This window comes from Lolium rigidum, chromosome 5 (assembly GCF_022539505.1).
Source record: "Lolium rigidum isolate FL_2022 chromosome 5, APGP_CSIRO_Lrig_0.1, whole genome shotgun sequence".
Classification (NCBI taxonomy): domain Eukaryota; kingdom Viridiplantae; phylum Streptophyta; class Magnoliopsida; order Poales; family Poaceae; genus Lolium; species Lolium rigidum.
In genome coordinates, this window is record NC_061512.1 from 51,915,650 (window position 1) to 51,987,738 (window position 72,089).

At 44.5% G+C, this 72,089-nt stretch overlaps 3 protein-coding genes across 3 annotated transcripts; 1 reads left to right on the top strand and 2 right to left on the bottom strand.

Moving 5' to 3' along the window:
* Positions 1 to 14,244: 14,244 nt before the first annotated feature.
* Positions 14,245 to 22,283, top strand: LOC124651904 (nucleolin-like). Its single transcript, XM_047190920.1, has 11 exons — positions 14,245 to 14,930; positions 15,542 to 15,912; positions 16,012 to 16,101; positions 17,451 to 17,684; positions 18,869 to 19,075; positions 19,169 to 19,481; positions 19,552 to 19,727; positions 19,826 to 19,914; positions 20,007 to 20,056; positions 21,362 to 21,417; positions 22,014 to 22,283. The coding sequence occupies exons 1-11, from the start codon at positions 14,330 to 14,332 to the stop codon at positions 22,107 to 22,109; spliced, it is 2,283 nt and encodes a 760-aa protein (XP_047046876.1). The 5' UTR covers positions 14,245 to 14,329; the 3' UTR covers positions 22,110 to 22,283.
* A 264-nt stretch (positions 22,284 to 22,547) lies between these two features.
* LOC124653748 lies at positions 22,548 to 25,942 on the bottom strand. The gene is made up of 4 exons (XM_047192809.1): positions 25,815 to 25,942; positions 24,850 to 25,034; positions 24,434 to 24,654; positions 22,548 to 23,265 (listed from the first exon to the last, which is right to left on the bottom strand). The coding sequence occupies exons 1-4, from the start codon at positions 25,931 to 25,933 to the stop codon at positions 22,630 to 22,632; spliced, it is 1,161 nt and encodes a 386-aa protein (XP_047048765.1). The 5' UTR covers positions 25,934 to 25,942; the 3' UTR covers positions 22,548 to 22,629.
* A 40,670-nt stretch (positions 25,943 to 66,612) lies between these two features.
* Positions 66,613 to 69,972, bottom strand: LOC124654566. The gene is made up of 4 exons (XM_047193563.1): positions 69,669 to 69,972; positions 68,577 to 68,860; positions 68,129 to 68,352; positions 66,613 to 67,500 (listed from the first exon to the last, which is right to left on the bottom strand). The coding sequence occupies exons 1-4, from the start codon at positions 69,914 to 69,916 to the stop codon at positions 66,889 to 66,891; spliced, it is 1,368 nt and encodes a 455-aa protein (XP_047049519.1). The 5' UTR covers positions 69,917 to 69,972; the 3' UTR covers positions 66,613 to 66,888.
* Between the last annotated feature and the right edge of the window lie 2,117 nt (positions 69,973 to 72,089).

Here is a 72,089-nt window from a genome sequence, read left to right on the forward strand (position 1 = left end):
ACAAAGAAATTCATCCATCATAGCAAAAGAGGCAATGCAAAATAAAGGCGAGAATCTGTCAAAACAGAACGATCCGTAAAGACGGATTTTATTGAGGCACCAGACTTGCTCAAATGAAAATGCTCAAATTGAATGAAAGTTGCGTACATATCCGAGGATCACGCACGTAAATTGGCATATTTTTCCGAGCTACCTACAGAGAGGCAGGTCGAAATTCGTGACGACAAAAAAATCTGTTTCTGCGCAGTAATCCAAATCTAGTATGAACCTTACTATCAACGACTTTACTTGGCACAACAATGCACAAAACTAAGATAAGGAGAGGTTGCTACAGTAGTAAACAACTTCCATGACTCAAATATAAAATAAAAGTGCTGTAGTAAAAACATGGGTTGTCTCCCATAAGCGCTTTTCTTTAACGCCTTTCAGCTAGGCGCAGAAAGTGTATATCAAGTGTTATCAACAGATGCAGTATCAACATCATATGCTCCCCCATCTGTAGTGGTACTAAGGGCTTTGTCAATTTTAGGCCTATAATAATATTTTTTTGGTTTAGGCACTTTAGAGACATACATAAACTTTTGCTCCTTACCCACATAAGCTTTCTCCTTATACTGGCCCAATTCTTTTGGAGCTTTTGGATGGCTTAGAGGTAGAAATAAGCTAAAGCCTAAAAGAACTCGTTTTTAAGCCGTTTCTCTCGGCAGCTGGCTTATGCTATTCCTGTGTAGTGGGAGGAAGCCACACTACCCCAGCTTTCGGCAGCTTCCCGAGCTCCCCCGAAACGGTATATTACCATGCCCGTAGCTTTCGCGATATTTACATGGAAATGCCACCGCGCTGCGACCTGGACTTGCCGAAACGTTATCTGAAACTCATCTCAGAAAAAAAACTTTATCCGGAACCGACGGAGCGACTCCTCTATCCCCAAAGCATCCACGATATTTGGTTCCTGGGCCTCCGCCGCCGCCGCGACGCCCCCACCCCCAGCCGCCGGCCGCTAGTCCCCGCCACCCAGCGCCGCCGCGAATCCTCCTTGCGCCACCCTTGTTCCATTCCATGGCGCTAGGATAGCTCGTGGTCGCCCTTTCGTCGGCCCGGATCGAGATCGCGCTCGCCACTAGGACCCCATCCTCTGCTGCCTTGGACCGGCGCTGCACCTACTTCCCAACTACTGCACTCTCCGATGGCCTCCTCAAACCGGAGTCTCGCCTGCTCAAGTTCCGGCCGGTTGTCCTGCTGCCGCGCTAGACAGACGGGCAGAGCTGCAGAGGTACTGCTTCCTCGCCCGGTTCCACTCCGAGAAAAACTAGTTTATTCGCGTCTGCTAATCATGCGAAGATCAAATCAGGTGTCGATTAGAACTCCCTCACATGCAGCTCGAAGACCAAGTTCTGTTTACTAGTCGAGATGTGATATGATTTGCAGGATTCCGTTGATCTCAGATGTGAGCGTTCAGAATTGATACTTTTTAATTGAATATGTGCTCATATGTAATACAAAATCACATAATTAGAAAACAAAATCATCTTCAGGGCATTATGGACATTTTTCATACACCTAGGACAATAAGCTAGGACACAGAAAGCTGAAAAGGACTGGACCGCAGCTTCTTATGGGCTTAAATTCACGGCTGTTTCTATGGACAGCTCAAGCCGGAGCAGCTTATGCACAAGCCGTAGCCGAAAAGAACTGGGCCTTAAGAGAAGAAAAAGTTGAACCCAAGGTTCCCATAGCTTCTTCAAGTTCACTAATCCTATGGGTTTGATTATCATGAGTAGCACAAGTTTCTAAAGCAGCAATTCTCTCATTAATTCCACCTAGAGATTTATCAAGTTTATCAGTGCTATTAAGTAATGCTCCCAAAGTAGTATCAATTCTTGGAAGGTTTTGCTCTATGATTTCCAACTTTTTCATGACATCTTCAAGAGAGGTTTCAATTTTAACTTCATTAACAGGTGGTATTCCAAATAAACTCTCAATAATGCAACTAGCTTCTAAAGCAGGAGCGCCTAGGAAGTTACCTCCTGCGAGACAATCAAGAACATACCTATTCCAGCTAGAGATACCAACATAAAAATTCCCGAGTAGGATACTGGTGGAGTGTTTCTTAGTGCACCCATTATGGGCATCACTAATTCTATACCAAGCATCTTTTAAACATTCTCCCCTTGTTGCTTAAACGAACGAACTTCAACTTCAGGATTACTCATTTTAGCAGTAGTAAATAAAGCAAACTAGATAAAATAAATGCAAGTAACTAATTTTTTTGTGTTTTTGATATAGAGAGCAAGACAGTAAATAAAGTAAAGCTAGCAACTAATTTTTTTGTGTTTTGATATAATGCAGCAAACAAGAAAGTAAATAAAATAAAGCAAGACAAAAACAAAGTAAAGAGATTGGATTGTGGAGACTCCCCTTGCAGCGTGTCTTGATCTCCCCGGCAACGGCGCCAGAAAAAATGCTTGACGTGGGAGTTGAAATTTTTTGTGGTGTAACTTTTCTTCGTTCCCCGGCAACGGCGCCAGAAAAAATTGCTTGATACGCGTACAACACGCGTCCATTGGGAACCCCAAGAGGAAGGTGTGATGCGTACAACGGCAAGTTTTCCCTCAGAAAGAAACCAAGGTTTATCGAACCAGGAGGAGCCAAGAAGCACGTTGAAGGTTGATGGCAGCGGGATGTAGTGCGGCGCAACACCAGGGATTCCGGCGCCAACGTGGAACCTGCACAACACAACCAAAGTACTTTGCCCCAACGAAACAGATGAGGTTGTCAATCTCACCGGCTTGCTGTAACAAAGGATTAGATGTATAGTGTGGATGATGATTGTTTGCGGAAAACAAGTAGAACAGGTATTGCGATGAGATTGTATTCAATGTAAAAGAATGGACCGGGGTCCACAGTTCACTAGAGGTGTCTCTCCCATAAGATAAATAGCATGTTGGGTGAACAAATTACAGTCGGGCAATTGACAAATAGAGAGGACATGACCATGCACATACATGATATGATGAGTATTGTGAGATTTAATTGGGCATTACGACAAAGTACATAGACCGTTATCCAGCATGCATCTATGCCTAAAAAGTCCACCTTCAGGTTATCATCCGAACCCCTTCCAGTATTAAGTTGCAAACAACGGACAATTGCATTAAGTATGGTGCGTAATGTAATCAATAACTACATCCTCGGACATAGCATCAATGTTTTATCCCTAGTGGCAACAACACATCCACAACCTTAGAACTTTCCGTCACTCGTCCCAGCATTTAATGGAGGCATGAACCCACTATCGAGCATAAATACTCCCTCTTGGAGTTAAGAGTAAAAACTTGGCCAGAGCCTCTACTAATAACGGAGAGCATGCAAGATCATAAACAACACATAGGTAATAGATTGATAATCAACATAACATAGTATTCTCTATCCATCGGATCCCGACAAACACAACATATAGAATTACGGATAGATGATCTTGATCATGTTAGGCAGCTCACAAGATCCGACAATGAAGCACATGAGGAGAAGACGACCATCTAGCTACTGCTATGGACCCATAGTCCAGGGGTGAACTACTCACTCATCACTCCGGAGGCGACCATGGCGGTGAAGAGTCCTCCGGGAGATGATTCCCCTCTCCGACGAGGTGCCGGAGGCGATCTCCCGAATCCCCCGAGATGGGATTGGCGGCGGCGGCGTCTCTGGAAGGTTTTCCGTATCGTGGCTCTCGGTACTGGGGGTTTCGCGACGAAGACTATATGTAGGCGGAAGGGCAGGTCAGGGGGCCACACGAGGGCCCACACGCTAGGCCGGCGCGGCCAAGGGCTGGGCCGCGCCGCCCTAGTGTGTCGCCAGCTCGTGGCCCCACTTCGTATCATCTTCGGTCTTCTGGAAGCTTCGTGTGAAAGTAGGCCCCTGGGCGTTGATTTCGTCCAATTCCGAGAATATTTCCTTACTAGGATTTCTGAAACCAAAAACAGCAGAAAACGAAGAATCGGCTCTTCGGCATCTCGTTAATAGGTTAGTGCCGGAAAATGCATAAATATGACATAAAGTGTGCATAAAACATGTAGATAACATCAATAATGTGGCATGGAACACAAGAAATTATCGATACGTTGGAGACGTATCAAACCTGAAGGTGGACTTTTTAGGCATAGATGCATGCTGGATAGCGGTCTATGTACTTTGTCGTAATGCCCTGATTAAATCTCATAGTACTCATCATGATATATGTATGTGCATTGTTATGCCTTCTTTATTTGTCAATTGCCCAACTGTAATTTGTTCACCCAACATCTGTTTATCTTATGGGAGAGAGGAAATAGCACATAGCACCACATGTTGGTGACATTTTTGCACAGAACCACAATATGTGTTTGTTTTTGCAAGGAACACCACATTTTATTGTAATCACTTGCACAAAACACATAATCCATTATTAAAAGTTTAATTGGACAATTAATCCCACGGTATGATTGCTGCACCCCCATGGAGCTCTCACAGGCGTTTGGATTTTGGGCCGTCCGATCGAGCTGACGTGGCGCGATCTCCACGGTCGCTTTCGTCCAGGGCAGCGAGGCCCTCGCTCGGTTCCGCATTTTATCCATGGGTCGGTGACGAGCCCGCGAGGCCCGTTCCGTTTGCTCCACTCTCACCCGCCTCCCACGTCCTCCTCTCCCCTCGTGCCCTCCCATCGCCGCCGCCGTCGCCGCCAGCCCCCAATCCCGTCGCCCCCAATCTCGGGCAAGGGAGGCAGTGAAAACCTAGCCGCCGCTGCCCAGTCCGCCCGCACGCCTCCCGCCCCCAATCCCCATCTCCTCGTCGATCCGCTCCAGCCCGTGTCGCCGTCGGTGGGAGAGGAAACACCGGCGGCCGTTCGCACCACCACCTCCATCTCCCGCACGTTTTTTCAATCAAGGAAGTGGATGGAGGGTACGACGGGAGCGAGGCTGGGGAGGGTCCCCTCAACGTCGTCCCCCCTCTCGATCTCCTCCGTCCTGCCTGCTCCCTGGGTTGTGCCTGTCGTCCCCGCCGCCCTCGGCCCTCTTCCTCCACCTCTGGCCAGGAAGAAATAGCACGACGCTGTGCGCGCCGTCCCCGCCGTCCTCGGCAAAGGAGGCCACAGATTCGTGCTGCAGAAGATGTACAAGAGCTTCCGCACGTGGTGGTAGCTTGCCCGCCGCCGTATTCATGGAGCAGAGATGGTGGAAGTTGCTGGACTTTGAGTTCCTCAAGCGCAGCTCCATCTCCTTCTTTGACATCAACAAGCAGGAGACGGTAGTGTCCAAGTGGTCAAGGGCGAGAGCCCGTGCTGCCAAGGTAAAATAACAGACTTTGCATCTGAATTTGTTTTCCTCCCAAGAAAATCTGGTCGGCTTCCTGATATGAAATTGGCAAATTTGGGTGTGCTTTTCCTTCAGTTTAGAAAGGGACTGTCCAAGGATGACAAGCCACAGAAGCTCACATTGCAGCATTGGCTCGAACCGGTCAGTGTGGAAATAAGCTCCTGTGATAGTTCAACTTTTCACTGATGAAGTAATGATTTATCATCCAATGAGATGATGTCCGTATTGAAATCTTTGGTGCTGAACAGATTGACTCGCGGCACCGCTACAGCCACAACCTTCAGTACTGCTACGATTGCTGGCCACAGCGACAAAGAACTGCCTTTCTTCTACTGGTAAGTTTGTTTATTAGACAGCTTGCTTGATTTTTCAGCCAATGGATGAAGTGAAATGTGGTCAATGTAAGTTTGTTTGCTATGGGCACTTTGACAATAAATCTAGAGCCAATAGTTTCCCCCTGCTACTTCATTGATGTCTGAACCGAATAGCATTGTTGGTGTGCTGACTGCTTGTGTCGAATGCATAAGAGATTTTAATGTTGCTGAAAGAGTGCATAGTGAAATCATTGGCCTCAACACACGTCAGGCTTGCTGCCTTGTGTTGATCTCGTACATTACTGCTGCTGCTGTCAAATGGGGAGAGGCTTTAGAAGCTAGGCATGTTTTGCAGAAGTGCATCATGAAGAAATTGTCAGGATTACCTGTGATGCACCGGCGCACGGCTGGCTGCATAGAACCCCCACCGTGGTGCATGTTGATGTACGCCTGCACCTGCGACTGAATTCTGTAAGCATAATCGGAGTTACAAATGTCACATATCAGATTTTGTTAACCTGTGTGTAGAGCCGTGGACACTGTATTTTTTTTGGCCAAACTGAATACACCATGCAATGTGTCTTAGAGAGCCTGAATTCAGTTGTCCAGCTAGCTTGCATTTCAGTCATATATTGCATGATCTCACTTGAGGATTTGCTCTGTGTAGTGGCGTTGTATAGTTGCATGAATGTTTGTGGGTCTGCTATTTTTTGAATGGTACTAACCTCGTGGCCAATGCATACATGGACATGTAACGGAGACATAGAAGGGATGGATCTGGTTTTGTTTATGTTACCCAAGCATCTGCACTACGAGTTTGTTGTGGTCTCGATTGCTGCATTATGGCTAATCTTGGTTACCTGGATCAGTCCCGAAGGATTAACTTGATGCTTTTGTTTTTATCCATCCGTGCTTTGTTTCTTCCAAAGTAAATTAGTGGAGTATTTTTACATGCTAATAATACAATAGATGTATCTAAATACCGTGGATCGCATAATGTTTGGTCAAGACTTTCTTTGAATGTGAATATGTGCATTATGATTTTGGGGCCTAAATACATGAAGGGCTTGAACTGGGGATGATGCCTTTTTACCCGATGATTGTTGCTTCTTGGCACTACCACTATGCTTCTTCAAAATGCTCGATAGCCATGTAGTTCAACCGAAATCTTCGAGGGATAGGTTGACCCGGAGTAAATTGGTTAGCTTAGCTCTATCCGATGTTTTTTTTTTGGTTTAATGCATCGTTTTTCTTTGCAGTTCAAGTGATAATGTCTTTCTGCATGGTCCGATCACAACAACCGATTGTGAGTGGTTAATGTTACATTACGGTTCGATGAGCTGGCCAGGTCATGCCATTAGTTCGTCCCGGCATATCCGACAAAAAGCTTCCTTTTCAATCTAAAACTCGGTAATTATAAGTAACAGTTTACATCTATTGTTCTCTTTCGGCCACTCTTTTCAACTTGTGGTGATCTGATCATATATAGAGTATAGCTTGTGGTGATCTAAGACGCCGCTGATATTTACATGCATAGTACATCCAAGTCATACGTAATCAATAAGGTGTAAAACTCCTATTAGTTTGATCCTATTATCATGCATAGTACATCCAGTCATACAGAATCAATAAGGTGTAAAACTCCTATTAGTTTGATCCTATTATCTCTCCATTGGTTCATTTCACGTAAAGGGCTATTATCATACTTCTCATTTCATTGCCACTCTCTTCATTTGGGAGTTTTTTTTTATTTTGACCCTATGAATCACTCGATTGATTCTCTAAATGTACTTCATAAAATATTTAGCTACCACACTTTTAGATTGGTTGTCATTCAACCTCTGAACTGGAATTAATTAGCTTGTGCTTGTGGATTTACCAAGCCAATGTCTAAGTAATTAGTTTTACATAAGATTATCCATGCAAGTTCAAGGACTGTTTACCTTACCGGAGGACAATTTTATTTGTTAAAAGTGTAGATCTGATTTTGTTGTCAATTCTCTGTGATATATGGCAGGTATACATGCATGATCTGTTTAAATACCCGGTTATTTGGAATATTTGTGGCTTTGAAATCTTATAGAAAAATGGTGGTTGTTTTGCGCCTAATGCTCAATGGTGAATGCTCTATTCTAGCTTCAAAAACTGCATGCCTAGCTAATTCCGATGGGTCCTCTACAAACTATAGATAATGTTCATCTTTAACTTCATACATGGCCCGAGCTGATTCTTTCGTGCGCTCTCATTTCTGCAGGTTCGGTTCGGATAAGTTGATCTCAAACTTTATGGATGGTCTCTCCCTATATGATATGTTTATCCGGAAATATATATCTGTTGTGATACCCGTAGAGACAAAACCTCTGTAGGCCTGCACATCAGCATGGCGTTAGTGATAAAGATAGCAGTCGTGGCATACCCATCAACTTCTGCGAGCGCCGGTGGTCTCGGTGACTGAACCAATACTCCCACAGTGTGCCCTCGATTTACCTTATAACAACTTAAGATGCAAAGATTTCCAGGAGGCTTGCTAATTTTGTTGACAATGTGGTGGGTTCCTTCTCTTTTCTCTGGAAATTTATGTGATATATACCTTTGAAGGCTCATGTAGGTTGTTTATCTTCGAAACACAATGGCTTAGTTAGTTGAACGTGACTCTTATTTTCTGGTCTCGCTTTTTCTAATCAGTCGGTTAAAAAAATGATTCTGTGTGAAGTGAGGATAGAATTGAATTAAGCGGAACTTCAGGAATACAATAAATGTTTTTTTGGTTATAGGTTCATTACTTGAAAAGATGCTGTCTCCACATGTCTGCCTGTTTATATCTATTTTCCCTGAATAAAATTGTTCTGCTATTCATGATCTTTGTACCTTGCCTGCTCTTTCTTTTTTGATGAGTAAAACAATAATTCTATTTTCGTAGATATAACTAGAGTTATTTATAGGGTTTTTGAGATAGCGAGTTCCTTTGCAGCCAATGCTTTCGCTTAGAGAGCCATATTTAGAAGGGATCTCATTTTTGTTGTCCACACCACATATATGAATCACGACATCAATCACATGGGATTCATCAGAGGAGGTGGGCGACAAAGGAGCTTTTCCTTTTGTGCTCTTTTTCTCAAATTATAGAGAGGAAATGGGATATCGTTACCGAGTGAATAGCAAGTGCTAAAAAAAGTGTTGATTTTGTAATGTTGGTTCATGCTAAAACAAAGTTTCATCATCCAGCTATACCTTGCTTCTCAGTTTGGATTTTACTATGACTTTCACTCAAAAGAATGCCTATGATCTTACGGTTTATTATTTGACCAAAAAACTATATAAAGTTTCAATTCAATAAATTGTCTACTTTTTATTATTAACCGTTCCTCCTGGTGTATTAATTTTATGTTATCTGTGGTATTTTTCACTTTAGGTATTTTTATGTTACTTTTGACTTAGGTACAATGTTGTTGCCAGGAACAATGTCAATTGTCATGTTTATTTGTTCATCTTTAAACCTTTGTTGGCCATGGGATGTGTGCCAAGGCACCTAAATCTCCTATTAAATTTAAGTCTTGACGATATAACCATCCATTTGGTAAAACTAAAAAATATTGTCATTATTCGCTCACTTATAATCGCTAAATTGACTCAAAATCACCGGGATCGTGCGCCAAGGCGCACAATAAAATCTAGTTTCCATTGTCGTCTGAACTGGTATGTTCGGGCCGGTTCGTCTAGCTACGAAGCGAAGGCGACTACCCTTCACCAAGGTCCCCGGTGATCGGCAACATCATCACATGAGGTGTTGTGCTAGCAGTGGGGATGAGACCGACAACGGGACCGTGGGAATCCATGGTCGGCGTCCTGGTGCTCTACTGTCGTGCCACCGTTATGTGCAGCGGTTGCTTGTCCGTGGTGGTGGAGTAGATGCTCACCCCTCCCACAAACTCGACGAACGAGAGACCATGTCCGGTCAGGCGCCGATGTAGTGCGCCATACCATGTCGTGCTGTCAACGGGCTTCTTCCTATCTAGGTCATAGTAGGACTATGAAATGACGTCTCGAACAGTCGAAGCACGACATGTCCGCCTCACTGATCGATTGCAGTACCGCCGAGGCGGCAAGGCGCGGAGAGCTGCCTTGTCGTGCTTGTTTGCATCCTAACAATACAGAGCAGTAATGACCTCAGGATGGCGAGCTCTCTGATAGGGATGGGTGATTCTAGGACAACGCGGCACAACTGACACACCCCCGCGCGACACGGACGGAGCCGGTAGAGCATGACAAGCTTGCTCCCACCACGGGTGACGCACCTAAGGACCATGCCAATTCACCCTCTGCCTCCACGGGCCAACATGGAAGCGTTTGGGTCGACATGTGTGCGGGCAAGGCTCGCCTAAGGACAACGCGATAAGCGATCCGTAAGCTCTCTCTCGCCTGACCAATGTGCGAGCAAGGCCGACAGTCTTCGGGTCACCGTGAACTTGGTGAAGTTGGCTGCCTCCTCCTGGTATCGGGATGAGTTAATATGTACATACCAATTCGGTTGAATAAGGAGAGAAAATACCACATTACGTTTTGTGATAGCGGGCTAGACTGACTAATTGGCTATTAAAGCTTTTAATGATTGACTATGTGTTTTGTGCAAACGATCAAGCAAAATATGATGTTCTATGCAAAAACAAACGCATGTTGTGGTTCCTTGCAAAAAAGTCACCAACATGTGGTGTTAGATGCTATTTCCTCTATGGGAGAGACACCACTACTGATCTGTGGACCCCGGTCCTATTCTTTACATCTGAAATACAATCTACTGCAATTGTTCTTTACTGTTTTTCGCAAACAATCATCATCATCCACACTATACATCTAATCTTTTGTTTACATCAAGCCGATGAGATTGACAACCTCACTGTTACGTTGGGGCAAAGTATTTTGATTGTGTTGTGCAGGTTCCACGTTGGCGCCGGAATCCCTGGTGTTGCGCCGCACTACACTCCGCCGCCATCAACCTTCAACGTGCTTCTTGGCTCCTACTGGTTCGATAAACCTTGGTTTCTTACTGAGGGAAACTTGCTTCTATACGCATCATACCTTCCACTTGGGGTTCCCAACGGGCGTGTGCTTTACGCGTATCACAGGGAATGTACAAGGGTCACAAAAACGGCTGCACTGTGATACTTGAAGCTGTGGCTACCCATGATCTCTGGATTTGTCACTCTTTCTTTGGTATGCCTGGATCCAACAATGACATCAACGTCCTAAACTGCTCCCCGATCTTTTCCAAGCTTGTTGAGGGTCATGCTCCCCGGTGAACTATGTGATCAATGGTCGGCACTACAACAAAGGATACTACCTTGCGAGATGGTATCTATCCAAAGTGGGCAACATTTGTGAAGACTATCTCGAAACCTAGCACCCCCAAACTTTGTGAGTTTGTGAAGAAACAAGAAGCTTGCCGAAAAGACGTCGAGCGTGCATTTGGTGTCCTCCAGGCAGAGATTTGTCGTCGTCCGGTTCCCCGCTATGACTTGGTCCAAAGATCGGATGTGGGAGGTGATGAACTGCCGTGTGTGCCTACACAATATGATTATTGAAAATGAGCGAAAACATCCGGTTCCTTTGGCTGAGCAACAAGCACCATATGAGAGAGAGGGACCTCTTGCACAGCCTAATCACCAGGTGCCTCCATCATGGGCCGCCTTCATTGCTATGCGACAGGAGATCCGAAACTCTACAATGCATCAACAACTGCAAGATGATCTGGTGGAGCACGTATGGACGCTCCAAGGCAACGCCAACACTGACGCCAACTAGTGTGTCTTTATTTATTTGTTTCAAAACTTGTGAAATTGTGTGCTTCATTTGTTTCAGCACTTGTTAAACATTGTACTGATTTTCGTCCAATTTGTTTCAGCAATTTTCTGAATCAAGTTCGCCGAACTTGTTAAATTTTATGTCGAGTGTGGATTTTGTACACCCACGCATGGGTGTGGGTGTACTCTGTACCATTCGTTTTGAGCTCGAGATTCGTGCAAAGTGCAGCTGGGTTGAACATTTTCCATCCCATCAGCAATTTTCACGTCGCATCAAGAGCTCCTTTTCCTCTGGCTTTTCTCCGCTGGATCCGGTGCCTGGGCCTAGTCTCTGTTCATGTCGGGGGACATAGCCCTAGGTGGAGACGCTGCAGCTCACTCTATTCCAAAAAATCAGGGGTCCGGCCCTCCGTTCCCCATTTCTTTCCAGGATTCCTCGTGCTCTTGCCGCCGACCGAGATTCGCGATTCTCCCCTCGCCGGCCGTCTTCCCCGGGACTGGCGGCTGCTCCGTCGTGCAGCCTTCCGCAGTACCACCAGTCAGCTTCGTCGTGCTGCTCCCGCGCAGCTACAGTACGCCGTCGCGCGGAATCACAGTATGTCCTCTTCCCCCTTTCCTTGTGTTTGATTTTGTACTTACGGCGACTATGTCCTCTTCCCCCTTTTCCTTGTGCTTTGCTGCGTGCAGACAATGGCCGCCGGGAAAACTCCAGAGCAGACATTTTACCGGTGTGCCACGGTGCCACAGACGGCTCACGGGCAGACGCAGGAGCCAGACGCGGGCGGGAACCGTCACCGTGGACGAAACGGGCTCGTCCTCCAGTAGCACACCTCACGCCGCCGAGCGTGGCGTCCAGGAGGAGGGCGGCGGCGCCGCCTGCGACGACCGCGCATTGGCAGATGTCCGGCTCGACGATCTTGGCCTCGTTGTTGGGCGATAGCAGCTCGGCCTCGTCACGCTGCTGCTGGCGCGGGTGCTGCTCACGCACTCTGCCTCGGCCGCGGCCGGCAGCAAGGAGCAGGGCGTGAGAAAAAAATGTCGCCGCCCAAGGGGACAACGGCGAGGGTGCACGCGCTGCTTGCTTTGGCGGTGGACGCCGACGACGCGCTGCCGCTGCTTGACCTAAAGGATCTGGCGCTGGACCGCATGCTCGTTGCTCGAGGAGTTGAACCCAGTGTCGCTTGCCGCCATGGCGTGCGTCTGCGCGGGGCTCAGGGAGCGCTGCTCCATGGTCAGCCTCTGGGCGCGCCCCGTCCGGCGGAAATGGGGTCGCGTGCTCGGCGTCGCCGCGTGCAAGGAGTGGGAGGCGGAGCTGGGCGACAGAGACGCGGCCGCCGCCCACCCACGCCCGACCAGGCGAAGGAGCTGTGTAGACTCTCTGGCCTGCGCGTGGTCGTTCACCTGGATAAGGAGCCGTTGCATCAAGGAGGGCACGGCCGCCCTGCCACCCATACGACAGCTGCGCCGTTGGGCGACACGGTAGCCGCGTGGTACCGCGCGCTCTAGTGCGGCGAGTTCTGGTTCCCAGCCCAGGTTCTAGAACATCATGCTGCGACGGGTCCGTGCTCATCTTGTTTGATTCTGATTTGGTTGGACAGTCGGTCAACCCCTCTTATGTACTGTCTCTTGAGATGTTCTGTAAGATGTCTTGTGTCGATGTTTACTCACGCGTAAGCATTTCGTAATGGTAAATGAAAATGCCTTGCAAAGTTGCAAGTCTGGTCTTTGATAGAGCTTGGTTTCCTCCTTCGACCCAGCTGCAAACATACGTGCTCATCAAAGACCATGAGTCCTGCGTGCTGGTTCGTTTTGAATATTTGGAATCTCCTGTTGAATGCGCTGCGATTTTGCTTTTCTCACGGACGCGTGCATAACTCGGGGCATTTTTTGGCAAGTAATGTCTGTCTAGTTTCCTGGGCGCACGGAATGTTCTCTGGCAAAGGGGAATTCGACGGAGCAGCTCGCTCAGGTGCAGAGCAAGGACGCCGCGGGTGCCGCTGGGATAAACAGCTTGATCCTCCTCGCTGAGCCTGCAGCCATGACCTCCTCTCCAGGTGGCCAGATGAGCCGCTGCTGCGGATTGAGACATCAGTGGTGCAGCTGGGCGAGGAAGAGCAATGGAGGGGAGCGCGAAGAAGGAATGGAGGAGAGAGCGATGGAGAAGAAAGACTCGGAGGTGGGGGACGGTTTCGTGTCAGGAGAGAGAGAGAGAATGGTGGAGAAGAGCACGCTAGGCCTCCTGGATTCCTGCGTCCGTGTTGGGTGGCTTTAGCACTGTTTCATTGGGACCCACATTTTTTGCATAAATGGAGAAAATAGCTGAAACAGAGTTCTCTCATCTGTACTCTTCTCCGAATCTTAAAGTAATGGACGGCTATGACTACATCCACACCCATGCTTGGGTGTACAAATGTATTTCCTTTTTATGTCGAATTTGACTGAAATATGTCAAATGCCCCAAGTTGGGGTATCCTGCCGGGGGGACGGCTGAAACTTCGGCGCTTCCGAAACCTAATTTTTCTTCAATCCGGATGAAACTTTCGTCAGATTTGAGCGTGGAGAGCGCCAACGAGTGGAGATGCTCTAAGTTTGTATGCTGCGCCGGCATTGCTGATATGTGTAAGTGTGTGTGGTGTACTATGTGTGTTGTATAGTAGCCGGTTGAGGCTCTATTAATTTAAAGCCGAACTCATCTTAATCCTTCCATCTAAAAAAAAACTCCATATGAACTGAAACACGGGAAAAAAAAAGTTCCGAGCCCTGAAAGGATTGAGCCAATCGAACCAGACATCATCTTCCTCCTTCCTTCGGTCGTCTCATCTCGCCGTCGACATCAAAATCCTGCGCAACAAATCCTCGCACCCTCATGCCTCCAGCCAGGAGGCCCCGGCGGGCCGCGGTTGCCCCCGCCGCCTCAGAGAGCTCCCCGGCGGCCCCTCCGGCTGTGGGTGACACGGCGGAGGCTGGTGCTAGGGTTACGGAGGTTGGTGGCGGGGCGGTGGAGAGTCGCGGTGAGGAGGCCACCGGGGCGGAGTCCGTTGAGGAGCCGGAGGTGGAGGAGGAACCCGAGGAGGAAGCGGAGGAGGATCCCGAGGAAGAAGTGGAGGAGGATCCCGAGGAAGAATCGGAGGAGGATCCCGAGGAAGCGGAGGAGGATCCCGAGGACGAAGCCGATGGAGGCAAGGGCAACGAGGAGGAGACGGCGTTGGCGACGGGCCAGGGAGACGGCCCGGCTGCAGCGGCTGAGTCGGAGAGGACGGTGGCCATGGAGGGAGCCGACGAGGAGAAACCGATGGTGACGGCAGTGAAAGATGGCGGCGGTGACGATGCAGGGTTGGAGTCTGCGGTGGCAGAGGAGCCTGCCAAGGAGGATGAGGGACAAGAACATCCAGAGGAGGAGAATCTGAAGGATGATGCGATGGAAGAGGATGCCGCGGAGGTCTCGGGAGAAGGCGCCACGGTAGATGGTAAGTAAGAGGCTGAGCGTATTGCACATTGCACGTCTAGTACGCAGTTCAATGCTGCTAACTTCTTGATGGTGATAACCTTGTATTGGAGGCGTAAGGTCGAGGGCGGAGGAACTGAGATATTAGCTAGTGTTGCGTGGAAAACGGAGATTTGGTTTAGGCTTCGTCGTGAGATCTCGTACCCTCATTTGCTTATTGGTGACAACTTACGAGTCAAATGCAACGACGGCATGAAACTGGCAATCAACTGATTCATATAATATATATGCCCAATTTTGTCGGTCTCTTACATAGAGACTGAGTGCTACCTCAGTTAAACCATGTCCCTTCGTGGTTTGAGTGTTTAGTCTAGTTTATTTTGTCTACTAGCATCAAGTGTTTATATCTGTTCGTGAGGAAAAAACTGCAAGGGACCTTTATAAATATAAATATCAACCCTCGTGTAATTTTCGTTATATAACATGTTCTTATTCTGAGCACTATATGTGACTATATATCCTGTTGGATTAGAAGTATAGATTCCATGAAACAGTCATGTTTCTTTTGCCCTATATACTGTGTCCAACTAGCCAATGATCATAAAGCGGTTACTTTTTCCATATATACTCCAGACAAGAATGAACTGCCCGAAGAGCACGGAGAATCTGGAGATGAAGGTTCACATCGGGATACCGATAAGGATGTCGTTGCCGGCCAGTTCAGTGTCCAGTGTGGGGTCCAAAATGGTGAACTTGACCCCTCATTTGCTATGCTGGGTTCAGTTTCAGTGGGGAATGTTAAAGACCTTGAAATATTTGTTGGTAGATTGCCTAAGGGTTGTACCGAGGAAGACATTACAGTGGTCTTCTCCCAGTTCGGGGAGATCTTATCTACTAAAATTGTTCGTGCTGCTAAAAAAAAGAACAACCGCATTGCATTTGTTCGTTACATGAGCAATGAAGCTGCAAAGAAGGCTGTCACTGAATCTAAGGATGGAGTTGAGGTTTTGATGCAATAAACCCTTAGTCCTTCAAATAGTTTTTCTTTGAATATGTCTTAGTTTATTGAATAATGACCATAATTCTCGTTGTTTTTTTTTCAGGTGACAGGGGAAAAGGTCAAAGTATCAGCTTCTCGAGTTAAGAATACCCTTTACCTTAAAAACATTTGCAAGAGCTGGACAAAAGAGCAGGTGAGATATAGCAAGCTTTACCTTATCCTGATATTTAGAAAATTTGTTATGGCAACTATATATTTTTTACAACAGTTTCACCGTTTGATTATATTTATGTATGAGAACATTCTCATGTCAACAAGTACTTACTGAGGCTGCTCAGCTCTTCGGAAGATATCGAACTAAAAAAAAGTAATCTTTCTGTGTACAAAAGGCTCCTTTTCTTTGGCGCCATCATGCTACAACTGAAATGTTGCTGATCTTTCTAACAGACTAACATTCCAGATACAAAGATATGTTCATTCACTTAGTTCATGGGATATGAGATGAGGCACGCAGAATATATTTGGACAGTTGAATTAATATTTAGCTCAATAACCAAATAGCATTGATAATTGGTGTTGAGGAGTCATAAAGTACCATAGCCCACTAAAGGTTTTTCTGCTTTATGTCTTATTCAAACAAATAATATAGCAAGGGTCATGGACCTCATGGAAAGCAGACAGTGAAAACTGAGTTAATTATATATAGAGGAATGAAAGGGTGAAGTTCAAATAATTTCCTGTAGTAGAAGTTGCAAACACTTGAATGTGCTGCGGAAAAATCGCAATTCACCAATATAGCTGTAGTAGAGTTGGAAAAGTAATATTAGTCTGTGATATGTGACATTGCAAAACGGCATTAATTCATTTGTCGTATTTGAGGGCCGCTTTGGATCACATGATTGAGAAACACATGAATAGTAAAAGCACAGGAATCTGACAGGTTTGCCTGTGCAAAACAGAGGATTGTAAAACACAGTAAAACTGCTGGAATAGTCATTTGGATGGAACAGATGAAAAACACAGGAAAAGTTCCTCGATCCTACGTGATTGACTCTAAGAAAAGAGGTTGGAGTGGATGTTCAGTTTCGTATGGAATTGAGGCATAGGAATCGAATCCATAGGAATTTGTGTAGCACCATTCCCTTGATCCAAAGGCAATCCATAGGAACATATCCTAAGTATTGGAATCCTACAAAATCCTGTGAACCTACAACACTTGTGTGTTTGAATATTTGAATCCAGAAGTAGATCAAGATACTAAAAATAAGAGCTAGGTTGTCTAGCCTCATTTGTAAAAAATGTTTTTTATGCAAGGAATTGTATTTATGTAGAGTCATTTCTATGTGAATAATGTATTGACTTAATGAGAACTGAATGAATTAATCCTCTATCCAAACGGAATGACTGCATACATCACTATCCATTCTCTTATTTGTATCTGTATAATAGAGGAACACAATTCTACCAGCTTTCAAATGTCTCTGAAGATGCGACATGATCTACTTCATTTAGTTTACTTGTTTTCCCAACTATAATTTGCAGGTGCTACTCTCATTGAAAAGTATTGGAATCGAAGAATTTGAAATGACTTTACCTGATGACCCTGATACTGGAGGACGAAACAGAGGGATTAGTTTCCTCAAATTTGCTGCGCCTGACACTACCGAAAGTGCACTTCAGAAGTTACAGCAACCAGATGCACTTGTCGACATTGATAGAAGTGAGAAAGAATATGCTCGAACCCCAACAGAATCAAGTCAAGAGCTTGCTCTGAAGGTAAGCAGCTATTGCCTGTTTAATTCTAAGATATTAGGATGTCTTGGATAGTTCTTAGTTGACTTGTTGTTCTATGTCATCAATTTTGGCTGTTAAGAGTTATTCGAACCAGGTAATGAACCTACCTTCTGAATGGCGTCTTCAGTCAAAAATAACAGATCATAATATGCAGTATGTGTCCATGAGTCAGCTAGGTTTGTTTGGTCAAACTTTTGGAACGTGAACACATATTTTGGTTGCACATTTTTTTAAATGAGACCAACCAGGATACTCGCTGTCCTTGTCAGCAGAGCGACGCTCTGTTCTCTTGGTTGCACATTTTTGGAGACTGAACTATTTTACCATAGCAAATATCAATCATAACCAAATAGATCAGAAACTTTGGATGGTTAGTTGTCTATATCTATCTTTGTTGTTTCACTTATATTTGAACTTTGGGACTTCTGCTCCTTTCCATGGGCCTCAGTTGTTTTGGATCAAGTTGTCAGGATTGTGATTTATCTACACATCCAGGGCCCAGCCCGATTTGCTTATTCTCCTCTAATCAGACAATCCATCTTATTCCAATGACCTCCTTTCTCTTCCTTACATAAACACTGCAAGGTTTTGCCGCACATGGAAAACCTTGCATGAATGCCTCACTCAGATATTTAAGGGGTTCGATTATGCATATCCGGAGCTAGGGTTGCCAAATTGAGTTATTATGGTCTCTCTGGTTCCAGTTCTCAGATTCGTGGCGGTAGGGTGGTTTCTTGCACATGAAGAGTAAGGACACCAGTTTTAATGATCCAGGTCTGGTACCATTCAACATTCTGCGATGCTTTTGGTATCATGACCATGTGTGTAGCCCCTGTGTGCTCCAATCCCTCTTTCCTTTCGTTGAAACAGGGTTGTGTCAATCCTCATAACTGAGTGTTCGGCCAGTTACGGATATACAGAGTTGATTTATTTTTAGGTTTAGAACGCAAGTTTGTTACTAGGCTCCTTGCTAGCAAATGATTGTTGCTAAACAACCAGAAGTATCTTAAATCACCTAGCAGCTTCCATGTATCCCACATGAACGCAAATGTTTGTTACTAAGCCACATGTATATACCAATATTTTTGTACTTTGCCCATAAAGTTTATTTACTCATGTTGGAAATAGTATCATTGTTTTGTAATTTACTGTTACTTTGTCTGCAGGTTAAATCAGTATACCTTGAACATGTTCCTCTTTCTTGGAATGAGGGGAACATTGAAGAGTGTTGCAAATCATATGGGGAGATTCAGGAAGTTCGCCTTCTAAAGAAGTCAAAAAAGAAAATTGCTTTTGTTGAATTTTCATTCAGGAAGAGTGCATTAGCTTGTGTGGAAGGGATAAACAGTGCCAAGATTGGTGGTGAAGTTAAGGTATTCTAAATCCTAAATCCTGCTTGTGTTGATTCATCTAAGCTGCTATTGGTTGCTAACTTGCTTGCACTATTGTTCTCTTTCTTTACGTAGTTGGTTGCGAGTCTTGCTCGACCACGTCGGGAAATACATCTGAACAAGAAGGGTGCTAAAGGTGGGTTCAAGGTCAGTAGTGGTGCAACTTCTGAAGACGCTAACAATTCTATAAAGAAAAAGGATCACAAAAAAGAGGTCATGGTGAAGAAGAGTTCACATAAATTGCCAAAAGGTGACACGAGTAAGCTGACCTCACAAGTTGATGCGGAGGTACCACAAGCATCCAACCTGTACAAGGGCAAACGGAAAGCTGGGAAGACTGAAAATATCGCTGTAAATGAAAGACTACTGAAGAAAGCACGGAAGAATCGTATGTTCTCTGATAATTTTGTTTAACTTTGTTAATGGGTGCTGTTTCTTATACCTGTAATTTTGTGCAGGTGATGTCCTGACAAAACCTTCCAACAGAGCACGTCACGGTGGTTATGCTAGAGCTGCATATGCAGGAGAATCTTCTGGAAATATGAAACGTTCTTTGGGACCTCGATATGTGACTAACGATTCTCACCCCATTGCGGGTGCATCATCCAGATCTAAACCAAATTCTCGTGACCTGGTATACATCAAATTCTTCGTCTTTATACACGTATTCTCATTTTTTTTACGCCATCTATGTTTCATGTATACATCATATTAATGCATGCATGCCTTTAGGAACCTCATGCTGGATACATCCCTCCTGTAAATCGTGTTCGTGCACCCGCAGATCACGTTCAAGTCACCTATGTGTATGATCAGACGAGGTTTTGTTTCCATTTCGTCTTGCTGCTTATTTGGTACTGAGAAGATTCTCCGCCAAACATGTAACTTATTTGGTATTTCCATGGTTTTGCAGAGCTACACCGTCAAATTACCATCATATTGATGGTCTTCCTTACACTAGAGGTACAGTCTTTAATACTGTCTATTCCATGTAGATGTGCATCTTTTAATTCCTCTAATAACTGCACATAATAGACACTATGATTTAGTCGAGATATACATTTGAGTATATCTTAATATCTTATAGACTGGAAGTCATGTTCTTGGTTTCTCTTGGAATAAGTGCATACCCTGCTCAAGTATTGCACGAGTCCAGATATTTACCGCCCAGTTACAAAGGCACATTGCAATTCTTAACCACCTATACCGGATGAATTACACCCGTGGCTTTTCTCATAGGCGTGCTTTTATCTGTAAGCCGCCACATAACTGTTGTTTCCATGTTGTCGGACACGTCCTGAGTGACTCCTTATGATGACTTCTACCGCTTAGATTTACCCTGTATTTCTTAGGCACCAACAAGAATGTTGACTCTGCCTCCTGCTTTCGCGTCTATGATGCACCGATACTTTGTCAAGGTGGCGCACCTACATCAATATGTCTATCTGATGCCGATACACGTCCCGTAACTCTCAGATATGTAAATGGCAAGTAAATTTAAATACTGAAATTCCCAATATTGACTGGCCGATACAACCCACAGCCCATTAAAAATGTGTCTCGGTATAACTGCAGTACACCCTGTGAGGTAGTGAGTGAGGCTTGCACTAGGGTTCACTCTGGAGTTTTGCACAGAATTAACTTGCATACCTCCAGAGTTGTAAAAATAAGCTCAATGTTGTCTCCAGCTACCGAGCACAAGCCGCCGCAGCCCGTGCTTCCTATTTTTTGGCTGGAGAAAAGGCTCTTGGCCTGGCCTTTTATCAAAGCCAACGAACAATGTTCAGTACATCCAGGGATAACCTGGTTACGTAAAAGTGCACAGCAAGATCTCTAAAAACAAAAACGCCTCTCCAAGGCGAACACAAAACAGAAAGAGCAATCCCCTAATCAAAAGCTACTAAACCAGACAGGACAACGAAAGCAGAAGACAACTTCCTATGCTCTGTTCTTCCCCATCACGGGATGTTTAATTAATTATCGATATAAAGAAGATGCAACAGGCGATGAAAAACCTGATATCTCAAAGGACCATAAAACCCAATAGCTCGATTATAAAACCCAGCAGCTAGATTGCAAATTTTATGCATATGCTACTGGGAGTGGCATTGTTGATTGTGTGAGGATTTGACTAGATTGGAATTTGGTACATTTCCGGTGGTGCTATTGAGTTGATTTTGTTTGAACTCTTGCACTGGTGTTGATTTTGCTTTCATGAAGGCTAAGCCAGTTCATTCTGTAATCATTTTTTGTTGTTGCGTTTGACAGAAATAGCAGCTCCACCACCAGCCTATTATGGTTACACAAGCAATCCTCAATACCAGGTCTATATACTTTCTTACTCATTCACTACAACGTCTTCCTTTAATTTAATCTATATTTTCAATCAGAATTACTTGTTGGAAAAACTAAACTGATATAGTTTGTTAAGTCAACATAATTATATTCATTCTGTTACTGTGGATGATAAAGCTATTGACTGTATTTTAACGTGGTCAATCTCGGAAAGTGCTTTTGGCTCCCGAGCTCCAGGGCTCTCGCCATTTAAAAAAATTAAAATACATTTTTATAAGTTATCAAAAAATCTGAAAACAATTTTGGAGATTTTCAGTGATACATCTCACAAGCATGCAAAATCTCAACCCGAAATTCTTTTTATTTTGTGGTACACAAAAATAATAAAATCTGATATGTTTTGGAGATTTGAAAATGTACTACTCAGATCTACACTGTTTGTCATTTTTGTGTAGCTCAAAATATAAAGTATTTGAAATTGATAATTTGCACGTTTGTGGGATCAGATTCCATGCCAACATGTACTTTTGAGAGTGTGACTAATGTTTCTAAACCTTCACTTGTTGTCTTTCTGACAATCTGTGGTCAGGGGTCTATATCTGAATTATTTCTTATCCGTTTGTAGGGTGAATATGCATACACTTATCTTCCTCCGCCTCATCTAAGTGGATCGGACTATCCAAGAAGCGGAGAATACATTCCTCGAAGGAGATATTACTGACCAAATCCTACTGCCGTATAAACATGGAACATTTACAGACAGTTTTTAGGAACCCTTATGCTGTGTAGATGGTACTGATGCTGGAAAAAGATCAAGTTCATTTACGTATATGTGCTTATCAAGTACGAGGATGTTTGTACAATGAAAACATTACAATCGAGATCGCTTGCACTTTGAGCCAGTGATGCACAAATACAAGAAATTAACTTGTGAATATGCTTAATTATGCTACTATAGAGAGCAGCATGGCATGGCTCATGAACCAAGACACGAGTATAAATAACGGTCTAGACTAAACATGTCTTATAAATAGTGGTCTGGACACATACATACCATCACCATGTTAACAAAACTACATCTCTCAAGTCTTAGTCTGGACACATACATACCATCACCATGTTAACGAAACTACATCTCTCAAGTCTTAACACAACTGGAAGTCTGGAACCGCTAAGTGGATACAGGAAAATGGTATCCTCTAATACTATGCTACACGACCAAATGGTTAATTGTACCAGATTCAGATACCATAGGCCATCAGATCACTCACTGTTGCAAGGCATGACCAACCGACAGTGAACCGAACTGTGCAGAAGTTAAGCTTACATATACCAAGACTCGCAGAGAATCTCTTGGGTCTCAAGACTGTAACGGCGGATCCTTCATAGATATCTCCGTTTCTCTTGTAAGCCTCTACAGAGAGTTTCAGTCCTCCATCTTGTTCTACGCACACAATGTTTCTGGAAAGGCGTATGAGACCATCAGCTAGATCAACCCGAAACCTTCCGTCTCGAGCATCGAGCAGTATGAAATCCTCATCTATGCTGGTGGTACCAGAGATGACACGGATTCCCAAGTTTTTCGGCCATCGGCCCTGGATAACTTCGGCATTAATGATGGTGGCCTCAACCGCTCGGGCGATTAGTGCGGAGGTGAGCTCCAGTGCGCAGTACTGGCTGGAACAACTGCTACGCACGAGGTTGCCTGCACTGCCAGAACTGTCACTACTGAAATCATGTCTGTATACTAGCACGTTGGAGATCAAATCTTTGTCTTCAGGCTCTGTTCTGCCCTTCACTTTTAGTTGGATTTCGACATCGACAGGGTCAGTGAACACGACCGCACGAGACGGGCCAGGCAACGGCAAAAATGAATCCTGCAAGCATCGTTTGTACTCGTTAAGAAATCAAGTAACTACGTCCAGAAACAAGGACGCAGGATATAGCCAACAGCCCAGATCACACATAAATCAAAATGAACATTAACCTCAACAAAGCCAGCTAAAGAGCATAATCTTACCCAAAATCTAAATGAAAATAAACATCTATGTCTTTGCAGAATTAAAACTGGGACAACCACTGTTGGATAAAACATTCCCATGGCTATATATTCTCATTTCAATAGCAAGAGGTCTGCACAGTAATTATTTTGGTGCTTCATCAAGGTTAAATTAGAAGAGAATAGCCAAAATACCACTAGTTAAATCCGAAAGTGCCAAAATACCACTAGTTAAAACCGAATTGCCAAAATAGCATTCAACTTCGGTTTTCTCATGCCAAAATACCACTATCACCTATTGACAAACAGACTCCGTTAGTCAAGCCGTTTAATTTCTGTGACTTGACAAAATTGCCCCTGATTTCATCTAACAGGCATCCGTTTTAACCTTTCTCCTCGTAGAACGAGGAGCAATAGCAGCGCCAGTGCCGGCACGTTACTCCCCCATGAGGCCATGACCCACCGCCGCTGGGAGGGGTTGCACCCCAACGAAATCCACAAGGACCAGGCCGAGGCAAGGCGTTCGGCGGCTGCTTTTCCAGAGCACGCGTGTGCATCCAGCCAGGCTGTCGGCAGCGTAGCTATGGATTGGAGGCGGGGCTGCTGTTTTTTGGCCGGGATAGGCAACCGTAGGTAATTAGCTATGCACCACTGCTCGTTCTTCTAGCTGGATGGATACGGCCATTCCTGTTAATCAACGTCAAACTAGCAAAACCTTTTGCATACCGTAGATAAAATTGAGTGGCATTTGGGGGCGGTTTGGAGTTACCCTATGTGAAGAGGTAAGGTTATTTGTGTCTTTCAATGAAAATGTTAGTCTTGGTTAGTCAGTAGTGGTATTTTGGCATGAAAACTGAAAGTGTGGTATTTTGGCTCTTTGTTTTTTAGTAGTGGTATTTTGGCACTTTCGATTTTGACTACTGGTATTTTGGCTATTCTCTCTTAAATTATGTATATAACGAGACAGTCACACAGTATACTTGAAAATAATCTAGCGGGAACTTCCTCTACTCCCCTCCATGAGCAAGAGAAATAAGAAGGAAAACCTGTTCATTGATAATTTTGCAGGCATCCCTTCCACGTCTGAAGATAATGTTGCGATTATGATCCACAGAGTCTCGGGTGGCAACCAAGCCATAGACCTCAAGTGGCCACTCGAGACCATCATCGATCTCTGTGACTCTGATGGAGAAAACCTGCAAGCAAGTTTTGACGCCAGCATGTGGCGGGGTGGGTTTACATGTGAAGAGCATGGCTCTCACACAAGCTGCAGCAAAGTCTCAAATCAGCCAAGAATGCAAACATTAAATCAAGAATTCTGGTTCAGACATAGGATACAAGCTACCAACAGGGACACTAATCTAGTATTTTTTTTGTAGGATCAGTAAGGGAACTGATCAGGTTGAGGCATGCAGTAGTAAGAAGATAAGCAAAGCAAGAACGAGATGGTAGAGTAGATTACTGTAGTCTCGGAAGAGGCCAAACTTGCCGCCCCAAGAGGATTCCCAGTCGCGACGGTACGAATCCAGGTCCTTCTCCTCCACCAAAATACTCACGGGTGATTTTCCTTTTTTGCCAATCCTCTCAGGTGGTTGCCCTGAGAATGAATCAGCTTCTTCTTGAGTACCTCCGACATGTTCTTCAGACCTGGAGGGGAACAAGCTCAATGAGTAAGATAATTTATCGTTAACAATCCATATTATTCTGAGTGATGATTTTGCTATAACCAAGTTGATACAGGTCAGAGATCTGTACTAACTTGAAACAATATTATTCTACATCTACGCACAAAATTTAGTGCTCTCCCGGTATTAGCCCACCAATTTAGCTCTACTCTATTTGTTATATATCTATCGGTACCATGTTGCTTCCCCTCCCCACCTCCCCTGGCAACAAGCCAAACCCTACAGGAACTAGCAGTCCTAGAATCAATAATTACACAGAACTGGTTCAAGCACTTTCAGTGATACATTGACACTTCATCCACAACTAGTATACAGGACAGGCCTGTTGAGTTCCTAGTAACAGGCGTGATTTTTTTTCGATAAAGTAACAGGCGTGATACCAATCCTCAACCTTTAGACCAATAAACTTGGGCGCTGGATAGGAGTCTAGTGCTCATTCACGGAACGGCTTGGTGAAATTAGGAAGACCGAATCCAATTTCAAAGTAGTTGGTCGAAAGCTAGCCCCTTTTGACCATGGCACATGCATGCTGTTGCATAAAATTTCTTCGAGGCTCACCTAGCATGCATCGAGATTGAGCTAATTTGCGAGCAAAGAAATAAAGCTATAAGCTGGGTTTGTATTCTCGCTTGTCATAAAAAAAGAAAGAATCATTTTCTGCCCTAAAATAAGTGATTCAACAGCCGCGCGCCGCAGAGGGAATAGAAAGCTTAAGTGCAAGGGGGAGGCGGCGGGACCTTACCCAGATTCAGCGGAAGAGGACGGAATACAGCCGGCCTTGCGTCGCGCTCGACGACGTTGTCGGCGCTTGCGGCGGGCTTCGCGCTGCTGCTCGTCGCGGGCGGGCTCGGTAGAACCCATTGGGGAATTTTTGGCTAGGGCTGTCTCCTCTCTGCTCCTGCTGCGGCGGAGGCTAGGCTTTGTGGCCTTGTGGGGTTGAACTCTGCTAGGTTTGTTTGGGGTACAATCACCCTCGTAACCACTCAAGAGTAGGTTGGTTCTCTATTGTTGCTTTTTTGTTGTAAACACCAAAAATTAGTCGTTGTTTTTTGTTGTTAATTTTAAATCACTCTATAATATGCAAAGAGATTTGTCAGATCGGATTAATGTTCGTTTTGTTAATATTTTTTTGTTAAGAAAATTGATAATTATTGTTGTAAATGACTATGTTGTAAAGGGATTTTCAGATGAGATTAATATTGTTTTTGTTAATTTGTTTGTTGAAAAAGTTCATAATTATTTGTTGTAAATGATTTTTATAATATGTTGTAAAGAGGTTTTTTCAGATGAGATTAATGTTGTTTTCATTACTTTTTTTGTAAAAAAGGTTGGTAATTATTGTTCTAAATAAATCTGTAATATATTCTAAAGAGATTTTCACATGAGGTTAATGTTGTAATTATTGTTCTAAATAAATCTGTAATATATTCTAAAGATTTGTTGTATTGGTGCCTGGGTTTCCTATGGTTTCCAAACGTCATGGTAAAGGACGCTTTCGTACCGTAGCATGTGGGGTGACATCATGTGAAAGAGATGTGTCTGTGTGCAGTAACATCAAACGACCACACGGGGTCCATCCGACGGTGCGCGGGATGACCGATTTCTCCCTAAATAGGTCGCACGACGCTCAACACTGATCTTGATTTAAGCCCTATGAGAACTGTGGTTTGTAGATTGGCGCCCGTTCGTTGCGACCCAAAAAATCAGATCACAGTGTGATCAATACGACTATAAATCAGGTTAGCAAAATCTGGTAGGCAAACCGAGCGATCCCCGCGAATTCCTCGTGTCGCTAGGTCCATGATTTGGTGAGATGTTATATCCAAGGTGGCAAACATTTGTGAAGCCGATTATTCAACCAAAAGGTAAGAAGCAAACTCAATTCCACAATGCACAAGCGGCGGCTAGGAAAGATGTAGAGAGAACATTTGGAATTTTGCAAGCTTAATTTGCCATTGTTAGAGGACCGGCTAGATTTTAGGATCAAGAATGCATTTGGTATATCATGACCGCGTGTATCATCATGCATAACATGATTATAGAGGATGATCGCGGAAAAGATGTGGATCATACCCACTACGACTTGATGGGGGTTCCCGTGCAAGTGAGGAGGTCCGCACATAGGATTGCCCGGTTCATTGCCTCATACCATGCCATTCGGTGCAACGACACACATGATGAGCTTCAAAAAGATCTCATGGAAGAATGGTGGAATTGGAATGGACAACAATAGTTGCATACATGTTGTTTTTGTTCGAAAACTATGTGTTGTATTGTCTCAAAACTATGTTGTATTGTTGTATGTTGATGCGGTTGTATTTGGTGTGAATTATTGTTGTTAAACAATGTATTGTATTTGGATGGTACATTTTATTTGTGAAATTTTATACAATTATTTGATCTTGTTGGATGCATTGGTGTGTGTTTGTTGTTTGCGCCGCGCCCGCGCTCTGCAAAATGGCGCGTCCGACGGAGGTGCTATTTTACTGCGCCAACGCGCGCTGCAAAATGGCGCACCCGGTGGGAGGAAAATCGCTCCGGCGCGCGGCAACGATTTACAGCGCGGCGGCAGCGTCATATACCGCGCCAACTTATAGCGCGCCTGTTGGAGATGCTCTAAGCCTAGACCCAGGGCAGAACGCCCCAAAATAGCTCACCAAAAACACGGCAGGACTCACCAAAACCAGCCCCAAAAAATCCACAAACCACCCCGATGCTCCACCCTTCATCTTCAAAAAGAACGCCACGCTCGATGTAGACTAGATCTTGAACGCCGTCAACCACTAGATCCTAGCCATCCCCAAAATCTTGCATCTTCGTGGAAGCCCCAGAAGATGTAGATAAGAAAAGCTGAAAAATAGGAGATCATACCAAAACCAGGTGTGTCCCCAACTTTCCTCTTGGAATTCGAATCCAAATCATAGCAGCATACCAATTCCTCAAAAAATAGAGGAGACAACAACAACAACAACAACAACAACAACAACAACAACAACAAATACTATATGTGATAAAATTAAGGTTTAAAATAGCGTGCTAAATGAAATAGCGACAACTTCTTTCAAAAGCTATGGACGCTATATCGTGCTAATAGCGTGGTATATTTCAAATAACGTTTCTAAAATAATACTAAATATATCATAAAAATAAATAAGTTTACTAGAACAAATGGATATATGGTCCAAAAGTGACTAAATCATACATACATAACCACATATAAAAATAGATCTCAAATATTTTAGAAAGCTAACATCAGCATTTCACAAGGCAACAACATAGTATAAATTATTTATTAAAAATTATTAGCATTAGCGATATTATCTTCTGATTTAGAAGTGGAACCAACAGATTGCAGTTCATCACCATGAAAAAGTGAAAGCACTTGCCTAAAAAAATAGCGCGCTAATGCTATGAAGTTTTAGCGCGATATAGCATCCTATTTCGCAAATAACGTCACAACGAGCAAAACTACTAAAATTTAGCGTGGATCCTATAGATATGCTATAGCGCGCGATTAACGGAGAAATAGCGTGCTATTTTAAACCTTGGCTAAAATCCAACACAATAATACTAAAAAAATACAGAAAATCAAAGAACTGCACGGAAAAAAGCATGAATTTCTAACTATGTAAAAGGAGTAAACCTAGGTTTGCTCCTTATCTATGTTCTTATCAATGTTCATAGGGATGAATTTCTTCAATAATGTTCACTTGGTCCTTATCTGTGTTCCTATGGATGAATTTGTTCAATAATGTTCACTTGGTCCTTATCTGTGTTCCTATGGATGAACCTGTCCAGTAATTTTCACTGTTCTTTTGCCATGTTTATTAGAAACCTGCATCATGGATGTAAAAAAAACTTGGTTACTAATGTACACTTGTTTATTCACATGAACCAATGATATTGACCACAATTCCGAACATGAACATAATATAGTGCAAACGAAGGTGGTAATGACTCACACACATGGGTCAATCCATGTTTCAGCAAACGTATGAACAAGATAGTTAAAGAGGAGTTAACAGAGAAGTTACTCTTTCATTTCTGTAATAGTAACCCATTAATTAACAATATAATAACCCACATGTTTTCACTTAATGTACTGATCATATTGTGAATTGCTTCCCCAGTAATTAACATTTCAGTACGCACATGAATTTGATGATAAAAATCCACTACGTGCTTGAAAACGAAGTAACTACCCAACGTGTAAATTTGTAGTTACTCACCATTTGGTTCAAAAGTCTCCCATGAAAGTTACCCATCATGTACAACTAAAAAAGACGTATCAAATAGAAGAGTGACCCAATATGTTTCAAGTAAGTTACCCAATCCCAGTTAGCAGTAAAGTTGCACCAACAAGTAAAAGCTTTACTTAGACTAGCCACAATGGGAGTATCATAAGTAGTACTAGTATCATGCATGCCATGTTGGTAAAAATCTGATGTGGCGCATCAATTAATGAGGTGAGATATGAGAGTGGTAGTATCATAAGAGCAATTCCAATAGTACAGTCAACTGCTAGCTATAACAAGATGCCATGTCACTTGTAGTCATCATATAGCTAACATGTATAATAGTTGGCTATACTAATGGAGTACTTTACTAACATATGGCCCACATTTCACTCTCACAAAGTGCCTAGGAGCACGTGCAAGAGCTGGCTATTGCATAGTAGCTCACCTCCCTTCTCTCTCCTCTTCTCTCTCTTCCAACTCATCTAAAATATATTATTTAATGCCTTATAGTCAGCTGACTAGACTCTATTGTACTTGCTCTAATATGATACGGTATCATAGCACGTAAAACTAGAAAACTTAATATCAAACACATCATGTACACACATTTGCATTGAGATTCTACAAAACATTAAATATGATTATACTATGATACTATTTTATGATACTATGCATTATGGGGGTAGTATCATAAACTAGTATCATGTGCATGATACTAGTGTATGATACTTTCCATTGTGACTAGTCTTAGCTACTCCCTCCGTCCTAGTTTTTAAGGCATATTTTTAAAAACTATTTGTCCCATAACCTCCACCTCCTAGGCATAATTTTATTTAATGTGGGAGAGAAAGGGGTTGCATGCACCAATGAGGGAGAGAAAGAGAATGCATGCACCAATAAGGGAGAGAAATGAGCTGCATGCACCAATGACAGAGAGAAAATAAGACCCAATCAGCTAGTACCTTGGGCCAAGATATTCAAAAATTGTGACTTACAAACTAGGACGGATGGAGTACTATTTTTGCAATTAAGTGACCCATCCAATTCAGGTGAAGTTAAGCAACACTTAATAGTAAAGGCGGTCCACTAGTTAGCAGTAAAAAAAGTGACACCATCTATTCCAGTGAAGTTCCTCACCATTTGCTACGGTGATGACCAATCCTTCTCATTAGACATGAGAAGTGATGCATACTACCACTACCAGAAACCGGACTTTTCCCCACGGCTCAGAACCTACAGGAAGTTGGCAAAAACCGTCAGGGTAATAATTACTGTCGGTTGACTCACAGGAATATTCCACCAGGATAAATCCGACAGGGAAAAAAGAATTGCCTGACGGTTGGCTGACAGGAATTATTTTCCTGAGGGTTGTTCCTGTCGGTGGCTCCCAGGAAAATTTATGTTTGTCAGATTTAGCAATTTCATTTTTTTTTCTTCAGGTAACCGACAGGAAAAGCCACCAGGAAGTTATTGTGAGCATAATCCATATTCTGCAGTACAAAATTAATTATTCACTAAATACACATTTAAGCCAATGACCCACTTCATATCCAGTACATAGCGTCTATAAGTATAACAATACAGTAAAAGTTGTTGCTTGACATGTACAGACTTGCCCAAAAGCAAGTAATTACAATGGCACAGATACATGGCACCCCAATTCTAGTTTGTATCCACACATTGCACATGGTAATGCAATGTAACAACAAAATACATGAACTTCTAATTCATACAGGTTCACGATCAGGAGCATTATCTACCAAAAAAGATCTAAAATACCATAAGAGTGTTAATTGTTTGAAGTGCAAATACACTTCGAGATACTCCTCTAGAAGCACAGTTATTATCACCATCACGATTGTAGCAAAAGTTGTTCCTTTCAACACCACCAATGTTCTTGCAATTTCTACCTCCATTGTTGCCATGGCCAACAAGGTCATCCATAGTAGCATCCTCCAAGCTATATGTGATGAATCTGTGTTCCCCTGTCATGTGCATACACTGGTAAGCAAAACTGAAATAACTATCAAGTTGCACACACAATTAGTAGGCATCTGCAAAAAGGCATCTACGAGAAGAAAGCATATTTATCAAGATTATATAGCACACCATTATTTTCCATTTATAACTGTATTGTAATAAATCATACTTATCCTAAATATATTCTACTATGTAGAATACTTTTCACAATTGAAGAAATAAAAATATGTAAAAACAGATTATGACAAAGATGATAGTACACATATATATATATATATATATATATATATATATATATATATATATATATATCCCTGTATTGCTGCTATTAAATTAATGTCAAAAAATAAAATTGCTCCTATGCCACCAACGTGAGAGCTTTGAGGTATGGTTACAACACAATGCATATAATTACTAGTATTTGAGTTAGGAGGCAATCACAAAATTAATTGCATGCGAGTACACATCCATTAAGTACACATTCACGATGCCTGTACATGCATGGTCCGGGTAGTGTAAGAAGACACAAGCTTAAGTTTAGAGAGCTCCAAACAATATTAGAAAGTATTGAGAATCATACGTGCTTAAAATTCTTGTTTCACCCAGTCAACACTTGTAACACTTTCATGTATAAGATAATGATCTTCCCAATCTAATGTGGCCTCAACCAGACCCAGGTATTCTCGCTTGAGAATGACTCCCAACTGTGTACCATCGGTGCCATCACAGTTGGTCTTTTGGGAGTTGCTACAAGAGGATGGCACCGGAAAAGATTACACCGGACTACTCATATTGGAAGCTCAATCAATAATTATTTGGATCACAAGATAATCACCATATCAAGACAAGCACCTACTCGCCAAAGTGTGAGAGGCACCTTACCGTTCTGCCTTGCGCTTGAATGCAATCAAGGAGTATAATTCCTTCCTTTACGCACGAAAATTTCTGAAGATGCAAAATAGCAGCTACAAGAGGATGGCACCATTATTCAAACACTACCGATATTTCCGGATAAAGAGACATGACTAGCTTGCTTCTAAAACTAAACGCTTACCATCAAAATTATTTGTCAAGGAAGGCAAGATGCAGAAATTGTATCAATGGGCTGCAGGTTCCACAATAGCTTGGGACAGCACGGCAGATTCGAGTTAGATCCTACCACATGCAGCACATCAAGAATGGAAAAAAGAATTAATATTTGGCATATCCAATATCTTTCAAATGTACAGAACTATTACACACTAATCTATGTTCAGATCAGTTAAATAGCAAACTAAGCATTACACACTTGCACACAGTTTGTAATTAAACTAACTTCAGAATACTCTCAGTTCAGATAAATGAAATAGCAAATTAAGTAGTACACTAAACAAAGTTCATAACTAAATCTGATTTGTAGAAGTACACTTAAACAAACTTCACAATACTCTGATTGGTAGCACCTAAAACTCAGCTAGTGGCCTAGAAATGAAGAGGAGGCCGTCGCTGCTCTCAAGGTCGACGGAAGGAGAGGCAGCTGACAGGTCGGGGTTGAAGTTGAAGAGGTAGCACGAGATGTGGCGAACTGAGGTGGCGGTCGGAGAAGGGAACAGGGGAGGGGGAGGCGCTCGCACATAGAAGTTGTGCTGCCAAGTGGCGGCGGTGGAGTTCAGGGAAGTGATGTGGGCGGCGCTTGCGAACTGACGTAGGGGCAGGCGATGGCGGTGTAGGTCGGAGGAGAAGGGAGGTGGCTGCACCAGCAGACAGAGGTAGGGGAGGCGGCGGTGGAGGTCTGAGATTGAAATTGGGCGCCGACGTGGATGAATCCGCGGGCCGGTGATGGTGGAGGTCGGTGGAGATAGCCGGTGGCGGTGGAGATCTAAGGAGGAAGGCGGTGGAACAAGGATGCGGCACAGGAGGGCGGCGGGCCGGCGGCCAGTCACGGCGGAAGGAAGGATGAGGGCGGCGGGCCGGCGGCCAGTCACGGCGGAAGGAAGGATGAGGGCGGCGGTGGTATGTGCAGAAGATTGGAGAAGACGAGGGAGTGGGGAATTTTCCCAGCGAGGGTGCCTTATCTGCTCTATTTCTTTTCCTGTGGGCCAGCACAGACAGGAAAAAAAGAAGACATCGCGCGAATCCTCTGGAATTGGCGCGGAGACTGAAATATTTCAGCGCGAACTTGAGTTTCGTGGGCATCCAGCGGCGGGCTAGATCTAAATATTTTCCTGTAGGCTGATGGGACACAGGAAAATGTCTTACCCTGACGAGCATGGTAAACCCACAGCAAAATACATCATTTTCCTGGCGTCGTAAATAAAACCGCCAGGATTATTTATATTCCTGGGGGCTGCTTCGGGCCTCACAGAAAAATAGGCGGCCGAGAGGAAAAAGGCAGTTTCTGGTAGTGTACTAAAGTGAAGTTACCCATCATTTAGATCCAAAGTGATCCTGTCGTTTTCTTAAAGTTACACTCCTTAGAACTGAAGTTATTAATGCTTTTATCAATTAAATTCGGTTAGGAAAGTAATCACCGATGTTTAATTACATTTCAGGTAATGGGACAAACGAAGGGGAAAGTGTACATAAAAGCCTAGATGATGCACAATTAAATGCAGAACCAATAGCTACATGGGCGACTATTGAAGAGCCAGATGATGTGTTTGATGAGTACTGCACAGATGATAATGAGGGTGGTTCAAATGATGGTATAGCTGATGCAATTTCCACACCACACCCACCATCATTTGATATGCGATTTTACAGTATGGTAACAACCCAAGAACACTATAGGGAGTATGCACAGAGGAAAGAATTTTCTATCAGGGTCAATTGGTCACGAAAGGACAAAGGTCATGATGGTGATTACAACAAGGTGCACTTTGGTTGCACAAAAGGCGGGAAACCTCACACAAAAAAAGAAAACATACAGAACCCAAAGTAAGAGAAGAATCTCCCCCTGCCTCCCGTGTCGCTCCGCTGGGGGCGACACCGGGGGCGAAAAACCTAGCGCCGCCTCCCCCCTCCCCCTTCCTCCCCTAGCCTCGCCGCCACCAGAGGGGCTGCCGGGCAAGCCCGTGCGGCACCGAGGAAGGTGGCGGCGAGGATCTCGCCGCTCTGCCTCGCGCGGAGGGCTTCGGAACGCCGGGGCGGCGGCCCCGGGCTGGGTGGACGACGTCGTTTCGGCGGCGGGTGGCGTCCGTGGTGCGTGCCCTCCCCCTCCCTCGGTCGTGCGGGCGGCGAGGAGGTGGTGGCCGGAGGTCAGGGGGCCGGGCCGAGCCGCCGGCCCCGGTCCCGGATCCGAAGCTCGAAGCCTCTTCGGCCCGATTTGCTCCTCCCCGCCCGATCCGGTGCCGGGCGATCTCCGTCGGTCCGGGTGCAAGGTGGGCTGGTTCGGTGCGGGCGAGTACGGGGAAACCCTTGGCCAGCGGTGGTGGCCACGACGGTGACGGCGCTGCGGGCGCCGTGCTCCTTCTTGAAGGCCTCGTCGAGGTATCGCCCTTCACTACCCCTCCCTGTCTTGGGTGAAAGCCCTGGTTCCCCTTTCGGATGACGGCGGCGTTGCGATGTCGTTCACCTTCTTGGAGGCGCCATCTTGGGGACTAAAGGGATGGTGGTTGAGCAATTCGCCGGAGGTGGCCGTGGCGACCCCGGTCGTTTCGGCTTTGGTGTGTCTTCGTCCAGCAACTGTGGCCTGGTATGGTGATTGAAGCTTTGGTGGTGGTGATCGGTTGGTGGAGCTCCTGCAACGTCTCTAGTGGGTTCTTCCTGGCAGCATGCTTCCGGTGCTCCCCGGTGTTCTAGGGTGAACTCCTTTGCCTCCGGACGGGTTGGCGCTCTTCGATCCAGAGCGAGGGACATGGGGCCCCTTCCGGAGGTGAAGACGGCGGAGTACGAGCTCTGATGTGTCGGCTGAAGCGGACGATGGCGCGTTGCTATCTGCTTCCTCCTTTGATGTCTGCCCCATAGTTTTTAGTCTGTAGTGTCGGGCTGTGGCATTGGTGCCTCAAGCTGTGCTCTTTTGTTTATCTTCTGTGTGCTTGTGTTGCTGGTTGCCTCTAAGTTGTGTGTATGCTCGTTTGTATTTGCCGTTGTCGGTGTTATTAATTTAACGCGGGACTTAGGCCTACTGTTTAAAAAGTTGCCAAGAAGACGAAACAAAACACACATCCAAAAATTGGATGCACATCACACATGTATGTGAAGAGAAAAGGCGCTTGGTTCTATATATGTTGCAAACTTGTCAGTTGATCGTAATTATGAGATGATCATAAAACTTTCACTGACCAGGTTCTTGCATGCACACCGTAAAATACCGGCAGAAGAAAAGAAGTTCCTAAGGATGTTGCATGCCTGCAACATACCAACATGCTGACACATGCAGCTCATGGCGAAGTTCTATGGGAAACTTGCTGATGTGCCATACCTAGAAAAAGATGTGGCGAATCAAAGGGCAAAATTTTACCGTGAACACCAGAGCCATGACCTCAATGACACGCTAGCATATTTTGAGAAGAGGAAGGTTGATGACAAGTATTTCTTCAGCACGATTAAGCTAGATGAAGAAAACAAGGTGGAGAAAATCTTTTGGGTTGACGGTCCATTGCGCCGAGCCTACAATTATTACTCAGATTGTATCTCCTCTGACACTACTTACCTGACAAACCGCTAAAAGATGTAGTTTGCTCCCTTTATAGGAGTAAACAACCATGACATGTCAGTGCAATTTGGTTGTGGGTTTCTGCGAAACGATCGAGGCTGACAGATAGCTTTGTGGGGCTATTCAAACAGTTCATGGAGGCATTGGATGGCATAGCACCAACCAACATAATAAAAGACAAATAATTTTTTATGCGTGGCGCTATTAATGAGGTATTCCTGAATGCAATTAATCCACATGAACTGTAGGTGGCACGTGATCTAGAACGCAAGAGAGAAGTATAGGTCATACTACATGGTGAAACACCCTGAGCTACTAGATGCATTCAATGCATGTGTCAACAACAGCTTAACACCGGAAGAATTTGAAGAAAATTGGAGCTTCATGCTGACTATGCATGGAGAATGCGACAACGACGACCTTGCAACAGTGTTTGAGCATAGAAAATGCTGTGTCCGTCCTTCCTTCATGCAAAAAAATCTCATTCCTTCATACAAGAGTAAGACGTGAGGGATTTAATGCAGTACTTAAGCATTATGTGGAAGCAAGTAACTTAGGGTGTGTTTGGTAGCCCGGGCCAACGGAGAATAGCTATCTGTTCTCATACAAGCTGATCCTAACTAAGCTAAGCTCAAATTTTTCACGTGTTTGGTAGATCGTGTTGGTTGAGACATGCTGAGTACATCAGTTGTTTGGAGGGCTGTATGGGGTGAGATATCCTGAGGAGGTCTAAGATTTGCACAAAAACCCCTGAACACAAAAATAAAAAGCAATCATATCCCTGCATACAAAATAAAAAGCAATCAGATCCCTGCATACAAAATAAAAAGCAATCGGGTCCCTGTCAAAAACGCAATCGGGTCCCTGGCGAGGAAACTCCGGCGAGGATGCTCCGGCGAGCGAGCTCCGGTGGCGGCGCGAGGCCGTGGCTGGTCGTCACGGAGCTGGCCGTCGCGGCGCTGGCCGTGGCTGGTCGTCGCGGCGCTGGCCGTGGCTGGCTGTCGCGGCGCAGACCGTGGCTGGCCGTCGTGGCTATGGTCGTGGCTGACCGTCGCGGAGGAGCCGTGGCGAATGAGCTCTGGTGGCTGGTCGAGGTGACGTGGTGAGGATGCTCCGGTGGCCGGTCGCGTGTGCTCTGTGGCGAAGGAACTCCGGCCGCGTGTGCTCTGGCGAGGGAGCTCCGGTGGCGAAGGATCTCCGCTGACCGTGGCTGTCCCAGGCGAGGGAGCTCCGGCGTGAAGATGCGGGTTGCGGGGTGGCCGTCGGCGTCGTCCGGCGTCGAGGCGGTGGCGTCTGGAGCGAGAGCGGTTAGGGGGGGGGGGGAATGAGCGAGACTGGTCCTGACCCCTGTTCGATTTTGGCCCAGCCGCGAGGCGCGGGGTTTTTTTTCCGGGCGAGGTCAGCCCTGCCCAGGTGTGAAGCTCGATTTCAGCTTCTCTACCGGGCAGGGCTGAGAGGCCTTTTTCGGGTGAGTTGGGCAGTGCCCACTTGGGAGAGCCGACCTACCAAACAGCTAAAATCTCAGAAATCTCTGTTGAGATGAGATTTGCTGGGTCGGCCCGACCTACCAAACACACCCTTAGTTTATGAATTTGTATATCGATACGCACCGATCCAGGACAAGATTATGAATGCAGAAAAAACTGAGGCAGACACAGCTTTGACAGACCTGGATTGGTGGTGCCGCAACTCAATGGAGAAACAGATGGCGGAAGCCTACACGCGGAACATCTTCCACAGGTTCCAGAAAGAAATGAGGGAAAGAGGGAAAGCCGATCATACGATTATAGGAGAGCAGTCGATCAATTGGGGGTACGTTTTATAAGATACACTTCACATGCACTAATAATATTGTAGAATATGAAGCCCTCCTCCAGGGCGTCTCACCAAAGAAATGAAGATTCAGTAGAATAAATTGCTTCGGTGACTCCCACCTTGACGTCTCCCAAGTAGACGGATGGTTCGACACGACCGACCCCAACATGGTAGCATATAGGAGAGCAGTCGATCAATTGGGCGGACACTTCGCAGGGTACGATCTTCAACACATTGATCGAAGGAAGAGCGAGGACACATGCAAGCTTTCACGCATCGGTTCCAGGAGAAAGATGCCTCCAATTGGTGTTTTCCTCGACCACATCTACAACCCTTCCATCAAGCCTCCCGATAAAATTGACTTGGCAATACCTGATGCCCCGGACTCGGTGCAGGTGCTGGAGGCACATGCGATGCCAGGATGAACCGAGCTTTACCTCGAGTACCTCTTGCATCAAAAACTACGAGACAACAAAGTATTGGCAAGACGGATAGTCCGCGATCAAAGGTGTTCGCAATAATCAATGGCGAGCTCCACAAACCAGAGGGGTCTTTCGACAGTGTGTATCCTAGGAAGAGGGTTGTCGGCTGCTGAACGGCATACATTCAGGCGATTGCCCGGACACCAGACATGATTACGATCGCTCGTGGCTTGGGCAATGCGACATCAAGACCATCCATCTTAAAGTGTGATGTTTCCTACAAGACACAACCATAAATAAAGAGAAACAAAGACAAAACACCATCACTTCTCTTCACAGTCGAATGGGGGTGGGTGGGGGGGTCTCCAATCATCGTCCATCAACTCTTGTGAACTAAAATCTGTGTATACTCTAGTAGGTAACAATAATTCACATTTTACATCCGGTATCATTATTAACCAAAATAATGGTAAAGGGTAAAATACTCTTACAAGAGGTGGCTCTACATCTTCAACGACGAGGGAGTGAGCTTGCCGCCGTCGCTCCCGCTAGGCCCTGGCGAGGTATCCCAGGGCTGGTAATTATCGTAGGTTAGGGTGACTGGGTGAGCGGTGGCTACGATTAGGTTTCTTTAGACGTTTGCTATATGATTAGGTTTCGCGTATGATCTATCTACTAATTTCCTAATTTCCGCAGTTCGTCCACGAGTGTTTTTTAAGAAAACTACATTACTGATTCTATTCGTTTTTCGAGAGAAAAAAACTACCTTACGGATTCTATTCTGCCGTGAGTATGTGCACCAAAGAGAAGGTCTCAGCCTATCTCCGTTGGAGAGAAACCAGAAAGCAAACAATGTTGATGGTGACACCGTCTCAACAATAGATAAATGCCACTCCAATTCATACGATTTCGAAAAATACCACTGCACTTTCCAAACTTTGAAAGGTACCACTCCAATTCTTGCATACACCTATAGATGTCACTCTAGCCATTTGGTACTCCAGGAAAGCTGTCAGGTATGTATATTGCTTTTTTCCAGGACGGAATTACCCCTAGCACCTTGTTGACACGGGACATCATGCTTCTTCCTGTGTTCTCGCCACAACACATCACCCAACAAACAAGACAGCGCGCCGCCGCCGTTCCCCCCAGTGCGTTCAGCGCGGCACGACAACAGCTGGAGATGGGGCACAGCTGCGGCGGCGGTGCCCATTCTTTGTGGCGAGAAAACTGGAGGAAGAATTTGTGGGCTCTATGTTTGTGGGGATAGGTTCGAGGCCAGGGACAATTTCGTCCTGGACAAAATAGGGTCTGAATACCTGTCAGTTTTCTTGCCAAAAACAAGCTCACATCGCAGGGGTGGCATCTATAGATGTACTACCAGAATTGGAGTGGCATTTTTCGGAATCACATGAATTAGAGTGGCATTTATCCAATTAACCCAAATTTAAAATCACACTAGTTGAATGGCCGTGCGCTGCCACAACCCTCTCTTCCCAAATCAGGCATCAAAATAAAATACTTTTTAGCAATCCAAAACAAGAAAAAAATACATGTGGAAAATCTAAGAAATTTAACTGTAGCATAATATAAGTCTGCAATCATGAGTCATGATCCTCGCCATATTGAAATCCTCCTAATTGACTTGGGCAATTAAAGGTGAAAAACATGAAATAACTTCACGACAACAATGAAAGTTGGAAAATTAACTGAAAAGCAAAATACACTAACAGTCACATGGCACCAGTCACTGGGTGATCCATACATTGGATCAAAACAGAATTTATAGAATGAAAACCAATTATTCAAAAGTCTGAAGTAAAGTGCATACTACTAAGAAATTAACTTGTTTCTAAATCAGTCGAGCCATCTTTTTATACATGATGAATCGATGATGCATAGACACTACTAGGAAAAGGCCTAGCCGTAAGACTGCCATCAGTGGCGCACCATGGCTGCCGTGCGCCACTACTACTTAGCAGTGGCGCACCACAAAACGGTGGGCCACTGTTACAAAAGTAGTAGTGGCGCACCTTGATTCTGGTGCGCCATAAGTAAGTGGTGACAGGAGGTCAGATCCTCCCCAACCTAGTAGTGGCGCACGTCTCCGGGGTGCGCCACTGCTACATTCCTTACCTATGGCGCACGTTGTAGAGGTGCGCCACTGCTAGGAGGTGTCCAGAGACCGTTTAGAGATGATAGGCTTAGCAATGGCGCACTGCTGTGGTGCGCCACTGCTACATAGGTTACCTATGGCGCATGTCATTAGGTGCGCCACTGCTAGGGGGTGGCCAGAGCCCCTTTAGAGATGAGAGGCGTAGCAGTGGCGCACCACTTAGTAGTGCGCCATTGCTATGTCTTAGCTTAATAGGTAAGTAATGGTGAAGCTTTCTTAGCTTAATACCCTACTCAATCTCAACTTTTTACCTCATCCAACACTCTAGGTCTCGCCGTATCGGTAACTTTGTTGGTTTTATGCTTTGTGTGTGACCGGTTCCGATCGTCTTGCACACACACGTATGTGCGCATGCGCGAAAAGCGTCTCGATCACGTGCATGTGTGTTGTATGCGAAGCCTCCACATGTGTTGTATATGCAAAGCCTCCGATCCACACATGTGTTGCATGTGTTTGTTTGCAGGGATTTGAAATGCAAAGGTCACCACGAAATATGAGCCATGGGTACTAGCTTCCCAAGTGGACCAATGCTTCTTCATTACCGACCCGCAAAAGCCCAGCCGTGTTGTCGTGAGGAGAGGCAAAAGGAGCATCATCGGAATGGATGGAGCCGCCAACGAGCTAGACTTTGACCAGTATGGCGATCCGAAGATGGAAGATGACGACGACGATGATGAAGAACCATACACAACAAGAAGAAGCAGGCCCACCCTACCTAAAGGCCGTCCATTCAAGAGAAGAAGTTTAGGAGTTCCGGGGCTAAATTATTCAACCGCGAGAAAGAAGGGCAAGAAGATTGTGAAAAGATAATTATGTATCATTCTCTTGTATGAATAATGGATGTCATATTGTTAATCTACACATTGTACCGATCAAAATAGACATATAATTTATATTTTTGGATATTTTATAGATTCTATAGTATTTTAACTATTCTACATAATTATAATTATTTATGCCTTTTATTTTGGTGTATTATGCTATTTTGGATATTTATTATAGTGTTAAATCAATTTAAAAAGAAAAGGAAAAAAATTGGGGCCGCCGTGGTTCGAACCTTGGGCGGTAGGGTTTGGCTCAAACCAACCAGGGACAGAGCCAGTGCGGTACGTTTCGGGATATGTCAAATCCCCACGCGATTTTCTTTTGACCTAGACCTAAAGAGGCAGTGGCGCACCCCGAGAGGTGCGCTATTGCTAAGCCTCATAGTGGCGCACCCCTAGAGGTGCGCTATTGCTAAGGGGAGTCGGGGACTTAGAGAAAAATCCCCTTCGATCTCTTCCCCGTCCCGACCAAATCCCTCTTCTTCCTCTCCGCCGGCCGCCACCCCTCCCCGAGTGACGCCACCCCTCCTCTCACGCGAGCGGCCACAGACACCGGCGGCCGATCCCTCGACCTCGATCTACCGGTGGCCCATTCACCACTGCGGCCTCCTCTCCGACGCCACCTCACCGGCGACACGAGCGACGCCCTCCTCTCCTCGCCACCCCGGCGACGCCCTCCTCTCCTCGCCACCGACGCCGACGCCCTCCTCTGCATCATCACCGATGCCCCCTCGATCTTGATCTCCGACGTCGCGCAGGTACGTCCCCCTCGACGACGGCCGCCTCCCCCTCGATTCACCTCGATCCCCACCCGCCTCACGTTCTCTCCCCCACGCAGATCCTCTCAAGCTCGCCGCGGAGCGGAGTAGCACGTCGGCGACCTCGTTTGTGACCCCCTTCGAACTCCGCCCCATCGAGCTGCTGGCCAACCCCGTGCTCACCTGCGCCACCGCGACCGACGCCGGCTACCCCAGCAACTTCTTCGCCAACCTGTTCCTCTACGTGCGGGTGAGCCACCTCCTCCTTCTGTCATTATGCTTCGCATCAAATGCCTCTCCTTCATAGTTTAGATGAAACAATATAGCTTACTAAATTGACTAGGCAAGATGCTCTGTATATTTTTGAGAGAAAAACACAAACATTTGAGTTTAGCTTAGTTTTCTTTATATGACTTGAGCACTGGCATTCATTGATGCAACATAGCTTGGCCTAATCATTTTGTGATTCTGTTTATCGGCAGTTCATGCTAACATGGATAACATAGGGGTTGTCAAGATGCTTAATTGATAGTCTAGTGAAGCAAAAGAAAATTGCTAAGTAACTAGTCCGTGCACCTTATGCAAACCAAATGAGGAATTTTGATTTCACAAAAGGTGGTTCTCTCGTAGTTCATTGGAGTTCTTTGTTGCAAATGCAGTTAGTTAGTGTAATGCACATCTATTTTGCTATGGTGTAACTCGAACCCGAAAGTAATTTACTATCAATTCATTTGATGATAGGTACTTGCAGTGCTAATCGAAGCAAAATAATATTGTAGAAGAAATTCTGTGACCAAGAAGAATTTATAAGAATCCATTTGAAACATATCCAGAGTACAACTCACTATTGAAACATAGAATTTATAAGAATTTATAAGAATTTATAAGAAGAATTTACTGAATCTTTGTGAATTTATATCTAGGATGTGTTTTTCCATGCCTAGGTTACTGATTCATTGTCAGGTGGGCCAAGTACTATTTGATCCTCCCATGAATTTGTATCTGTTTACTTCTATTTGTATTTGTATGCTTGGTGCTAGCTTGCTGGCTGCTGCTAGCTTGATAAACTTCTGGAGCATTGTTGCTGGTTTGGTGCTCTTCAGTTAACTGAATGTTTGTCTTGGCAATGCATCTTGTAGCTTGTGTTGAGGTGTATGCATCTTGTAGCTTGCTGAATGTCTGTATGCACTATGCAATGATGCTCTGTATGCATCTTGTAGCAATATTCCTCATTCCAGTTGGAAATGCAACTTACACTAAGTCTGGCGCATACTCGAATGTATGAATCCCCAATGTGTAATGGACAATTTGACTTGGGGAACTTGGCTAGTTAGTGCTTAGCCTTAATGTGGTTGCTTTCCGCTTGCGGTTTGGATATATGCCAAATATTAGCAGTATTAGTTATACTCGAAGCAAAATAATGAGGCTCGTTCCGGAACATTTGATCTCTTTGGATGAATGTTGCTCGTTCCGGATGAATGCCTCATATTCTGTGCACTAGACCACAAAGCATTATGTTCTCGCTTATGTGTAGCCCCGTAGCCATTTGCCCGACATAAAAATGACAAGCACACAAGACAAAGTTTAATTAGCATCAGGTTTCCTTTTGATTTTCTCTGTTTGAACTCCACGAGTACCATGAACAAGCTTACTCGAATTTTTATTTTTATGTTTTTCAAGGCGGAGTTGAGCACCTGACCGCCGCCCTCGCATCTTCCTCGACCCGGAGCAACAACTCACCTCTCGGAGACTCCACGCGACTCACGGTAAGCTTGATGCTGCTTGCTACTGCCGCTAGCTGCTAACTCCTGCTGCTTGCTAGCTGCTTGCTGCTTGCTGCTGCTGCTAGCTAGCTGCTGCTAGCTAGCTGCTACTGCTTGCTGTTGCTGCTAGGTGCTGCTTGCTGCTACTGCTAGCTGTAGCTGCTGCTGCTTGCTAGCTGCTTGCTGCTGCTGCTAGTTGCCGCTTGCTCGCTTGTTGTCGCTTGCTCGCTTGATGTATGCCCATGGTTAGCTGATGCATATAGCTAGCTGATGCATGCTGTTGAGTGCTCAGCTGGTGGAGGATCAATTGTATATGTGCCATGGTGTATATGGAGGAACAATTGTATATGTGCCATGGTGCTCAGCTGGTGGATTGTTTTGCATGTGTATATGGTGTCATTTTCTTGTGCAGGGATCGACAGAGTTGCCCATTATCGCCGAAATGTTGATTCATTTCCGTTTCGGCGAAAATGGGGCACTCATATGTCCATAAATTAGCATAGGTCATGCCCAATTTTTCCGTGAAATCTTGCGCTAACTTTATGCATTTTTTCCTACTTAGTTCGAACATGGCCAACAACGAAGAGGCCGGCGGCAGCGGTAGCAAGCCATTCTGGATGCTAACCGATGAAATGGAGGTGATGGAGTCACAACCTCGCCGCGACGACGGCGAGGATGATGGCACCGATCCGGAGTACCGAGCGGACGATGCCGCCGAGGATGACACCACTGATGGTGCCGCCGAGGATGACACCACGGATGGTGCCGGCGAGGATGACACCGGCGCACCGAAGAAGCTACGGAGGGAGCGTCGCCCGAATGTGCTCAGCACCGTGAAGCAGGCATTCACCGAAGTGAACGCCACTCGGGCTTCCAACGGCGCCCCCGATTTAGTCAAAGGTTACGCAGCCCAACTCGGGTGCATCCTCCGGAGCACGGTCTCGATCAACACCGAGAACCTCGGGCATCCCGACCGAGCGAATTTGCGCACCCTCCTCTTCCGGAAGCTCGCACGAACGATACGAGTTCCCGGTGGACTGCTCGAAAAGCGTCTCATGCGGAACAAAGTGCACAATGCCGCCCTCACGAAGATGAGCACCGCCCTCGCTAGTTGGAGGAACCGAGTGAAGAAAATGATTAATAATGGTGAGAGTTACGAGAAGATCAAGGAGTCAAATCCCTCGATCACCGAGCAAGACTACGCTGATTTCAAGATCAAGTGCGAGAGCGAGTCAACGTCGGATTCTAGTCAGTGGGGGAAGGACATGCGAAAACTGAACTTAGGCACCCACAAACTTGGTCCTGGCGGTTTTAGGGTGGCGCAACCGAAATGGGACGCCGCGGATAAGGAGCGTGTGAAGAACGGCCTCGAGCCCCTCTTCCCGCAATACAAAAACAAGCAAACCAGGAACTTTCTCCTGGCCCGGTACCGTCTTGACCCGAAAACAAAGGAGCTCACCACCACTCCGGATGTGAAGGAGTTTGAGGCTCTTCTGGTAAGGAATGCACCCACTTAATTAGCTCCTTTATGGTTGCATTCTTATTGATGAATCCAAATTTCTAAATGGTTCATGCATGTTCCTCCCGTAGGCTAAGGAGATCGCTGCGGAAAGTGAAAAGGAAGCTAGTAGCGGCGCGGGGTCCACGAGCTCCTCGCAGTGTGCCCCTTGGGACAACCCTTTAAATAGGGCGTTGAATGCCCACAAGAAGAGGGATCCATTGAGTAAGCCGACGTCGGCTGGTCGTGTGGCCGGCGAAGGATGCTCTATGAAATGGTCAGAATACTATAAGTCGGGGAAAAAGGAGAGAAAGGCCACCATCGATGAGAAGGAGGTCGCACAGCTCAAGGCACAAGTTGCGCAGATCCCGACATTGGTCGAGGAGCAAGTGCGGCAACAAGTGCAACAAATCGTGGAGACCCAACAGAGGACGCAACGACAGCAAGTGGAGGACCAAGTGGGCACGACGCTTAGCTCCCTCATCCCTACCTTGGTTGCCGGTCTGGACGCGTGGTATAAGGGAGGACAAAGGGGGAACCCCCGGTTCCCAGTTCGCGGGCAGCAACTCCCACAACGTGGAGCCATCGGTGAGTCCGCAGGCGGCAACAATGGTGTCTCCGGCGGCGCCAACCTTGGTGGCTCCCGCGGCGCCAACCGTGGTGGCTCCCGCGGCGCCAACCTTGGTGTCTCCCGCGGCGCCATTACTTCAGCTCAATGCACCCGTCGCTGCGGATAATACGCCGCCCGGCACCGCGCCAACAAGCGGCCACTCCATCAGTTGCACGCCCGTCGCCGGCGGTGCCTCGACCTTAGCCGAGCTGGACGCCATCACGGTAACCAACCCTCGGCCAATGACTTCCATATCCTTGCCTTTGACTAGCTAGCCATGCCGGCGCCAAGCCATGGCAAGACCACCCCAACGGTGCCGCCATCAGCTGATGTGGACATGCAGATGGCACAGGATCCGAACGACGGTCCGGACGAGGACGAGACGTTCGCCAACCTGGACTGCAACTTCGATTTTGGGTTGATGGACTACGATCTCGGTAGCCAACCCTCTCAAGCTGCCGCCGAGGGGAAAACCTTTTGCAACAAGCGGCGCCTATTCTGTTCTCGGGAGACGCCTCCAGCTGCCGACTTCACCGAGACTCAGCCGATAGCCGAGGTGAGAAGTGTTATCGGTCCTAACACACCGAAGAAGGCTTGCGAAGAGGAGAATGCAGTCCCGATAAATACGAGGCCGAAGGGACGGAAAAGAAAGAAGAAGGACGACAAGTCCGCCAGCCAGCCGGCACCTATCCGTGCTCGGGACGGGCCACCGCGTGCCCAAGAATATCGAGGCGAGGGTGCATGTGTCGGGTGAGCGGATGCTAATTCAAAGATTGTACGATGCTGCACCCGGTCCTATGCGATCTCTGGTTGACGGTATTCAGTTTATGGAGGAGCGGCGTCTCAGGGAGAAAGATAATGGATACCCAGTGTATATTGCCAAGGTGCCCTGATGACCCACAAGTATAGGGGATCGCAACAGTCTTCGAGGGAAGTATTACCCAATTTATTGATTCGACACAAGGGGAGACAAAGAATACTTGAAAGCCTTAACAGCGGAGTTGTCAATTCAGCTGCACTGGAAACGAGACTTGCTCGCAAGAGTTTATCGGTAGTAACAGTTTTATAGTAGTAGCAGTAGTGAAATAACGAGCAGCAGAGTAACAAAGACAGCAGTAGTGATTTTAGTAAACAAGCAGGATTAAAATATCGTAGGCACGGGGACGGATGACGGGCGTTGCATGGATGAGAGAAACTCATGTAACAATCATAGCAGGGCATTTGCAGATAATAATAAAGCGGTATCCTAGTACTAATCAATCAATAGGCATGTGTTCCAATTATAGTCGTACGTGCTCGCAATGAGAAACTTGCACAACATCTTTTGTCCTACCAGCCGGTGGCAGCCGGGCCTCAAGGGAAACTACTGGATATTAAGGTACTCCTTTTAATAGAGTACCGGAGCAAAGCATTAACACTCCGTGAACACATGTGATCCTCACATCACTACCATCCCCTCCGGTTGTCCCAATTTCGTCACTTCGGGGCCATTGGTTCCGGACAGCGACATGTGTATACAACTTGCGGGTAAGATCATAAACAACGAATATCATGATGAAATAATAACATGTTCAGATCTGAGATCATGGCACTCGGGCCCTAGTGACAAGCATTAAGCATAACAAGTTGCAACAATATCATAAAAGTACCATCTACGGACACTAGGCACTATGCCCTAACAATCTTATGCTATTACATGACCAATCTCATCCAATCCCTACCATCCCCTTCGGCCTACAGCGGGGGAATTACTCACACATGGATGGGGGAAACATTGTCTGGTTGATGGAGAGGCGTTGGCGGTGATGGCGGTGATGATCTCCTCCAATTCCCCGTCCCGGCGGAGTGCCGGAACGGAGACTTCGGCTCCCGCGACGGAGTTTCGCGATGTGGCGGCGTTCGGAGGGTTTACGGCGACTTCGACTTCTCTCCGTGCGTTTTTAGGTCGAGGCGAATAAGTAGTCCGAAGGGGGCGTCGGAGGCCGACCGAGGGGCCACACTACATGGCCGCGCGGGCCCCCCGGGCCGCGCCGCCATGTAGTGTGGGGCCCTCGGGCCTCCACTTCAATTGCCCTTCTGGCTCCATCATTATTCTGGTAAAATAGGCCGTTTCGTCAAAATCCCGAGGTTTTTCCTGAAAGTTGGATTTCTGCACAAAAACGAGACACCAGAACAGTTCTGCTGAAAACAGCGTTAGTCCGTGTTATTTGCATCCAAAATACACAAATTAGAGGCAAAACAATAGCAAAAGTGTTCGGGAAAGTAGATACGTTTTGGACGTATCAACTCCCCCAAGCTTAGCTTATTGCTTGTCCTCAAGCAATTCGATTAACAATCGAGCGATAAAAGAACTTTCACGAACACATTTGTTCATATGATGTATATATTCTCATGATATGGCTAATACTTAAGCGAGTTCATAATAAGATACATGCAAATAAGATCATCCAACTGCTATGTCAATCATGAAGAGGTACCAACAATTAATAATAAGCATCATGAATCATGTATATAAGCAGGATTGCAATGTTCATAAGAGAGTATGATAAAGTGGTATCTCGCTTGCCTGTATTTGATCGGCAAAACATAAATGCCCGGGCACCTTTGAAGTTCATAAAAAGACTAGAAGTAGTGATTGTCAAAGATAAAAGCATCAAAGTTATACCACAATCAATCATATTTTGAGACAAGCATATTATACTAAGAATGACAGTTGTGCTCTCAAGAAAGTGCTCAAAGAAATAATGGAGACACAACATAAAAGTAAAAGATTGACCCTTCGCAGAGGGAAGCGAGGGATTAACATGCGCTAGAGCTTTTCATTTGTAAAGTAGGAGTAAAATTATTTTGAGAGGTGTTTGTTGTTGTCAACGAATGGTAATGGGTACACCAACTACCTCGCCAACCGGACTTTCAAGAGCGGCTCCCATGAATTATTTGCATTTTTATGTGGCACTCCTTCCAACCTTTCTTACACAGACCATGGCTAACCGAATCCTCGGGTGCCTGCCAACAATCACATACCATGAAGGAGTGCCTTTTTAGTTTAGTTTTATTATGATGATGACACTCCCCCAACCTTTGCTTACACAAGCCATGGCTAACCGAATCCTTCGGGTGCCGTCCAACAATCACAAACCATGGAGGAGTGTCTATTTAAGTTAATTAATTCGGGACTGGGAATCCCATTTCCAGCTCTTTTTGCAAAATTATTGGATAAGCGGATGTGCCACTATTCCATATGAGAGTCCGTCAAAAGTAAATGACAAGGTTGAAAGCTAAACACCACATACTTCCTCATGAGCTATGAAACATTAACACAAATTAAGAAGCATTTTGAAGATTTTAAAGGTAGCGCATGAGAATTTACTTTGGAATGGTTTGAAATGCCATGCATAGGTATTTATGGTGGACACTCCGGAATAACTTGGTTTTCATGTGTTTGGAGGCACGAGCAGCGTTCCCGCTCAGTACAAGTGAAGGCTAGCAAAAGACTAGGGAGCGACAAATCAAGAGAGCAATGAATCGTCATAATCATGCTTGCGGCAAAATAAATTAACCGAGGCATAAAAGTGATACAAGAACTCGAAGCAATGTAAATCATTGAGGCTTAATTGACTCTTGTTCAGTCATATGCATGCGTGAGCATGTGCCAAGTCGATATAAATGAATTATTCAGAGGAGGATACCACAATGCCATACTTACTTATGAATAAAACAATGCAAGCAAACATCCATGACATGCTACTCATATTAATAGATTGGAGCTAATCATGAGAGATCATGAACTACTAGACTTTCTTAAATGACATATACCTCACATGAACCAACTAAGCATGCTCACATGGATGAGTATATGTACAAAAATGAAAACAAATAGAGTTCATACCAGCCTCTCACCACAATCGGATTGTCGTAGATCGTCATTATTGCCTTTTCACTTGTGTAGCTTGGATAATATGAAATGAAAACCACGCTCCAGCCACCGAAGACCATTGAACTCATGATGAACTTTACAAACCAAAGAAGAACAGCAAATATTTTTGGTGTTTTCGAATTTGAGAACAAGAACAAAAGGAAACAAGCAAACAAAGCAAAATCTTTTTGGGTTTTCTTATGGAAAACTAGCAATAGCAAATAAAGTGAAACAAATGCAAGAAACCAAGATAAGCAAATGGTGAAGAGAAACAACAGAAATATTTTTTGATCTTTTTGTGTTTTGGGAAAGAAACAAAGTGAAAGCAAGAAATAGCAAACTAAAAGAAACACAGAAAAACGAGATGGCAGAAATCTGCTAAAACCTGACAGCAGTACAGAAATCGATTTTTACAAAAATCTTACGTTGCTCAGTTCAAAAAGTGTTCAACTAATGAAAGTTATATAACAACCTGGGGAACAAGCACAAAAATTTTCAACTCAAAATACTGTTCTGGCTGGGCACACAAATTTTTACGGTAACAGCCCAGAATCTGTTTTCAGGCAGCACTTCCCCAAATATCATCTTCCTCTCATTAGAAAACCACTCAAAGAGACTAAACAAGTATATACAAATATCCAGCAATCATAATATGCAAAGAATGAGTGATGCCGGTATACCTCCCCCCAAGCTTAGGCTTTTGGCCTAAGTGGAGATCAATCCCATGGTGCCCATGCACATTTTTGGGTATTAAATTTATTATTACTGGCCAGGAAATTTTTTGAAATCTCAAATCAACTAAGAAACTTTGCAAATTAAAAGTGCTACAGCAACTAAAGCAAGTGGAGAAAGAAAGAGATGTTGTTTACCTCCTCTATGCATATAAAAGGTATTTGTTAACAAGGTTGATCAAGTCTTGCCACCAAATAGATTTTACATAGCATATGAAGAAATAAACCTCAAATCAATCATGTTACCTTGAATTGTATTGATATGGATCCAATCACAAGAGTTTGATATTCTTCTTTCGGCTCATATATAGGACAATCGATGGTTCCCACTTTGATAGTTCTCACATGAGAAATTGTATTAACTCCGCACGCTTTTTCAATCCTCTTGGGGAAATAGACGATGTGTTCCTTATCATCAACATTGAAAGTAACCTTTCCTTTATTGCAATCAATAACAGCCCCTGCGGTGTTAAGAAAAGGTCTCCCAAGAATAATAGACATATTATCATCTTCAGGCATTTCCAACACAACAAAATCGAGTTAATATCAAGCGATTATTAGTAACTTGAACAGGAACATCCTCACATATACCAACAGGAATAGCAGTAGATTTATCAGCCATTTGCAAAGATATATCAGTAGGTATCAACTTATCTAAGTAAAGTCTCTTATAAAGAGAAAAAGGCATAACACTAACACCAGCTCCCAAGTCACATAGAGCAGTTTTAACATAATTATTCTTAATAGAACAAGGAATAGTAGGTATACCTGGGTCGCCCAACTTCTTTGGAACTTTACCATTAAAAGAGTAATTAGCAAGCATAGTGGAAATTTCCTCATTGGGGATTTTCCTTTTGTTAGTAACAATATCTTTCATATACTTTGAATAAGGAGGCAATTTAATAGCATCAGTCAAAGGGATTTGCAAAAATAAAGGTTTCATCCAATCACAGAATTTATTATAGTGTTCCTCTTCCTTTGATTTTAGTTTCTTAGCAGGAAAAGGCATTGGCTTTTGCACCCAAGGTTCTCTTTCATTACCATGTTTCTCAGCAATAAAATCTTCTTTAGTATACTTTTTATTTTTAGCATGCTTTTCAGGTTCTTTTTCAACCTCTTCTTTATCGGGAGTATCATTCTTATCATTATCTTCACTATTATCATGTTCATTGCCACTTTCGGTTTCAGCATCGAAATAGAAATACTATTAGGATCATTAACGGGTTCGAGAGGATTCTACAACATTTTTATGTTTCTTTTTCTTTTTCTTAGAATGAGCTCTAGGTTTAGTTTGTTGAGAATCTTGTTCAATTCTTTTGGGATGCCCTTCAGGATATAGAGGATCCTGGGTAGAGACACCACCTCTAGTTGTTACTTCATAAGCATGTTTTTCTTTAGCATTATTTCCTAACAAGTCATTTTGCACTTTAGTGAGTTGATCAATTTGAGTTTGAATCATATGAAAATGTTTAACAAGCATCTTAACATCATTGGAGGTTCTCTCCACAATATCATGCAATTGACTAATAGCTTGAGAATTTTCCATTAGATGATTCTCTACTCTCATATTAAAATTTTCTTGCTTAACAATATAATTATCAAACTCATCTAAGCATTGCGCAGGAGGTTTTAAATACGGAATATCTTCCCTAGTAAAGCGTTGAAGCGAGTTTACCTCAATCATGGATGAAGGGGGAATTATCTCACATATATCTTCTATTGGAGGTAGATTCTTCACATCTTCGGATTTAATACCTTTCTCCTTGAGAGACTTCTTGGCTTCCCTCATATCTTCATCATTCAATTTAATTAAACCCCTCTTCTTCACTATTGGCGTTGGAGTTGGTTCGAGGCGTATTCCAATCATCATAATTCCGGCCTATTTTAGCCAATAATTCTTCAGCGTCGTCCGGAGTTCTTTTCCTGAAAACACAACCAAGCACAACTATCCGGGTATGCCCTAGACTCAATGGTTAGTCCACTATAAAATATATCAAGTAAATCATGCTTTTCTAAATCATGGTCGAGCGAGCTCTAATAAGAGAGCAAAATCTCGCCCAAGCCTCGGGCAATTTCTCTTCATCTCCTTGATCAAAATTATAAACTCTCTGCAAAGCGGCATGTTGAGCACTAGCGGAAAGTATTTCCGAAAGAAAACAACAAGTAATTCTTTTGGACTTTTAATAGAACCAGGTGGCAAACTATTATACCAAGTTTTAGCGTCATCCTTTAATGAGAATGGAAAGATTTTAGCAACAAAGTAAGTACGCTTCTTAACATCATCGAGAAAACAAGCTACTCAAAGTAGATAACTCAGTCATGTGTTCAACGAGCACTTTCTTTTTCAGTACCACAAAAGGGTGTTTTCTCAACAATAGCTATATGAGATAGATCAAGAGAAAAATCATAATCTTTATCCTTAATGTTTATAGGAGATGTGGCAAATTTAGGATCGGGAGATAGTTTATATCTAACGAGTATGTTACGCAAGCAACTTTTTAATTTTTCTTGCATCGGTAGTAGCATGGCATTTTTCAATAAAATCATCATCAAGTTCCACATAATCTTCATCAAGATCATCACTAGAGTATTCAAATTCAGGTGAATTAACAGGTGTAGTAACATCAGGAGTTTCAGCATTTTCAATTTGTCTAGACCTAGCAATGGAAGCATCTAGAAAAGTTCCCAATGAACCACTATCATCAAGCACAGCAGAAATATTATCAGTATTATGAGAGTTTTCAGATTCAGCAGAAGTACCAGCATTTGAAGCATGTGGCGGTGAAACAAGTTCATCAATCACAGATGGTGAATCAAGAGCAGCGGAGGTACTCAGAGTTGTACCTTTTCTTGTAGTGGATGGTAATATGGCGACCTTAGTATCGCGAGTTTTACCCATGATGGAGAATTTGCAGCGAACAATATCAATCCAAGTGAACTTCCAAATAAAGCTATGCTCCCCGGCAACGGCGCCGGAAAATAGTCTTGATGACCCACAAGTATAGGGGATCGCAACGGTCTTCGAGGGAAGTATTACCCAATTTATTGATTCGACACAAGGGGAGACAAAGAATACTTGAAAGCCTTAACAGCGGAGTTGTCAATTCAGCTGCACTGGAAACAGACTTGCTCGCAAGAGTTTATCGAGTAGTAACAGCTTTATAGTAGTAGCAGTAGTGAAATAACGAGCAGCAGAGTAACAAAGACAGCAGTAGTGATTTTAGTAAACAGCAGGATTAAAATACTGTAGGCACGGGGACGGATGACGGGCGTTGCATGGATGAGAGAAACTCATGTAACAATCATAGCAGGGCATTTGCAGATAATAATAAAGCGGTATCCTAGTACTAATCAATCAATAGGCATGTGTTCCAATTATAGTCGTACGTGCTCGCAATGAGAAACTTGCACAACATCTTTTGTCCTACCAGCCGGTGGCAGCCGGGCCTCAAGGGAAACTACTGGATATTAAGGTACTCCTTTTAATAGAGTACCGGAGCAAAGCATTAACACTCCGTGAACACATGTGATCCTCACATCACTACCATCCCCTCCGGTTGTCCCAATTTCGTCACTTCGGGGCCATTGGTTCCGGACAGCGACATGTGTATACAACTTGCGGGTAAGATCATAAACAACGAATATCATGATGAAATAATAACATGTTCAGATCTGAGATCATGGCACTCGGGCCCTAGTGACAAGCATTAAGCATAACAAGTTGCAACAATATCATAAAAGTACCATCTACGGACACTAGGCACTATGCCCTAACAATCTTATGCTATTACATGACCAATCTCATCCAATCCCTACCATCCCCTTCGGCCTACAGCGGGGGAATTACTCACACATGGATGGGGGAAACATTGCTGGTTGATGGAGAGGCGTTGGCGGTGATGGCGGTGATGATCTCCTCCAATTCCCCGTCCCGGCGGAGTGCCGAACGGAGACTTCGGCTCCCGCGACGGAGTTTCGCGATGTGGCGGCGTTCTGGAGGGTTTCTGGCGACTTCGACTTCTCTCCAGGCGTTTTTAGGTCGAGGCGAATAAGTAGTCCGAAGGAGGGCGTCGGAGGCCGGCCGAGGGGGCCACACTACATGGCCGCGCGGGCCCCCCCCTGGGCCGCGCCGCCATGTAGTGTGGGGCCCTCGGGCCTCCACTTCAATTGCCCTTCTGGCTCCGTCATTATTCTGGTAAAATAGGCCGTTTCGTCAAAATCCCGAGGTTTTTCCTGAAAGTTGGATTTCTGCACAAAAACGAGACACCAGAACAGTTCTGCTGAAAACAACGTTAGTCCGTGTTAGTTGCATCCAAAATACACAAATTAGAGGCAAAACAATAGCAAAAGTGTTCGGGAAAGTAGATACGTTTTGGACGTATCATGCCCTCGGGCCATGGCTTTGTCGATAGTGGCTTCGCGGAGAAGATCTTCCTGCGGTATGATGACATCTTTGCCATGCTGAACAGTTATCCGCTGCACTACACCTTCATTCGCCTATACTCGCTCAGCAAGGCGATGCGGATCATTAGAAACAACATCCCGGACATCGCGATAGCCGACCCCTTCTACATGCGTGCCGTCCACTTGGCCACCGCCGGAGACCGGGCGATCGCGAGTGGATACCTCAAAGACTTCTTTCTAGCGAACCAGAAGAAGTCTAACATCCTCCTGCCTGTATTTTCCGAGTAAGTCACCCCCTCACCGTACCGGTCTTAACTCGTGATTTTTTTAGATTTCAATCGTCATGTTCTTAAACATTATGTGTTCTACGCAGAGACAAAACCTGCACACTCATCTCCATAACCCCGAAGCATTCCGTGGCCACATACCTCGATGCGGACGGTAAGTCAACCACGGACTACACGAATGTCAAGGCCGTACTTGATGATGCTCTCAATGCCTACGTCAAAGCGAAAGGCAACATGCGAGAGGCCAAATGTTAGGTACGGGAAGCATGTGTTCAAGCACCAAACAAAGTTTCCCTGCGTCAAGAAGCCGCCTTCTAGTAACAAGGATGCCTACTACGCCCTCTATCACATGGATAAGTTCATACGGGACCAGCAGCGAGCTTACGCTACTCGAGCATCTCGAGACCGGGCCAACAAATTGGCGCGGGTCCCCGACGACGGCATCAAGCAAGACTTCTTCCGCATCCAAGTAGAGTTTTGTGAAATCATCCATCAAGATGTCGTTAGAAGCGCGGGGAGTTCTGCGCCGGCTATCAGCCGTCAAACGGTGACATAGACACAATGCTCCAAATGCGGGGTGACGACTACCGCTCATGGATGTGCTTGAAGAAAGGCGGCGGTTTTATCCACGCTCCGCAAAAGTCTTGATGTGCGAGCCTAGTTATGTAGTTGTGAACTAAAGACGAGCTTCGTTGTAATAAACTTTATCCGAGCACTTTACTTGCATGTCCGTTTAATTACTAGTTCGGCTATGTTTGTGAACTTATATATATGGCTCTATCGTTTTCCGCACTTGATTTGGTCGTTAATTTTGTTTGCATATGCCGATGATTAGAATGTTCGGTCAATCTGTACACTCCGGGGTGTCGCTAGTGAGCCTGGTGTGATGACACAAATATCAATCTCTTGTGCATCCTACCTGGCCTCACTAACGCCATCCCGGGATGTTCATATTTGTTTCGACCAACAATGTATGAGGCATTCCATTTAGTTCATACTAGCTACTTGTTTCTTATTTGAGTTGGCACTTCTTAATTGCATTGGCCGATGATTAGAATGGTTGGTCACTTGTACACTCCGTGGTGACGTAAGTGAGCCTCGGTGTGATGGCACAAATATCCATGTCTTGTGCATCCTACCCGGCCTCGCTTACGCCATCACGGAATGTTAATATTTGTTTTGACCGACAAAGTATGAGGCCCTTGTCATTCTTCCATTTGCTTTGGTATCTCAATATGCCGATGATTAGAATGTTCGGTCACCTATACACTCGGGGTGTCGCTAGTGAGCCTGGTGTGATGGCACAAATATCAATCTCTTGTGCATCCTACCCGGCCTCACTAACGCCATCCCGAATGTTAATATTTGTTTTGACCGACAAAGTATGAGGCCCTTGTCATTCTTCCATTTTCTTTGGTATCTCAAAATGCCGATGATTAGAATGTTGGTCACCTATACACTTGGGAGGGGTCGGTGAACCTGGTGCGATGACACAAGTATCAATCTCTTGTGCATCCTACTTGGTTTCACCGACGCCTTCCCTAAATGTTAATATTTGTTTGGACCGACAAAGTATGAGGCCCTTGTCATTCTTCTATTTGCTTTGGTATCTCAAAATGCCGATGATTAGAATGTTGGTCACCTATACACTTGGGGAGGGGTAAGTGAACCTGGTGCGATGACACAAGTATCAATCTATTGTGCATCCTACTTGGTTTCACTTACTCCGTCCCTAAATGTTAATATTTGTTCCGACCAACAATGTATGAGGCATGCCTTTTAGTTCATACTACTTGGATCGTTTTTGAGTTTGCTCTTATTCGTTGCAAACATCTATGAGCGTGCACTAATGTTTCTTTGGCTTGTGCATATGTCGTGTATGACGTGGTATGACATGGTATGTCGTGTACAAGGGCAAGGTTCCCGGAGTCTACAACGACTGGGAGGAGTGTCGGAGACAGGTTCACCGTTTTAGCGGTAACAGCTACAAAGGGTACACCACTAGAGCGGAGGCCGAAGACAGATACGCACGCTATCCGGCGGGAGAGAGGACGGAGCGGAGGAGGAACCGGATGAAGACCACTTTCATCGGGACGGTGCTAGTAGTGACTCTAGCTCTCTTCTATGTGATGCTAGTTTAGATGATCGACCTTGTGCCACTACTAGCTCATTTGTGACTTGTAACACCGTAACTTGCATTGTAACCTCTAATGTGAATGCTTGTGAATCATGTGGGGCTAATATGAAGAACTATGTATGGATAAGTCTGTCTTGTTGTTTATATGCTTGTTATATATCATGTATTGTGCTATTGTACTGTCATATACAACCTGTATAAATACCTGCCAAGATACAAAAAAAAAATTCGAAATCTTAGCAGTGGCGCACTAGTGGACCATCTGTGGCGCACTACCACTAAGTAGCAGTGGCGCACTTCTACTGATCCAGTGGCGCACTACCCTGTGATCCTCTCCGAGACTAGCAGTGGCGCACAAGGATAAGTAGCAGTGGCGCACGTCCCGGAGAGGGCGATGGCGCACGTACTCACGCAGCGGTGGCGCACCTACTAGCTGGACCGGTGGCGCACGCAAGAGCCGTAGCGATGGCGCACCTCTTCTACACGGTGGTGGCGCATCGCCTCGACCAACGGTGGCGCACCACTTTGGAGTAGTAGTGGCGCACTGGTGGGCATGTCAATGGCGCACCAGGCGGTGCGCCACAGGTATCTAGGCTAGTAGTGGCGCACCCCTAGTGCGCCACTCCTATGTGTTAGCAGTGGCGTGATAACAGTGGCGCACCACTAGTGCGCCACTGATGGCTATATGTGGTGCGCCACTGAAAGCCTTTTTTCTAGTAGTGAGAACACCAAGTGAGAGAGACGCTCACATGGTGCAATAAAAAGACATTGGCATTCAGATCGAGGGTGCTATAGGCTTTGAGGACTTGTCATAATATGAATGGATCCTTGTGAGATTAACAGGAAATTCTTAATGAACGGGGCCAGCGTGGGGCATCGGTTAGAAATACATGGCGGTGTCTAAAGGTGAACACATCTTGCGCTGCAGGATATCGCTAAAGCGGACACCATCGACCTGTCGAGCTCCTCCCTTAATTACAAGTACGTATGTACTATGTAGCACACCCAAATAGAACAAATAAATTTTAGAAAATTCACATACAACATTTACTTTTGACCAATTGATATTGAATGAAAGACAACAGCTAAAAGTGGAAAACTAACTAAATGTGAAGATCCTCAAGTTAATTAACAATTAATTAGCTGTAAATCTACACAACTAATAAGTTTTGTGCATTGGATCAAAAGAGGATTTGTTACTTGGGGCCCAATAATTTCGTAACTTTAGAATAAAATATCTAGTACTCCAAAATTAACATTTCTCTAATTCAGTTGAGGCAATAATATACAAGTACATGCAAATTTGGTTATATTTTGATATTGAGCATCATAAACGAGAAAAATTAGAAAAGGCCGAAGCACAACTGAATTCTATATACATCCTAGACTAAAGAAGTCAGATACATATTGCAGTGTACCACCAAAACAACAGATAAATATGCAAGTGAGAATAAGTGAAAATTCAAACTAAGCTGGACCAAAGGCCGCCAAAATGCACATTTTTCAAGTAGTATAAATACTGCAAGACAAAGATGTCCTAAAAAAACGAAAGGCATATGAAAAGTTAGATGATTAAATCCCTATTGTAAGCCGTGTTTCTCCCATGTAATTCTTGAAGCATACGACATGCTTGGCACGCAAAAGCCAAGCAGGAAAGAAACATGGAGATACGTGCTCTCCATCACCAATGCAAGATCAACCATATAGAAAATATAGAAAGAAAATGACGAGAAACTAAGGGATGCACTTGTCCCTTAACAATCGACTCGCTACCGGCCGGTGGACACCAGCACTGGCTCGTTAAAGACCGAACTGCAACTCAGGTCCCGCCGCTCCTCGTTCCACTATGCGTTCCTATATGTACCGCGGTAGTATAGAAAACATAGCAGTTGCCATGGCAAGAACCAGCATCAGTAACTCAGTATGCGTCTTCAATCAGTGGTTGTGGCAGTAATTATCACTGAAACAAAAGGCTAAGCAACGAGGAGGGCCTTTCCACGGGTTGTGGACGTAAGGTGACGTTGTTGTCGTCGTCCGAGATGGGAAAGAGGCGAGGTGGTGCCTATTTTACGATTTCCTTCACATAAGAAGCGAAAACACCTGGCCGGCGCGTGGACATGGCGAACTCCACAGTTTAACTCTCGCTGGACACAACGACGAGAGAAGAAAGAAAACCATGGCGTGCAGAAGTGAAATGGGAGAGAAAACCAACGTACAAGATGAAACGCGAGGTACGCCTCGGGATCTAGATTCTGGAGAGTGGGAGGCGTATGATGTGCCAACGTACAAGATATGGATAATCAAGCTACGATTATTCAGTAGAGGAAACTACGGGGAAAGCGGATGACGAAGAAAGAGGAAAGGAAACTGTTGATACGGTCTTAACTTTCAAATATTGAATGTGATTGTATACTTTTTGGCACGTAATACTTTCTTGGTTAAATTATTTTTTCTTGGAGCGACATGCGATCATTTTCCCCATTTTTGGTGGGCATTTTTTGGATGTCTATCGTTGATTGATATCATCACGATGCAGAAGCCGGGGTTCCATTCCCCATTTCGAAAAAAAATCCTTGATTGACATTGTATGCGTTTCCTATATTGATGTTGGATGGTTATGTTTCCTTATAAATCATGATTTGCAATAAATGTGATTCCTTCCGTGTGTGTGATTGACGCTAGACATGATTTGATGGCGATTTGAGATGATGGACGGCTAAGATCTTCTGAATGTTTGATGTCAAAGTGATACACCATCCCCACCTTCAATATAATAGTAAAGATTCGCGTATGATCTATCTACTAATTTCCTAATTTCCGCAGTTCGTCCACGAGTGTTTTTTAAGAAAACTACATTACTGATTCTATTCGTTTTTCGAGAGAAAAAAACTACCTTACGGATTCTATTCTGCCGTGAGTATTGTGCACCAAAGAGAAGGTCTCAGCCTATCTCCGTTGGAGAGAAACCAGAAAGCAAACAATGTTGATGGTGACACCGTCTCAACGATAGATAAATGCCACTCCAATTCATACGATTTCGAAAAATACCACCTGCACTTTCCAAACTTTGAAAGATACCACTCCAATTCTTGCATACACCTATAGATGTCACTCTAGCCATTTTTGGTACCCCAGGAAAGCTGTCAGGTATGTATACTGCTTTTTTCCAGGACGGAATTACCCCTGGCACCTTGTTGACACGGGACATCATGCTTCTTCCTGTGTTCTCGCTACAACACATCACCCAACAAACAAGACAGCGTGCCGCCACCGTTCCCCCGGCTGCGTTCAGCGCGGCACGACAACAGCTGGAGATGGGGCACAAGCTGCGGCGGCGGTGCCCATTCTTTGTGGCGAGAAAGCTGGAGGAAGAATTTGTGGGCTCTATGTTTGTGGGGATAGGTTCGAGGCCAGGGACAATTTTCGTCCTGGACAAAATAGGGTCCGAATACCCGTCAGTTTTCTTGCCAAAAACAAGCTCACATCGCAGGGGTGGCATCTATAGATGTACTACTAGAATTGGAGTGGCATTTTTCGGAATCACATGAATTAGAGTGGAATTTATCCAATTAACCCAAATTTAAAATCACACTATTTGAATGTCCGTGCGCTGCCACAACCCTCTCTTCACAAATCAGGCATCAAAATAAAATACTTTTTAGCAATCCAAAACAAGAAAAAAATACATGTGGAAAATCTAAGAAATTTAACTGTAGCATAATATAAGTCTGCAATCATGAGTCATGATCCTCGCCATATTGAAATCCTCCTAATTGACTTGGGCAATTAAAGGTGAAAAACATGAAATAACTTCACGACAACAATGAAAGTTGGAAAATTAACTGAAAAGCAAAATACACTAACAGTTACATGGCACCGATCACTGGGTGATCCATACATTGGATCAAAAGAGAATTTATAGAATGAAAACCAATTATTCAAAAGTTTGAAGTAAAGTGCATACTACTAAGAAATTAACTTGTTTCTAAATCAGTCGAGCCATCTTTTTATACATGATGAATCGATGATGCATAGAACGCCAAGTGAGAGAGACGCTCACATGGTGCAATAAAAATACATTGGCATTCAGATTGAGGGTGCTATAGGCTTTGAGGACTTGTCATAATATGAATGGATCCTTGTGAGATTAACAGGAAATTCTTAATGAACGGGGCCAGCGTGGGGCATCGGTTAGAAATACATGGCGGTGTCTAAAAGAGAACACATCTTGCGCTGCAGGATATCGCTAAAGCGGACACCATCGACCTGTCGAGCTCATCCCTTAATTACAAGTACGTATGTACTATGTAGCACACCCAAATAGAACACATAAATTTTAGAAAATTCACATACAACATTTACTTTTGACCAATTGATATTGAATGAAAGACAAGAGCTAAAAGTGGAAAACTAACTAAATGTGAAGATCCTCAAGTTAATTAACAATTAATTAGCTGTAAATCTACACAACTAATTAGTTTTGTGCATTGGATCAAAAGAGGATTTGTTACTTGAGGCCCAATAATTTTGTAACTTTAGAATAAAATATCTAGTACTCCAAAATTAACATTTCTCTAATTCAGTTGAGGCAATAATATACAAGTACATGCAAATTTGGTTATATTTTGATATTGAGCATCATAAACAGAAAAATTAGAAAAGGCCGAAGCACAACTGAATTCTATATACATCCTAGACTAAAGAAGTCAGATACATATTGCAGTGTACCACCAAAACAACAGATAAATATGCAAGTGAGAATAAGTGAAAATTCAAACTAAGCTGGACCAAAGGCCACCAAAATGCACATTTTCAAGTAGTATAAATACTGCAAGACAAAGATGTCCTAAAAAAATGAAAGGCATATGACAAGTTAGATGATTAAATCCCTATTGTAAGCCGTGTTTCTCCCATGTAATTCTTGAAGCATACGACATGCTTGGCACGCAAAAGCCAAGCAGGAAAGAAACATGGAGATACGTGCTCTCCATCACCAATGCAAGATCAACCATATAGAAAATATAGAAAGAAAATGACGAGAAACTAAGGGATGCACTGTCCCTTAACAATCGACCTGCTACCGGCCGGTGGACACCAGCACTGGCTCGTTAAAGACCGAACTGCAACTCAGGTCCCGCCGCTCATCATTCCACTATGCGTTCCTATATGTACCGCGGTAGTATAGAAAATATAGCAGTTGCCATGGCAAGAACCAGCATCAGTAACTCAGTATGCGTCTTCAATCAGTGGTTGTGGCAGTAATTATCACTGAAACAAAAGGCTAAGCAACGAGGAGGGCCTTTCCACGGGTTGTGGACGTAAGGCGACGTTATTGTCGTCGTCCGAGATGGGAAAGAGGCGAGGTGGTGCCTATTTTACGATTTCCTTCACATAAGATGCGAAAACACCTGGCCGGCGCGTGGACATGGCGAACTCCACAGTTTAACTCTCGCTGGACACAACGACGAGAGAAGAGAGAAAACCATGGCGTGCAGAAGTGAAATGGGAGAGAAAACCAACGTACAAGATGAGACGCGAGGTACGCCTCGGGATCTAGATTCTGGAGAGTGGGAGGCGTATGATGTGCCAACGTACAAGATATGGATAATCAAGCTACGATTATTCAGTAGAGGAAACTACGGGAAAAGCGGATGACGAAGAAAGAGGAAAGGAATCTGTTGATACGGTCTTAACTTTCAAATATTGAATGTGATTGTATACTTTTTGGCACGTAATACTTTCTTGGTTAAATTAATTTTTCTTGGAGCGACATGCGATCATTTTCCCCATTTTTGGTGGGCATTTTTTGGATGTCTATCCTTGATTGATATCATCACGATGCAGAAGCCGGGTTCCATTCCCCATTTCGAAAAAAAAATTCCTTGATTGACATTGTATGCGTTTCCTATATTGATGTTGGATGGTTATGTTTCCTTATAAATCATGATTTGCAATAAACGTGATTCCTTCCGTGTGTGTGATTGACGCTGGACATGATTTGATTGCGATTTGAGATGATGGACGGCTAAGATCTTCTGAATGTTTGATATCAAAGTGATACACCATCCCCACCTTCAATATAATAGTAAAGATTCGCCTATGATCTATCTACTAATTTCCTAATTTCCGCAGTTCGTCCACGAGTGTTTTTTAAGAAAACTACATTACTGATTCTATTCGTTTTTCGAGAGAAAAAAACTACCTTACGGATTCTATTCTGCCGTGAGTATTGTGCACCAAAGAGAAGGTCTCAGCCTATCTCCGTTGGAGAGAAACCAGAAATCAAACAATGTTGATGGTGACACCGTCTCAACAATAGATAAATGCCACTCAAATTCATACGATTTCGAAAAATACCACTGCACTTTCCAAACTTTGAAAGGTACCACTCCAATTCTTGCATACACCTATAGATATCACTCTAGCCATTTGGTACTCCAGGAAAGTTGTCAGGTATGTATACTGCTTTTTTCCAGGACGGAATTACCCCTGGCACCTTGTTGACACGGGACATCATGCTTCTTCCTGTGTTCTCGCCACAACACATCACCCAACAAACAAGACAGCGTGCCGCCGCCGTTCCCCCAGCGCGTTCAGCGCGGCACGACAACAGCTGGAGATGGGGCACGGCTGCGGCGGCGGTGCCGATTCTTTGTGGCGAGAAAACTGGAGGAAGAATTTGTGGGCTCTATGTTTGTGGGGATAGGTTCGAGGCCAGGGAAAATTTCATCCTGGACAAAATAGGGTCTGAATACCTGTCAGTTTTCTTGCCAAAAACAAGCTCACATCGCAGGGGTGGCATCTATAGATGTACTACCAGAATTGGAGTGGCATTTTTCGGAATCACATGAATCAGAGTGGCATTTATCCAATTAACCCAAATTTAAAACCACACTAGTTGAATGGCCGTGCGCTGCCACAGCCCTCTCTTCACAAATCAGGCATCAAAATAAAATACTTTTTAGCAATCCAAAACAAGAAAAAAAATACATGTGGAAAATCTAAGAAATTTAACTGTAGCATAATATAAGTCTGCAATCATGAGTCATGATCCTCGCCATATTGAAATCCTCCTAATTGACTTGGGCAATTAAAGGTGAAAAAGATGAAATAACTTCACGACAACAATGAAAGTTGGAAAATTAACTGAAAAGCAAAATACACTAACAGTTACATGGCGACCAGTCACTGGGTGATCCATACATTGGATCAAAAGAGAATTTATAGAATGAAAACCAATTATTCAAAAGTTTGAAGTAAAGTGCATACTACTAAGAAATTAACGTGTTTCTAAATCAGTCGATCCATCTTTTTATACATGATGAATCGATGATGCATAGAACGCCAAGTAAGAGAGACGCTCACATGGTGCAATAAAAAGACATTGGCATTCAGATCGAGGGTGCTATAGGCTTTGAGGACTTGTCATAATATGAATGGATCCTTGTGAGATTAACAGGAAATTCTTAATGAACGGGGCCAGCGTGGGGCATCGGTTAGAAATACATGGCGGTGTCTAAAGGAGGACACATCTTGCGCTGCAGGATATCGCTAAAGCGGACACCATCGACCTGTCGAGCTCCTCCCTTAATTACAAGTACGTATGTACTATGTAGCACACCCAAATAGAACAAATAAATTTTAGAAAATTCACATACAACATTTACTTTTGACCAATTGATATTGAATGAAAGACAACACCTAAAAGTGGAAAACTAACTAAATGTGAAGATCCTCAAGTTAATTAACAATTAATTAGCTGTAAATCTACACAACTAATTAGTTTTGTGCATTGGATCAAAAGAGGATTTGTTACTTGAGGCCCAATAATTTCGTAACTTTAGAATAAAATATCTAGTACTCCAAAATTAACATTTCTCTAATTCAGTTGAGGCAATAATATACAAGTACATGCAAATTTGGTTATATTTTGATATTGAGCGTCATAAACAGAAAAATTAGAAAAGGCCGAAGCACAACTGAATTCTATATACATCCTAGACTAAAGAAGTCAGATACATATTGCAGTGTACCACCAAAACAACAGATAAATATGCAAGTGAGAATAAGTGAAAATTCAAACTAAGCTGGACCAAAGGCCACCAAAATGCACATTTTTCAAGTAGTATAAATACTGCAAGACAAAGATGTCCTAAAAAAACGAAAGGCATATGACAAGTTAGATGATTAAATCCTTATTGTAAGCCGTGTTTCTCCCATGTAATTCTTGAAGCATACGGCATGCTTGGCACGCAAAAGCCAAGCAGGAAAGAAACATGGAGATACGTGCACTCCATCACCAATGCAAGATCAGCCATATAGAAAATATAGAAAGAAGATGACGAGAAACTAAGGGATGCACTGTCCCTTAACAATCGACCTGCTACCGGCCGGTGGACACCAGCACTGGCTCGTTAAAGACCGAACTGCAACTCAGGTCCCGCCGCTCCTCGTTCCATTATGCGTTCCTATATGTACCGCGGTAGTATAGAAAACATAGCAGTTGCCATGGCAAGAACCAGCATCAGTAACTTAGTATGCGTCTTCAATCCGTGGTTGTGGCAGTAATTATCACTGAAACAAAAGGCTAAGCAACGAGGAGGGCCTTTCCACGGGTTGTGGACGTAAGGCGACGTTGTTGTCGTCGTCCGAGATGGGAAAGAGGCGAGGTGGTGCCTATTTTACGATTTCCTTCACATAAGAAGCGAAAACACCTGGCCGGCGCGTGGACATGGCGAACTCCACAGTTTAACTCTCGCTGGACACAACAACGAGAGAAGAGAGAAAACCATGGCGTGCAGAAGTGAAATGGGAGAGAAAACCAACGTACAAGATGAGACGCGAGGTACACCTCGGGATCTAGATTCTGTAGTGTGGGAGGCGTATGATGTGCCAACGTACAAGATATGGATAATCAAGCTACGATTATTCAGTAGAGGAAACTACGGGGAAAGCGGATGACGAAGAAAGAGGAAAGGAAACTGTTGATACGGTCTTAACTTTCAAATATTGAATGTCATTGTATACTTTTTGGCACGTAATACTTTCTTAGTTAAATTATTTTTTCTTGGAGCGACATGCGATCATTTTCCCCATTTTTGGTGGGCATTTTTTGGATGTTTATCCTTGATTGACATCATCACGATGCAAAAGCCGGGGTTCCATTCCCCATTTCGAAAAAAAATCCTTGATTGACATTGTATGCGTTTCCTATATTGATGTTGGATGGTTATGTTTCCTTATAAATCATGATTTGCAATAAATGTGATTCCTTCCGTGTGTGTGGTTGACGCTAGACATGATTTGATGGCGATTTGAGATGATGGACGGCTAAGATCTTCTGAATGTTTGATGTCAAAGTGATACACCATCCCCAACTTCAATATAATAGTAAAGAAAAGAGGGAGTTGCATCAACTTAACACCCGATATAAACATAGTACTAGTTTGGGCACTTCACGAAACATGACTTACAGCTGGACGACTGGACGCTTGATTTAAAATGAATCCTAAACAGTTTGGACACTAACCTAACATGACTTGCTAATTGATATACATACAGTCTTGACATCTTCAACACAGTACTGGAATCGCCAAACATATAGACAGTCAATCTAGCTATTCAGCAGCCATCATACTTCAGATCAAACTTTGTTGCCGTGAGGGACCAACCAACAATGAACATCACCGTGCAGAAGCCAAGGTTGCAAGTACCGATACTTGTGAGGGAATCTTTGGGCCTGAATTCAACACGAGCTGTTGCAGAGACGCCGTCCTTCGAATAGGCTTCCACAGAAACCGTGAGTATTTCGTCATGTTCCACACAAACAACACCCCTTCGAAGGGAAATATGACCATCTGGATCAACATGCATTGGTCCATCTCCAGAATCAAGCAGAACAAAATCCGCATCTATGCCAGCAGTGCGGGAAACCACACGACCTCCACAATCATCAGGCCATGACCCTTCAATAACATCAGCTGAGATGATAGTTGCTGCAACCGCGCAACCAAGTAGCGCAGAGGTGATCTTTAGTGTGCAAAACTTACCCTCCCAACAACGACGGGCAAGATGACCAGACTGTCCAAAACCATGTCCATATTCAAAACGCTGAGCCATGAATGTTTCATCTTCAGACTCTGTTGTGCCCTTCACTTTTAGTTGAATTTCAAAGTCGACAGGGTCGATCAACAAAATTGGGCGACACGGGCCAGTCAACTGCAAAAATGGATCCTGCAAGCATCATTTGGTACAAATCAGTGGACTACATCCAAATAGTAATTGACCACCTTAAAGTCAGTTTCCCTGCACAATTAAACAACGTGACCACCTAGCAGCACACGGACACCCATATCATTTTTCACCTTTTTCTTCTTCGGATTTGTCACTATTATCCATGTCTGACTGACATTAGTTGTCTACAGATATTGCCAAAACGGACAACTAAATGGCTTAATCCTAGTGGATTCTAATGGATGTGTTCATGTCTGAGCAACACAGGTGCCACCACCTTGGATAAAACTGGGGTGGATTCAGTCCTGCAGTTATCTGCTCACAGTTTAATAGGTAGAGGATGCAGAATAGGCACTTTGCCAGTTCATGGTTGAAATAAGACACAGTTAGACAGTTGAGAGAGTAAAATGTATTTGTTCCAGAAATCGACTTGAGAAGCAATTGATCATCCTTTCCCCACCCATATGCAAGCAGCCAAAAAGCTTCTCAGCCTGTTCTGTGTCTTTACATGTGAAGTCTGGCTGAGGGAGATGCCCATAGTATGGAAAAGGATACACAAGTGCAGAGGACGATAGTAGATTAGGTTAAACTAGTACTAACAGAAAGAGAAATAAGAAGATGAGAAAACCTGTTGAGTGAGCATTTGGGGGTCATCCCTTGTGCGGTTGAACAGAAGGTTGCGATTTTGATCGACGGTGTCTCGAGCGGCAATAAAGCCATATACCTCCACTGGCCACCTGATTCTCCACACTCCATTCTCCATGACTTCGATGGAGAAGATCTGCAAGCAATCACAGAGGCTTGCATGTGCTGGGATGGCTCCATATGTATAAAGTATGGGAGTCAGAAACGCTGCAGCCAAACAAAGTGAAAGATACAACAAATTAGCACTTGTCACGTCTCTTAATTCAGGCCAGAAATGTAAAACAAGCCAAAATGATCCACTTTCTTGTTAATTACTAAGTGAAAACAAAAATCAAGGAACAGATAAGCAAGCTACAGGGAGCAATGTAATCTGCTTGAGACATGATAGGGTAAAAGAAAAAAGAAGAGCATAAATCAGATAAGTAGGTTACTGTAGTTTTCGAAGGAACCAGACGAGCCACAAGCGTTTTCCCAGCAGCGACGGTATTTAACCATTCCTTTTTCCTCGTGCGCCAACATCTCGCTGTATGGTCTGCCTAACCCAGCTTGCTTGGGACTAAAGATTGTGTTGTAATTTGCTCGTTTCTCGATCTCATCATGCATTGGTTTCTGCGTTTCTGTACCATCAAGCAGTTGCTCTGAGAATGAAGCAGCCAGTTCTTCCACCATTTTTGCTGATGGTGACTGAGCAGAACCTCCAGCATGTTCCTCAGACCTGGAGGGGGCACAAGCTCGAAGAGTAAGATAATTTATCTTTAAAATCCATATCATTCTGAACGATGATTGTGCTATAACCAAGTTGATAGAGGTCAGAGATCTGTACTAACTTGAAGAATTATTATTCTACATCTATGCACAGGATTTAGTGCTCCCCCGGCATTAATCCACCAAGTTAGTTCTATTTGAGATATTAATCACTACCATGTTGATTCCCCTCCCTACCTCCCCCATGCAACCCGCCAACCCCTTACAGGAACTAGCAATCCTAGTACCAACAACTACACAGAAGTAGTTGGATCCCTTTTTGCCAATATATTGACACTTAGTACTCCACAACTGTTCCTAGTGACCAGATCATGGGGGTAATGCTTTAGGAATGGCGTGCACAGAATTCTACCGGTGTGATCCCCTTCCTCAATGTTTAGACAAATAAATTTGTGCCTTGGATGGGGGTCTGGGTTTTCTTTTACCGAATGGGCCATGGAATGGTTTGCTGGCAATTGGAAATGTAGAATCCAATTTCAATGTAGTAGTTGGTTGAAAGCTAGTCACTTTCCCCATGGCATATACATGCTGTGAAAATAAATGTCTTTGAGGCTCAGCTAGCATGCGTCGAGATTGAGTTAATTTTCAAGCCGAGAAATAAATCTGTAAGCTGTGGCTGTGTTCGCGCTTGTCATACCTCCCCCCCCCCCCCCCCCCCCCCAAAAAAAAAATTGCTTTTTTAGCAGTGTTTCGACATCGTCGCAAAAGGAATAGAAAGCTCAAGGGGAAGGGGAAGGAGGGGGGAGGGGGGGTCTCACCCAGTTTCACGGGAAGAGGACAGAAGAGAGCTGGCCTTGCGTCGTTCTGGACGATGTTGCCGGCGCTTGCGGGGGCCTTGGCGCTCCTGCTCCTGCTTAAGCCGGGCTTCGTGGCGCTGCGCCTCCTTAAGATTGGATTCGTGCCTGTCGATCCATTCGGTGCTGAAATACCCCTCAACCGTACCGTCGGAGTAATGCCTGAGACGGGAATCGCGCGGGCGATCTTCGTCGGTGGGGATGGAAGCCATTGGGGATTTTCTGGCTAGGGCTATCTCACTCTGTCTCTCTCCCAGGGCCGGTTCAGGGTTTGTGGGTGGGCTTCTACTAGTATTCATTTTACCCCTCCGGAAACTGAGGTTTTATAGATTTCGGACCAAAAGCGTCGCCTACCGGGAATCATGTCTGATCATAATGAAGAACCCGCAAAGTATTCTCGAGTTTTGCAGAGAGCATGGTATTTAAAATGTCATAAAATTTTGCAATATATATATATATATATATATCCATAAAACAAGTAAAGTAGTGCATTGTAAAATTGGATTTGGAGATCGATCTCGTAACTTTTTGAACTATGTAGGAGTTAGAGAATGGAAGATCACGGTTCCGAAAAATTATCTTTAAAGGCAGCACACATGGTGAAAAATAACCATTTTGCAAAGGATTTTATTTTTAACCGGTGTTCGGTGCGCCCCCAAACCAACACTTGGATCCGCCATTGAGGAGTAATAATAGCATCTCCAGCCGTGTCCCTCAAAACGTCCCCAAAGGTATTTGGGGCGCGTCAAATTTTTTTTCGTTCCCAGCCGCGCGCCCCAAAGGCTCTTTTCGTCCGGTGCGGTTCAACACGGTGTCCGACGCCCCGAGCCTGTCCCCGGTCCACATGGGATGCTCGTGCCCGCGAAGACGAGCAGATTCGCCGCGCCGTCGAACTCTCCATCCAGGCGGCGCAGTAGGGGATGGCAGGCGACGACGCGCTGATCGAGCACCGGCGTCTTCTCGTCAGGCTCCGTAGGGAGAGGCGGCGCGCGGCGCAGGAGGTGCGGTGGAGGGGAGGCGACGACGGGGCCGTCGAACGCACCGCCGGAAGGCCAGTAGACTAGGGTTAGATAAAATCTAGCCGTTTTCATTCAAACTTGTAAAATATAATTAAATTTGAATGAAAACCTTTATTTATTTTCGTACACTTTTACGCGGCTGGAGGACGCGGTTGGGAAGCGACATCCCCAAACGCGGCACGAAGAAAACACGTCCCCAAATGCTCGATCCAGCGCTGTTTGGAGGACGATTTAGGGGACGCAGGTGGAGATGCTCTAAGGTGATAGTTCCAATGCATAAGCCCACATCTTCTAAGGTTTACATCAGACTAAGAGTTATTTGATAGAAGATTGATATCAGTGGAACATGTTTTTTTACTACGAATCCAATGATACCAATTATGTGCAACATGATGGATGCATAACCGTTCAAAGATAATAACAAGGGACTATATATGTGGACTAAAGCAGTTCATCAAATCGCTCCAAGCTCCAAAGGCATCGAATCATACTCCCAAAGTCAAGCTTTGACCGAGAATATGGGAAAAATTATTAACATCCATAATATAAAATGCAAGTAATATAAAAAACACAGTTTGCCATTTCTAATAGTATAGATTTTACATTATGCTATGATTCAATATTATTTCTAAATATTTGTTTAAAATTTATAAAGTTTAACTTTGACTAAGTTTAGTAGTAGGGGCGCATGTAATTAGGTGGATCTAGGATGAGTATAAAACCTTAGGAGAAAAATAATTATACCAAGCGAAAGACTTACGTATGCTGAGGGCCCGCTAGATTCTCCATGCTACTCGCTTCGATTTCGCCAGAAACCTAAGTTTCAAACTCTTTCGTTTTTTTCTGCCGGAACTAACTAAACAGAGAGCTGGTGTACGTACGGGAGAGGGCAGGGGCTAACTTTTATTTTCAATTGAACTCCCAGAAGGTCTTATATTAAGGAACATGTGGAGTACCATCGATTTATATGGACATGTTGAGGATGTTTCCGACTCGTTGTGTGGATCTCCGAACTTTCGTCAACCTGAAGATGTCAAAATAAACATGTCCGTCTATGATTCGTACGGCAGCCCCGTAGGAGGTGTAATTGACTCGGGATCATTTACCCGTCCGATCGATATCGGGAAGATCTCGTACTAGGACTTTTTCCGAATTATTATCGGCTAATGGTGATCAATCAATTACTGTACTAATTAAAGAAATCCCCACGATCGATCTTCCCGTACAAACAACTGAGGCTTCCGGCCCCCTCCTCGCACGCCGCATGCCGCAGCATGGCACCTTTTCTCTTCGCGAGCACGTTTTCTCTTCGACATCGCTGATGGCTCTAGAGTGCACCCGTGACCCGTCTTAGGCCATCTCCAAG

Bases quoted from the DNA above. Each gene is read 5' to 3' on its own strand.
- LOC124654566 (XM_047193563.1), bottom strand. From the start codon at position 69,916: ATGGCTTCCATCCCCACCGACGAAGATCGCCCGCGCGATTCCCGTCTC. The intron at 68,353-68,576 runs GTAACCTACTTA...GTTTGGCTGCAG, and splicing joins TGGTTCCTTCGAAAACTACA to CGTTTCTGACTCCCATACTT. The intron at 67,501-68,128 runs GTTTTCTCATCT...TGATGCTTGCAG, and splicing joins CCCAAATGCTCACTCAACAG to GATCCATTTTTGCAGTTGAC.
- LOC124653748 (XM_047192809.1), bottom strand. From the start codon at position 25,933: ATGGGTTCTACCGAGCCCGCCCGCGACGAGCAGCAGCGCGAAGCCCGC. The intron at 25,035-25,814 runs GTAAGGTCCCGC...GTTCCCCTCCAG, and splicing joins TCCTCTTCCGCTGAATCTGG to GTCTGAAGAACATGTCGGAG. The intron at 24,655-24,849 runs GTAATCTACTCT...ACTTTGCTGCAG, and splicing joins TGGCCTCTTCCGAGACTACA to CTTGTGTGAGAGCCATGCTC.
- LOC124651904 (XM_047190920.1), top strand. From the start codon at position 14,330: ATGCCTCCAGCCAGGAGGCCCCGGCGGGCCGCGGTTGCCCCCGCCGCC. The intron at 19,076-19,168 runs GTATTCTAAATC...TTCTTTACGTAG, and splicing joins AGATTGGTGGTGAAGTTAAG to TTGGTTGCGAGTCTTGCTCG. The intron at 19,728-19,825 runs GTATACATCAAA...GCATGCCTTTAG, and splicing joins AACCAAATTCTCGTGACCTG to GAACCTCATGCTGGATACAT.